We start from the raw sequence: 72,089 nt of genomic DNA on the forward strand, positions 1-72,089 counted from the left end.
AGAGAAGGGAAGTACGTTTTGTATTATCGCGAAATATGTGAGGGAGTGTCACAGAAATGATACAGTATTTCGGCTGGACATCATTAAAAGAAAGGCGTTTTTCGTTACGACGAAATCTTCTCACGAAATTCCAATCACCAAATTGCTTCTCAGAATGCGAAAATATTTTGTTGACACGGACCTACATAGGGATAAACGATGACTACAATAAAATAAGGGAAATCAGAGCTCGTACGTAAAGATATAGGTGTTCGTTCTTTCCGCGCGCTATACGAGATTGGAATAATAGAGAATTGTGAAGGTGGTTCTATGAACCCCCTGCCAGGCACTTAAATGTGATTTGCAGAGTATCCATGTAGGTGCAGATGTAGATGAACAGCACGAAACGCTCACACTTCGTGAAGCAGAGATGCCTATGGGTGCGAAGGGTAGAAAACACCTTTACAATTCAGGTACCTCAACCTGGCCTTTGTGGTCTCCACGTGATTCAAGCCACAAGTCTTGGCTTTACTTCACCTGTGGCTTGCATCTTCACGGTCGCAGTATTTCTGTCTTACAGTTACCTTGATGAACACTGAATGGAAGCAAAGACGTAGGCTTGACGTTTGTAGGGACGTGGGAGCGGCAGTTTCAAACGTGGCGCCAGCCGCCCGCGCCACGTGACGTGACTCGGTCTCACGGGGGGGACGCAGCTGCTAGGTGCTGCCCAACCTGCCTTCCGCGCATGCGCCGCTCCAGCTCTCACTGGAAGGTTCCAGACGCTGCCATTACATCTGTATAAGCAGAACACGATGCCAGGCCTGACACTCAGTGATTATAGCTCCGGATGACAATGGTGCAGACACCTATCGAAAGCTCGAGTGCTTTATTCGAAATGGCGCGGCTTGTTAACCGAGAAGATTTTATTGATGCTGGTTGCTAATATTGCAACACAATGAGGCTCAATGCAATGAATGTCCAACTGGCATTAAGCGTTCTACAAGCATTGATAGACAAATGCTTAACATTCCAGTGCTCTTACAAAAAATTGGTGAGAGTAACGCCGCCTATGTTCTGTAAGTAAGGGAAGTTTATGCAGCAGATTGATAATTGAAATCGCATGTCAGTTATGTCTCTCTGCATAACCGTACCAACAAACTGTCAGATCCCTGATACGTAGGATCAGTCATGTATTTCGTTCCAAAGACGGACAAAGAAGCTATTAAGCAGGTGGTCATTATGTTTTGAGTCATGAGTGCATACCTGAGCTGCCTGCGTATAGTGTTATCCACGTGAAAGTGAGCGATAATCGTTAACCAGGTAATGCCCTTATTTGCAGCAAGACAATTTTCCACACTAACAGTGGACCACCAAGAACTGTCACCACTACGATCATTGTTGTAATTTCCCTACACGCGCCAGCAGAGAGAGGGGCGACAACAATGGCACGCCCAACGACTACACTGGACATATGAGTGGCTCCACGCCGTTTTGGACGAGTTCTGCGTGCGGCATCGCGACTGACGTGTGTTGTTTCTATGAGGAGAGCAAACGTTCCAGGCTGCATTCGTCAGCAGCATATGGTTCCAGCATCTGTTATGATGGTAAGGGGTGCCCTTGGGTACAAAAAGCATCACCTTTGCTCCGAATCGCCAGTAATTTTGACGACGGCCAGCCGTTACATTTCTGATGCTTTAAGGTCGATAGCTGTGTCCTGTTTTCGAAGTGTCTCTGACACTATCTTTCAACAAGGTAACACCCTGTCCTCCCCGGGATGTCCTCACCTACATCGATATACCGTAGGTTATGTTTGACTGTTGACCTCGTCAGCACATTCTCCAGACCTTTCACCCACTGTAAACATCTGGCCATGGAGCTGAATTCCATTAGGAATGATTGTGGTCACCGACTATGAAATGATTATAGTCAGAGATAAACACAGTGGCGTATCGCGTATCAATCTATATTTTGTTGCAGACCTAGCTAGATTTCAGTCACGGTACACACTTTCACCAATGCGTTTAGTAGCGAGTCATATAGACCTAGAAAGCTGGTATATGCACATGTCGTTTTTGTAAGACGTGTATGTGCAAGCTTTTTGGGTCTATGTTTCTCGCTACTAAAAGCACTGATGATGGCTATACTGTAGCTGAACTCTTAACAGATCTGCAATACAGTACAGGTTTGCTGTGTTCATCCCTGATTATGAACTGGCCACGGTTTTCGGAGAGATTGGCGTGCGACCACTCACCAGCTGATACGACTGGCGAATTTTGGATTAGTGTTGAAGCAGCGTGGAGTGACATACTCAGATCAGTCATCCAAGTCCAGGTCAACTCGTAGTCCAGCTACATTAGAGCCTTTGTTGCTGCCAGAGCTGGCAGCTATATGTACTAAATTTCACAATCTGTTCTCCCCAAATCATTTACAAATTTTGACATGTGTTCTTGCTACCACACTGCACACAAGAAACAAAATTTCGTTATTTGGTAGCATTCCTGGTTTTGCAATTTTAGTGGCCAGCAGTTATTACCAGCCACCAAACGTGAGACCTTCCACATTTGAAACAGGTTAACCACTTTGGCATATCGATACATGGGATGCTTATTAAAAATCTTTTCTTCTCCCATTCAGCGGGCGTCAGTTGCGGTATTGGCGTGCAAATTCAAGACTTCATCGTCGAAGAACAACAGGCAGCGTGGGTGCATGAACAAGGCACCTCTTGTGGAGGCCCACACTCAGCAACATTCGCTGATCGGTGGTTGAGGAGACACTGTTGGTAGCCCCTTGGTTCATCTGTGCCATCAGTTGCACGTCTGTTCGCCCGTACACATCTCTACAGCCGTCGTCCAGCCCTGTCATCTACGGTACGTGACGCACCACAGTTGCCTGAGTGCCAGTTTTGGACAGCGCCATTTTGCCGTGCACGGTATACTTTCACCACGTCGGCAAGCGAACAGTATACAAACATATTCGTTTCGGAAATGCTTCCACCCGTGGCCCAAATGCCAATGATCATGACGTTTTGCTCGTCAGATAAATCGCTCTTTTTCTGCATTACAATGAATGCACTATTTTAGGCGGTTTTCCTTTTGCACCGGTGAATGCAGGCTGGTTCCCCTTATTCCGCCTCAGCTACACAATGTCGGCGATTGCTGCACAAACAAGTTCTCCACGTACGCGTACACCACCATTATTCTACCACGCAAACATAGCGGTTACATTCGTCTGGTGTGAGACGTTCCCTGGGGAGGTCCACCGGGGGCCGAACAGCACAATAACCCTGGGTTCGGTGTGGAGCGGTGGAGGGGTGAAGTGGACTGCGGTAGTCGTCGTGGGGTTGTGAAGCACTGTGGCTGCGGCGGGGACAGGGCCTCTCCGTCGTTTCTAGACTCCCGGTTAACATACAATACAATACAATTGTAGACAAGCGAGGGAAAAACAGTACTTAGTTTGTTTGTCTACTAACATTCGAATTAAGCACTCAGGCACTCAAAGTGTCAAGCTAGAGATATGACACTTTGTTGCATCAGGTTTTGACATGTCGGAGTTAGTTTCGAAGAGATACCTGGTATGTCCGCAGCTCGTGGTCGTGCGGTAGCGTTCTCGCTTCCCGCGCCCTGGTTCCCGGGTTCGATTCCCGGCGGGGTCAGGGATTTTCTCTGCCTCGTGATGACTGGGTGTTGGGTGATGTCCTTAGGTTAGTTAGGTTTAAGTAGTTCTAAGTTCTAGGGGACTGATGACCATCGATGTTAAGTCCCATAGTGCTCAGAGCCATTTGAACCATTTTTTGATACCTGGTATGATTGTAGTTTTCGCGCTGATGTATATGGATCGTTGTTAATTGCCGTACTTACAACTTAAGGAATTAAACGAAGAAACTGAGTGGTAATTATATATGCCAAGTGATTTTGCTTGTCGTCTAGGTTATTTTTTCAGAAACTGATGAATTAGTGCTGGATGGCTGGGTGTCATAAAATCCATTCGCACTCCTCTTTGACTCGCCGACAAGATTTAAACATGCAGTCCCGTCTGGGTATTTAGCTGCCAGAGGAATAGTCTAAGAAGTCTTTTTGTCCAGAAGGAGGACTCTAATTTTATATTTTTTCAATGAATTATTACGTAGAAATGACGGGAATTGCTTAAATAAAAAAGATCATCGTAGAATGCTCGTAAACTTTTTCTGTTTTTTTTTCAATATATTTATTTTCCGTTTAGACCCAATTTTTCATTCCTTTATGACCGGTTTTGGTTATGAACAACTACCTTGAGACTCAGATTACATTTGTTATATGTTTAACTCATCAGTTTAGACATTATCCTTAGTTAAACAGCCAAAACTGATCACGAAAAAATGTTAAACTCCAAACTGTATTACATACAGTAAAAGTGTTGTATGTGGTCCTCATAGAGTCCAACAGACGTTTCAACGATTGTGACTTTTTGTGGTATAAAAGAAACTACCCCTTTCTGGGATTTGTAATAATATAATTTTCCTTTCTAGGTCTGATCAGCGAATTGGCGACCAATCTTTCTTCGGTTTGGAGCCTCCTTTTGAAGACTAAGTCCTCAAAGCTACGAAGCCTGGCTACGAGCTATCCGCAGGAGCACAAAAATATAGCAACAGCGTATTCCACAGTAGCTGTTGAGCTTCCGGGGTTTATTACAGCAGGGCGAGTTCAGAAGAAGTGGCAGAAGCCGTAAGGAAAATCTAGTTAGACAGACGTTTAGCTGTCTACTGGTGCAATGACTGGGCGTACGGATTTCACGAAGGGAAGGAGGTGTAGGTTGTTGTATTGTTTCCACTATACAGAAATGATCCAAGTGATTAACTCATGTAAGTCCTTCAGTGATGGCAAAAATACTTCTATTTATTGTGTAGTCTAGTGATGTATTTTGTTCAATAAAAGTAAGAACACTTTTTTGTTCACATCTTCTTCTTTTACTTGGTCCTTAATGATCTACGAAGACCAGCATTTGGCCACAGAAAAAACAATATTGCTGAAATTGTATTTATTTCCAATGGACAGAGAGTTTCCATGTTTCCTTCACTGACGAAAAGTCAAAATATATTTAGACCTCGCCAGCATATAGAACCGAATACAGGCAAATCTGAAGACGAGGCTAGAAGTCCCGAAAATCTGTCATGTTAAAATAAAAGTGAATACCATTTAATTGCACCCTAAATTCATTCTTGCTCTTAATTTATCACACAACTGCACTCCCACAGTCCCTTCGATATTGGAAAGTTTAAACACTCCCCGTGATATTCTGGGCAATTGTTATTGCGAAATGTGAGTTCCGGTAATCGTATGTTACTACAACCAAGATGCCATATCAAGAAAGTATCGACAGTGATATATGTCGTGACACGCTCTCAGCAACACGTTTGGTAAGATGGTCAGTATTCTAAGCAATATACCGACCAGCTGCGCCGGCAGTATTAAGGAATTAAATACAAGTCTTACATAATCTTACTTTTGAGAACTAATTCATATCAATATCTTTAGACCATGAAACGAAAACTACTCAAAAACGCTCCATGCACCTCAATATATGTTTACAAAGACAATCTACTTCCTCAGGGGCAACCTACAAATGGAGAAGAAAGGAAATCGCAAGAGCGATAATGCGTTGTAGCATCTCCTATGCCCTTGCTGTACTACGCCTGACAGTCAAACTACACGACGTCTTTAGAGTAGCTACGCTGCAGGATCACTACCACAAACTATCAAGATTTTTTACGTAGCAGCTTGAATATACGCACGTCTCTTGAGTGACGTTAGCCATTACGGAATAAAATTTGATCGAGGCCTACTCATACGGCACAGTCCCCTAATTAGAGACAATGAACCCATTACTATTTCAATGATATTAGAGCGAGACCACAAAACATGACTTATTTAAAACCAATTGTTACAACGCAGGATCTTCGCAGATTCTTATATCACAGATATCAGAGAGATTATTTGGATTAACTGCAGCGATATTTTTGAAGAAGAGTATTAGCGTGCAGTGCCAACTACAGTACGTAGCCGCGGCTGAAGCACCTAATTTTCCCTAAATACCAGCGAGATCAGCAGTTCCAGCGTATTAGGGAGTGATGTGGAAGGAAATCGACCGTGCCCTCTCTGATGGACCATCCCGGCATTCGCCCGAAGCAGTTTAGGAAAATCACGGAAAACCTAAATCAGTATGGCCATACGCGGGTTTGAACCGTCTTCTTACCGAATGCGTGTCCAGTGTGTTAACCACTGCGCCAATTCACTCGCTTGTTGCGCTTGATAATGAAAGCAACATTTCAAAAAAATCAACACTTATTCATAAGTTCATAGGAACTGTCGACATAGAAAAGTGTTCCACAATTTAAAATGGCGTAACATGTTCGAAATTCTGAGAAAAATGAAAGTAAGATGTAGGAAAAGAGGGGTAATATATAATATGTAAAAGAACCAAGAGGGAACATTACCTACCAACGGGAGACCAAGAACGAAACGCTCGGATGAAAAGAGATATAAGTCGGCGGTGCAGTCTTTCGCCCCTGCTGTTCAATCTGCTCATCGATGAAGCCATGATGGAATAAAAGAAAGGTTTAAAAATATGTTTAAAACTTAGAGTGGAAAAATAGCAGTATTAAGATTCGGAGATGACATTGCTATTCTCAGTAGAAGTGGAGAAGAATTGCAGGACCTACTGAATGGAATGAACAACCTGTATAATGAGAACAGAATACGGATTGAGAACGAAAGTAACCAGGAGTAGCAGAAATGACAGTAACAATAAACTTGTAAAAGCTGATGATCACTGAGCAGACCAAGAATTCTGTTTCCTTGAAAGCAAAAAACCTATGACGGACCTAACAAGAAGGACATGAAAAGTAGACTAGCACAGGCGTAGAGGGCATTCTTGCATAGTGAAAGTCTACTAGTATCAAATATAGGCCTTAATTTGAGGGAGAAATTTCTGAAAATGTACATTTTGAACACAGCATTGTAAGGACGTGAATCATGGGCTGTAGATAAACCGAAAAAGAAGAGAAACGAAGGGCATGAAAAGTGATGTTACACAAGGATGTTGCAAATTAGGTGAACTTATAAGGAATGATGAGGTTTTCCGAAGAAGCGGTGAGGAGAGGTACTTGTAGAAAACATTGACAAGAAGAAGGGACAGGGTGATAGGGCATCTCTTAAGACATCGGGGTATAACTTCCATAATACTAGAGGAAGTTGTCCAGGTAAAAAATGCAGGGGAAGACAGAGATTGGAACAAATCTAGCAAATAAGTGAGGAAGTAGGACGCAAATGCTACTCTGAGATGAAGAGGTTGGCACAAGACAGAAGTCCGTGGCGGGCCGCACCAAACTAGCCAGAGGACTGAGCAAAAACAAAGACATTATTTGGAAATTAAAGATAAAAGGTACTTTTTTAAGATTATACATAAAAGAAGGTTTAGAAATAATATCAGATGAAAAGTCAGTTATCGTTGTGTACAACCGCCTCTCACAGCACAAAACTACCCCTTTAACTAATTTGTACTCTTTGCAGTATGACTGGGTGTTGTGTGATGTCCTTAGGTTAGTTAGGTTTAAGTAGTTCTAAGTTCTAGGGGACTGATGACCATAGATGTTAAGTCCCATAGTGCTCAGAGCCATTTGAACCATTTGAACCATCTTTGCAGTATGATAGTCGCATGTTTAATAAATTTTTGAGATAAAAGAATTTGAAATAAACATTAGTTTGTTGATAATTCTTCTTTAGATTATGTACAGTTTTCGACATCATTCATCGTTTATATTAGTGACACCAATGGATTATCTGTTAGAATTCCAGATATACGGGGAAAGTTTAGAGGAGAACGGAAGTTTGTCGGATTAATTAAATAATAAATTCATACTCTGCGTCGTGAGATACCAAAATTAACGCCTGAGAGTATGTGTGTATTGCAACTTAGTGATCATTCGATACAGATATTGGATAATCAACTTCTAAGTAGAGAAAGAGCAGTTGATAATCTTTAGACATATTTAAACAAATATATGTGCGTAATTTTGCTTCCATAACGAACTTTGAGAGTTTGAATGGCGACACTAATGTCAAAATAAGAGCAACAAACATAAAACTCTATGCTAGACAAATAATAATAAGATCATCGAAAATAATCAATTTCCGTAAAGAACAAAATAAAAAAGTGTCAACTCCTAATTTTATACCAATCATATTCAAAAGAAATGCAAGCAAACATCTCGTCACCGTTCCTGAGAGCTGGAAGATGTTGGCTTCCCTTCAAGTCAAAACAGCTCAGAACACTTACGCAGAAGCAATCAAAATCATACAAAATTTAAAAGAACATAAAACCCTCAAGATTGGAGATGTTTTACAGAAAATCGAAATGTAGAGCAAACTTCAATGCAAGATGCTTTTAATACTTTCCACAACGAAACTCTGTCTCAAAATCCGTCAATCCAAAGAGATTCTGGTCGTATGTAAAGTACACCAGCGTAAATCAAATGGTTCAAATGGCTCCAAGCACTATGGGACTTAACATCTGAGGTCATCAGTCCCTTAGACTTAGAAATAGTTAAACCTAACTAACCTAAAGACATCACACACATCCATGCACGAGGCAGGTTTCGAACCTGCGACCGTAGCAGCAGCGCCGTTCCGGACTGAACGGCCTAGAACCGCTCGTCCACAACGGCCGGCTAACCCTACTTCCCCAGCACAGTGACCTCTCTTAGCTGTGTTTACACATCTACAGCTACAAGTTTCTGGGTACTGGTTTATGGCATTATGGACAGCATTATGATTAGTACCCTTCTGGCAGCTTCCATTTTAATTGTCTACTGCACACATATTAATCACTTGGCACCATAAGTATAAATACTGGTTGTCACCACAAATCCACCAGCATCCACATATACTGTGCATCTGACAATCGGTATCTGTACTCTTAGTTATTATTGTTATCGTAGGCATCAGCTCTAACGATAAAAAATACATATATGCAATTACTTAAGTTACATAAATATTCAACAGTCCAGAGTATACACGAATGTTGGAAGACTCAGACTAGCGGAGCGCCTCGTTGGACGCTTCATGTAGACCGTTGGTCCACCAGAGAAACGTCTGTCGGAGTACTCATTTACAGTGCGACTCATTGTATGAATATCACTACAGTCAATGCAAAAGCCCCCTTGTGCATACTGTATTTGCACATACCTTCCACAGCCCGGAAACTGCCGAGCTGAACCCAAACCTCCCTAGGCTAATGAAAGTCTATATCTTTAACATTTGTGTTGTCAATAAGTTCGTGGTCCTGGGTTTTCATAGCTTGCCACTCACGTTTCCAGTTTGCATCCCGGTTGAACGCTGTGAAAAGCATTGGGGCTCCTTCTTCATGAGCTGGTCTTCTGGATCTCAGGCGTGTCCTAGAAAGTGAAAGTAAATTCTTCGTGAAAACAGATTCGTTTTTAGAAATTTGATGAAAAAGGTTGTAGACAGCCGTCTTTCGACGAAGGTGAGCTGGACAGATGTTCAACACGAGAGGCACTCAATAAGTAATGCAACACTTTTTTTCTGAAACGAGTTTGGTTTTAGTCAGGATTCCAATACGCCATATTATTTCTCACTCTTTTTGGTAAAAAAAACTCGTTTTTCAGCATAATCTCCGTTCACTGCGACGGCCTTACGCCATCTTACTGGGAGGGACTGTATGCTCGCATGGTACCACTCTACTTGTCGATGTCGGAGCCAACGTCTTTCTGCATCAGTAACCTTCTCATCATCCATATTCTTCCTCTCTCGAAGTACGTCCTTCATGTCTACGTAACATGTAGCCGAAACTTCTGTAACAAACAACTTCCGTCACACAACACTCTAAATTGCAGAATATGGTGCCACACAACGTGGCACTACACAAAACTGGCGCTAATAGCATAGGTACATAAGGAACACATACGACACAGGTCTGTAAGTCCACGGTATTGGAGAGAAGCTGAGAAAACCGTTCCGAAACATATGTGCTACAAAACGCCACTGTTTCCTGTGCGTGTACCCAGAAATCAATATGGGATATCACCATCAGGCACACGTACACAAATCGCACAACGATTTGGTATACTCTGGATCAGGTGATCGAGCCGCTGCTGGGGTATAGCCTTCCATTCTTGCACCAGTGCCTGTCGGAGCTCATGAAGTGTCCTAGGGGTTTGAAGATGTGCAGTGATACGTCGACTGAGAGCATCCAGACGTGCTGGGTGTGGTTTAGGCCTGGAGAACAGGCCGGCCACTCCATTCGCCTGATATCTTCTGTTTCAAGGTACTCCTCCACGGTGGCAGCTCGGTGGAGCCGTGCGTTATCAGGAGGAAGGTGGGACCCACTGCACCCCTGAAAAGGCGGACTTACAGGTGCACAATGACGTCCCGATAAACCTGACCTGTTACAGTTCCTCTGTCAAAGACATGCAGGGGTGTACGTGCAGCAATCATAATCCCACCTCCCACCATCAAACTACGACCTCTATACAGGTCCCTTTAAAGGACATTAAGGGGCTGCTATATGGTTCTTGGTTCACGCCAGATGAAAACCCGGCGAGAATCACTGTTCAGAGTATGCCTGGGTTCGTCCGTGAACATAACCTGGGGTCACTATTCCAATGACCATGTACTACACTCCTGGAAATTGAAATAAGAACACCGTGAATTGATTGTCCCAGGAAGGGGAAACTTTATTGACACATTCCTGGGGGCAGATACATCACATAATCACACTGACAGAACTACAGGCACATAGACACAGGCAACAGAGCATGCACAATGTCGGCACTAGTACAGCGTATATCCACCTTTCGCAGCAATGCAGGCTGCTATTCTCCCATGGAGACGATCGTAGAGATGCTGGATGTAGTCCTGTGGAACGGCTTGCCATGCCATTTCCACCTGGCGCCACAGTTGGACCAGCGTTTGTGCTGGACGTGCAGACCGCGTGAGACGACGCTTCATCCAGTCCCAAACATGCTCAATGGGGGACAGATCCGGAGATCTTGCTGGCCAGGGTAGTTGACTTACACCTTCTAGAGCACGTTGGGTGGTACGGGATACATGCGGACGTGCATTGTCCTGTTGGAACAGCAAGTTCCCTTGCCTGTCTAGGAATGGTAGAACGATGGGTTCCATGACGGTTTGGATGTACCGTGCACTATTCAGTGTCCCCTCGACGATCACCAGAGGTGTGCGGCAAGTGTAGGAGATCGCTCCCCACACCATGATGCCGGGTGTTGGCCCTGTGTGCCTCGGTCGTATGCAGTCTTGATTGTGGCGCTCACCTGCACGGCGCCAAACACGCATACGACCATCATTGGCACCAAGGCAGAAGCGACTCTCATCGCTGAAGACGACACATCTCCATTCGTCCCTCCATTCACGCCTGTCGCGACACCACTGGAGCGGGCTGCACGATGTTGGGGCGTGAGCGGAAGACGGCGTAACGGTGTGCGGGACCGTAGCCCAGCTTCATGGAGACGGTTGCGAATGGTCCTCGCCGATACTCCAGGAGCAACAGTGTCCCTAATTTGCTGGGAAGTGGCGGTGCGGTCCCCTACGGCACTGCGTAGGATCCTACGGTCTTGGCGTGCATCCGTGCGTCGCTGCGGTCCGGCCCCAGGTCGACGGGCACGTGCACCTTCGGCCGACCACTGGCGACAACATCGATGTACTGTGGAGACGTCACGCCCCACGTGTTGAGCAATTCGGCGGTACGTCCACCCGGCCTCCCGCATGCCCACTATACGCCCTCGCTCAAAGTCCGTCAACTGCACATACGGTTCACGTCCACGCTGTCGCGGCATGCTACCAGTGTTAAAGACTGCGATGGAGCTCCGTATGCCACGGCAAACTGGCTGACACTGACGGCGGCGGTGCACGAATGCTGCGCAGCTAGCGCCATTCGACGGCCTACACCGCGGTTCCTGGTATGTCCGCTGTGCCGTGCGTGTGATCATTGCTTGTACAGCCCTCTCGCAGTGTCCGGAGCAAGTATGGTGGGTCTGACACACCGGTGTCAATGTGTTCTTTTTTCCATTTCCAGGAGTGTATGTTCTTGACACCAGGGTTTACGGGCTCTTCTGTGACGAGGGGTTAGTGGAATGCACCTTGCAGGTCTCTGGGCGAATAAAACATGTCTGTTCAGTCGTCTGTAGACTGTGTATATGGAGACAGCTGTTCCAGTGGCTGCGGTAAGGTCCCGAGCAAGGCTACCTGCAGTACTCCGTGGCCGTCTGCGGCCGCTGATGGTGAGATATCGGTCTTCTTGTGGTGTTGTACATTGTAGCGCCTGGACACGTTTCCTGTCTGCTGGAATCGTTGGCAGAATCTTTGTGGCACACGGAGGGACCGTGCTACGACCTGCTGTGTTTGACCAGCCTCCAGTCGCTCTAGTATTCTACCCATCATAACGTCATCAATATGTGTTCTTTGAGCCATTTTCAACACACAGTGACCATTAGCACGTCTGAAAACGTCTGCATACTTACTCACTGCACCGTACTCTGACATGCACCAACACACCTCTGCGTATGAGGACTACTGCCAACGCCAGCGTGCGACTACCACAGGTCAAATCCACCACATGGTCATACCCCGAGATGATTTAAACCCGCAAACCGCCCACTAGAGCGTTGTTTCACCATGTATCAGCATTATCCTTAATTTATGAGCAAGAGTGTACTTTTGTTGCTTCACTGTTCAATATGTCTAACCGTCACTGTATCGATCTTTAGACAGTTGCTCTAAATGTGCACCAGTATAATCGCATTATAAATTAAAACGATGTTCTTACATACTTGGACAGTATCATAGAGGTTCGAGGGTTGCTACAGCCATAGTACAGTCAATAGTGTAAAGAGTAGATGATAAATATTACTGTACAATAATACTGTGCATCATTACTGAAAGTCTTTCTCGATTGGCAAAATAACACAGTGCAATAATACAGTGCAGTATTTAGTTCAAGACACTGCTGCGATGATAAGTGCTCTATTTTGCTGCAATCATAAAAAAAAAGAAGAAGGAAGAAAAAATGGTATGTATGGCGCTAAAAATTACACGAAAGGAGAGAAAGCAGTTCAACGAGATAAATGATTATCAGAAACTTGTGTGCGTTGATGGTCCAACATGTTATTCATTAATGGAAACGTTTGCCTCTTACATAAAGAAAGACCTTCCCTGCAGGCTGTAGGATACCGCTCTCCATATTTGGTGAGAAACAAGTCAAAAGAAACGTTCTTGATTTTCTAGTTTTTCTGTTCATCTGCTCTAACATCGCACGGAGCCGGCAACGATTTATACATTTCGAAACACTCTAATACGAGTGACGTTTCTTCTTACTTTGAACCCATTTTAGTACATATGGACAACAGTGAACAGTGACAACAAAGAACCCCAGTGGCTGTTCTTCAACTAACCTAAGTACGAAAGAGACTGATAAGAATATTGTGAATACTGCCCAGGTACGAAACAATATTTCAGGGGTCGTGCAGTACATCTTAAATGTTTTTGATCTGCTCAGTATTATTGCACAGCCTCTCAAGCTATCGCACAAACCCTGAATATTACTGCACAATCAGAAACACTGAGCAATAGTAGTCACTGTTAAAGTATTTGTCAAGTTCACGCACAGGATATTGCATGTGATTCAGTTGCAAGGTCTGTATTTATTATAATAACCAAGAGGGAATAATTTTGATATTATTTTCACGATCGAGGAACTCAGTTCTAATTTTCAAGAGCGAGAAAAAAAATTATAATTTCAAAGCATATAATTTTCATTTCAATTTTTTTGTATTTATTAATGGCTGCCGTCCATTATGCGTACAGATAGCCTCGAAAATATTTTTAACTTTTAAGAGTGTAACAGGCTGATACAGTTGAAAGGAAACATATGAGACAGGTGCCAAGTTTTAGGTCTTCTGTTACTAAAAGAGTTTAAATGTTCGTTGGTTGTATTTAAGTTTGAAGAGAGTTAAGTTCCCCGATGAAGACAAAATTGTCGTGTGGAAGATTAGGCTACAGCAGCAGAAGAGAAACAAAGAAGTCGGCTAAATGCTAAATCACAAGTCCAAAGGTCAAGGCTTCGATCTCCAGCCGGAACTAGAATTTGTTCCGTCATTTATGCCTGTCTTCCACTTGTGGTAAAGATTCATTAATGTGAAAAAAGCCACGTTGTACCGCGGTTCATAGTCTACGCTAAACTGTAGGTCCCCTGTAATTGGCATCAAAGGCCGTAAGGGGCAAGGGCATAGGATCATCCTTATAGAGCACTCTGACGTTTGAACCAACCTTCGCATTAGGTACAACTATACTTTTCACTTTCCACACAATATTTGTTGATGGAAGGACACCGCTACCCCCTGAATGTCAGCAATCGTTGGCCAGTTGTCTGTCCACGAATGACCTTCCGGTTCGAAGCAGTCTTCAAGATACATCCTGAGTACAATGCTTTCTTCTATACACTAATGTAAATAATCTGGTATGACAACATTTTACTGCCCCTTCGGTTAGCAAATAAGTGCAGTTATCGTCCCTTTATGCGGACTCTACATGCCATATCACAGTAACCTACCTATAGTAACCTACCTATACACAGACGAGATGATACGACGCAGCACCAGAGATTATAATGAAACAAAATTCTTGTACAGCAGACCGTATGTGACAACTATTGACAAGTTACATTCACAACGCATCATTCAGCGACACCTGGGATCCGTGAAGATGACCAATACTGATCACAATCTGGAATAATAGTAGAAAACTGCGATCTTTTTTCATCAATACTGTAATACCGAAGCAACACTATAGGCACGTCTTCATTTCTGTTTTATTTCAAGCCTGTTGCATTTCAAGAACGTCAGTTTAATTCGAAGTCGTTGTGTTTCTAGGCCCTTGCTTCGCGTCAAGGTCTTCCGTGAGGAAAAACAAATGGATACTAATAGCCAGCGTCGATATCTCTAAACTCCCGAAGCAACAAAAACGCTAGGCATCGGAAATTTTAAGCATGTAACAACGTTCGAATCGGATTGATCAAATGCTTTAACTATTTTAACTTATCCTTCTAATGCGAGTTTTTGGCATTAGTTTTCTCATTTTTTCTTCATGGTGCTGCAATATAATTCCGTCCAACGGAGTAGTTGTGCTTCCCTTCTTTCAAATACGTCGACAAATAGAAGAAGTTTTTATCAAAACTAACTTTCTTTCATATAAATCCCATTTATCATAAAAACGTACATGCCCCTGCCTTTATTTATTTTTATTTACTAATGCCAGAAGCATTCTGAATACATACAATTAAATATATGTAAGTAAACATAACAATCATAGTTATATGTATACAGATCACAAAAAATGACCTTTTCCTTTTGTGAGCAAGTTTTCTACCAGTTGAGCTGACTGAATACGATTCACGACGTGTCCACAAAGTTTTGCTTCCGCCAGTAAAGTTGTGTAAAGCTCTAGTAAAGCTGTGAGTAAGGTTTGTGAGTCGTGCTCAGGTAGCTCAGCCTGTGAATGGCAGAGGTCCCGAATTTGAGTCCCGGTCTGACACACTGCTTTAATCTACCAGCAAGTTTAACATCAGTCCACACTCCGCGGCAGAGTGAAAATTTCATTTTGCATACAAAAATATAAATTAACAAGACGAAGGAATTGACCGAATCTACATTCAGAAAGCATTTCTCCAAAACTGAGTCACATCTAGGGCATTATCACTGGTAAGCAACAGGTATTGTTCTGAGCACGAAAATGGGCAGAGAGAACATTGGAACATATCTCTGATTGTTGTTCTTGGTCACACTGGCACTTGCTGCATCTAACGCAGTACTGTGGTTCTAAGAATTTTTCTGCCCAGATTTGTATTTCTTAACTTCCTCAGGACGTTACTTGCCGGATAGGCTCTACGCTTGATGTTGGAGCCGTGTGTTCTAAAAGTGAGGGAGCGATGCAGCGTTACCCTTGCGTACTTTGGAGTAAAACAGTGTTCCAAGAGTGTTCCATTCTAGGAGACGTGTAATTTCCTTGGAACTTCTCTATGTACACAGCAGGGATTTTGATGGATTTGGCTTTTTAACACGCGCCCAATTCCTTCAGAGCGCCATCAATGGTGAGTTCTGCATCTTCGAAGGTTGCACCCTGGCAAGCTACTGCAAGGTCTTCAGCATAGATAAAACTTCTTGTATTGTTGGAAAGTGGTTGATCATTACCGTAAATACTGAACAGTAAGGGAGCCAATGTTTACTTTGACTTAAATCTACACTAAATACGAGGTACTGTAGGATTATTTACATCTTTTTGCGGTTTCTTTAGTTTAGGTCAACATCACGGTAAACAGGAAAGCTGTACTGAATTAGAGGCCGCGGAAAATCACAGACGCTATGAGTTCCCGTTTTTGCGGCGTCAATCCGGTTCCTGGGTCGTCTTCGGACGTAGCAGCCTGGAGGAGGGGCCTAGCGTCGTTCTACCGGTCCAGACCGGCTGGCCGGTTTTTCGCCTTCTCCCGGTTGTAAACAGCAGGAAACGGCGACTACCTTTTGCACTTGTTTTACCAGAAGCAGTTCTACGAGCTAATCGTCTAGGTCAGCTGTGGTCAGCCGACATCAGAGTCACACGTAACGCTAGCAAAATAACTTCAGCGTTGAAAACTACAGGGGCATGCCTAAAACTAATGCCTCCGATTTTTTTTAATTTAAAAATTCTTAAAACTATTTAAATACAACAAACTTTATTAACATTCCGACTCTCCATTCTTTATGTCTAGATGTTTACAACCCTCTGACACTAGAGGGCCCCGAATTGCAGTGTGTAACGTGGCGATGTTGAACGTAACTATATCGGTGCTTCAGAAACAGCGTGCTTTAATGGAGTTTCGAATGTCCTTCAGTTTAACAACACCAGATCACACATGAGCGCTGCGACATCTGCAAAAATCCGACGCCTTCGTTTCAGTATCGTCGATCATCCTCCATGCAGTCTCTACCCCATACGATTTTTATTTATTTCCAAAACTTAAACAGCACTTTCAAAGACTTCATTTTGATAGCGATGAAGCGGTGCAGCCACAGTTCAGGTTATGATCAATAAAGTCAAATTTTCTGCAGTGACTGTATCAGCGAACTGGTCTCTCATTGGGAGAAATGTGTTTGTCGACAGGACGTCTGTTCAGAAATAAATATGTGTACATGAGGAATGAAGATGTACAACATTTATAACTTTTTTTATTTAAAAAGCCTTAAGACCTTTTATACAAAAATTCGGAGGCATTACTATTCAGCACGCCGTTCTACTTTTCGTAAAAATATTTTAAATTTCTAGCGAAACTTCTTTAAACACAATGTTATTATTTACTTTCCGTTTTCCTGTCTCATAAAACAAAACAAAAAATAATTTTTGATACCTTTGTTGTACACGAAACGAGGTTCAGATGCGTTTCACACATTAGACTCGGTATAATAGAGCACAGCCATTCACAGCATCCGTGAAGTACAGTCCCCTTATGAGAAACACTGTTGTGAAGATATGCAATGTTGTTCTTACACTTAACACGCCACCCACATAGAAGGTGATTATTTCTCCATCATAATTAACACGTTCCGCAATGATTATGGACAATGAAATATATTTCTTGCTCTCAACACATCAAGTGGTGCACAGAATCTCTTGTTACACTGAGAGAAGATTAACCTTATAACATCGCCCTGGTTAATTGCTGTTTACTGGTAATGTTTCTTAGTTGTCTACATTATGCATACTACACCACCTTAGTCCAGCACGGCGATTAACTGGAGTTAAATGGACGTGAATCGCGGGCTTCGAAGTTGACAACCTTCAAAGAGGACTATAGGCTGCATTTGCCTTTTATTGCTGGGTGACAAAAATTTACTCAAAGCAGTTTAATGAACCTGTACTTTCACGGCCACCAGTCGAAGCATCTCAATTGTGTCTCAGAGAGCGCCGGGTAATTACATCGTCTGAAGTTACTTGTGAATGGCTCCAAAACCTATTTTTGTTATTTGGAGTGTGAGTCGATCTTGTTTGCAAGATGTACATTGTGAACTACTCCATGACGACTTTTTCAGTCGTGAGATAACACTTCTAGAGAGTCTCAACGGATATGACATTTCTACACATGTCGACCAGTACCCACTGCTAATCCACATATCATAATCACTTATATGGAGCAACGTGTTCATCCTCCACCACTGGCAATTACTATCTATGCAGCAGCAGAATAACATAGTTGGTATTTCATCTTTGGCTAATGGTATCTAGAACATGAGTTGCGAAGGAAATTGAAAATTTAAGAGGAGAAGTAACAGCTTATTACCGAATGAAACAGTGACTAGTAACAGTAAACTTATTGTTTTATTCGGTATCAATAAGTCACGACAAGCCTAACCTCACCAATGCCGACGTGTCTTGAACCCAGCAGAGAGCCACCTCCTTCCCCAGTCGTTGTAGTTGGAGGAGGGCATACTGGATGGTCTGTATTTTATCTGATGGATACAAACGTTGCAATGAGTTAGGGGCACGTAGTGAATCGGGACAAGAAATTTAGGACAGGAAGAGCGTCTCATCTACTCCAGTGCCCGCAAGATCGCAGACAGTTCTGCATCAAAGACAATAAACGCTTGAGGCAGTCAGACCTTGAGGACACGATCCAGAAAAACAACAGAGCAACCAACGGAATGCCCCTGTTTCGACCCATCCATGAGAAACAGCTACATAGTTGTGGTGCTCACATAAAATGGCAGAAAATATTACATTAAAAACGAAATCAGGAGTGCAATCTCTCTTGTACCGCACCAAATCTACAATCACTCTGGGCGTCTCCAGTAACTAGAGTGGTAGGTGGTTAAAACCCTGGATTTGGGGCCATACGGGCTCCACACCGAGGGATCCCAAACGGCATCGTGGCTCGGGGACGGTGGAACGGTGCGAAAAAAGACGGTCCAGAGGCGGATGAGCAACAATATGGTGAGTGGGTGAGATTGGAGCTACAATAAACTTACACGCCTGACGCAACAGGAGGAGCTGCTGCCGGAAGGTAAGTGGCTGTTCCCTGGCCACAGCACAGAGGCTGGATATAGGACTGATCCGATAAGCACCTGTAGCCAGTCGAATTCCCGCATGGTGGACAGCGTCAAGGATCTGCAAGTAAGAGGGCCTCGATGACCCACACACCGTGCACCCACACACCGTGAACGCACAAAAGCCTGATAAAACTGGAGGAGAAGCGTCCTGTCCGATCCCCAAGATCTGTGACAGAGGCACTTGAGGATTTTCAGTTCCTTCAGGACTCTGGCTTTCAAGTCTCGCAAGTGTGGCAACCATGACAATCTGGAGTCAAAAATGAGGCCCAGGATGACGAGAGCAATTAAAATGAACATACACACACACTTATCGGCAGAAAACTGAAAACCCGTCTTTGCAGCCGACTCTTCTAACCGCCGCACTGTAAGTTGCATCTGACGGCTCACTGCAACGCTGGAAGAGGAACAGAAAACAGCAAAGTCGTCCACAAATAAGGATCACTGCACTGGCTCCTTACCGTAGATGTTATACTGTTTATGGCTATGGCAAAGAGGGTAACAGTTAAAACACTGTCCTGAGCGGGAGAGGGGGGGGGGGGGGGGGGGGGGACACCACTTGCCTTCTCAAATCGATCGGACAGTGTGTGAGTATCTCGCGTCCGAAAAAAACCGCTGAGACAGGAAAGACCGAATGAAAATGGGGAGGTGGCCACGAAAATCCCGTTGATGCAGTTGTGCAAGAATACAGTGTCTCCAAGTAGTATCGTATGCCTTACTGATATCAAAGAATATGCAGATACAGTTATGCTGACGGACGAAAGCCTGCTGAATAAGCGCTTCTAGGAGGGTGAGGTTGTCGACCGTGGACCGAAATTTTCGGAATCCACACTGAGAGCGGCTTAGGAGTTGCCTGGTCTCTAAACGCCAGACCAGGCGACGGTTAACCATCCGTTCCAGGGTGTTTCCTACACAGCTCGTCAAGGCGATACTCTGGTAACTACTGGGACATGTGTTGTCCTTTCCTGGTTTGAGGAGAAGGATTAGAATTGCCTCCCTCCACAAGTTGGGGAAGATACCAGTATGCCATATTAGATTAAAATACTCGAGGAAGATTTCCTTTGACGCCGCTGGCAGATGTCGAGGCGTGCAGTACTGGATGTGATCGTGACCAGGTTCAGTGACAGAAGTGTCAGTCAGTGCCGATTCGAGCTCACACATGGAGAAAGGGCAGTTGTAGGCCTCAGAACTACTCGACCTAAAGTCCAACTTTTCCCTCTCGACAGTCGCACGGTAGCAACGAAACGCTGGATCCTGGCTTGCATTGGCAGTAGTTTGTGCAAAATGCTCGGCCAACGCCTAAGCAATGTTTCTAGGTGCCGTTTCGAGGCACCCCTGTTACTTGTCTCTCTTTGCCAGGATGACTACGTTGAGAAATAAATATGTAGATATGTAGAATAAAAATGGAGACTGTTAATAATGTTCATTTTACTGAAAAAGTATGTAACTTTTCACATAAAAAATTCGGAGGCCCTACTTTTCAGGACTCCCTCGTTTTAGGGCAGTTTTGTGAACTATTTAAAAAAGGACTAATACACGTACGGAAAAATAGCTACACCAAAAATCAATTAATATAGAGAAATGAAATTTCAGGAGTCTATTTTTCTGGGTATCATATTCAAGTGACTAACACTGCAAGAGTACAGGCTAATGAAGAGACAAGTCATTGCAAATGTGAAACGCTGGTACATTAATAGCGTGCGTAACCACCAGCATGTTGAATGCAAACATGCTTTCGTTGTGTTGTACAGGTGTACACCCCGAAAACATCGCACAAATCTTCTCCGGCGTGACCTACGGCCTTCACACACTGCAGGTCATACGTCTGACTGGGCTATTGTTGCACTTGCCGCCTTGCATCCTCCACAAAGACGAAAACTCGCGATTTGTCAACCACACCTCACGCTTCCAGTCGGAGTGCTGTCTGGCTTACTGAAGACGTCGAGCAGCTTTCAAAATGGTTCAAATGGCTCTGAGCACTATGAGACTTAACATCTGCGGTCATCAGTCCCCTAGAACTCAGAACTACTTAAACCTAACTAACCTAAGGACATCACACACATCCATGCCCGAGGCAGGACTTGAACCTGCGACCGTAGCAGTCGCGCAGTTCCGGACTGAGCGCCTAGAACCGCGAGACCACCGCGGCCGGCTCGTGCAGCCTTAAGATTCGCAGTGAGCAGCAGGCATTCGTGAGGTACGCAGCTCCAGATGTCCACAGTTCTCTTCGCAATGTTCACTTGGACACTGCATGAGAAGTGCAAGAATTTATTGACAGCAGCAATTCTAGGCGGGTATGAACCCGCTTACCATTGACAAGACGTGACTCTTGTTCCAGTCCCTGGCAGTTACAATCTTTTTACAGTCACTGTTCTTATGCCGTGTTATATGGCTGCTACTGGTACACCATTCCTTGCAGACAGGTTGTACCGTGTACGTTGACACAACAACAACAACCACCATCAGGCAACTCCATTCACAATGTAGTCGTATGTATGTCCAAAGACGATGGCACCTTTCTGTCATTCAGTCACGCCTCCAGGTATTATATATACACACACACACACACACACACACACACACACACATACACACGCACGCACGCACGCACATTCACCCTCCCACTCACCCATACACACTCCCACACAAACACACATACACAAACGCACAAACCACTTCACTGCTACGACTTCTGTCAGACGTGGAAGGTCACAATATAGCTTAGTATCATTTCTGTATCATCTGCAACGCTCCAGAAAGCGGCATTGATGGGGGGTCACTCAGAGTGCTGTAGGGAAAGCGCCGAGCGCTGTAGGGGAAGTGTCATTATAAACTAAGCCTACGCTCACAGTTTTTGTAAATATTGAGTGGGGCGCCTCTGCCCACACTTGCATGTTGACTATTCAAAGGGATCTACTGTCACCTCTGCTTTCGTCTGTATCTAAAAAAAAATTCGGCCGAAAATGCAGCGATTTATTTTCGCCTGACTTGCTAACCATTTGTAACTTCCTGAGAAGCGTCGTAAGTGGCGAATTTTGAGTAAAACCTACACATTTCTCTGGAAGCCATGTCAAAATTGGCTTCTTTTCCGAAAGACCGCTGAGTTTACACAGTTCCACCTCACTAACATATTGTGCAGAAACAATTGCGGGAGTATTATGAAATAGTGGTTTATTAAGTTTATTACGTGAGGAAATGAGGAAAAGTAAAGTTAGTATCTCATGAAAAATCACTTTCACGGTACAAAAAAAACGTGTAATGTCTTCATACATGATGTTCCAACCCATAGCATTTCTCGTTTCACCAGATATCGATTGCCCTTAAAAATTACATTCTTTCACTAAGAAAGTCTGTAGTTATTGGAATAACACGATAGATAATGAAGTTTTTACATAATAAAGATATGGTGAAATGCTCTCCTCCGTGAGCTATCATTTGCCAAAATCTCATTTCTATACCTGAAACCGTTTGTGAAGTATGAGGAATGATGTGGATATTTCATTCAATGGCTTTATCGCTGGCCCGTCGATATCGCATATAAATACAGCACATAAATATGCAGAACTCGTAATATTTTTCAAACGCTGGACATAACGCAATCCCATGTCTCACAACAACAAAAATAGAAGAAAATGCCAGAAAATGCTGATGGCGGCTGTTAATGCGCATTCCTTCTTATGAGTGTAAAATCAGGCACTGTATTGAAACAACGACAAGGAAACATGTATTCCTAGGTACACTATCCTCTGGGTGCAACACTCTTCCTAACTACAAAAAAGGTACAACGTTACCTTCATAAACTCTTAATTATTAATAGTAGATGAGCGTTAACTATACATCAGATTACTTACTTACACCTTCATGCATTCGAAGTTGCAGAAAACGTCATTTAGATACCTTGGGCCAATCATGAGTGAAGAATTGGGCGCCTCACAGTACATTCAAAAGTGTCGGTTATAAAATTATCCTTACGATATGCCCGTCGTTGTTCTTTTGGCTTATAAAGGTTTTTCGTGGGTGACTGGGAAGAATTTCCTATCTTAAGAAATCACAAGGAATTAAATGCACGTTTTGTGTTGCAGTTGGGTTTAACATTTTTAATTATTACATAATTTGTAATTCTCGGTATTTGTAAGGCCATTGATAGTCTCTTTAGGAAGCTAAAACTATTGGTTTCAGTGGTACTGTATACATAACTCTTTCACGGTATTTTTCGACGTTGCTAATTTTTCGCTTTTCTCATAAAATAATATTAAGTATAAACATAAAACTACTATGAAAAACAACCTGTACAAGGAAATAAGGGATTTTACATTTTGTTTATCTTTTCTCAAAAAATAGCGCTCAGCACGTATGTAATACTGCTATCAAAAACAATCTCTACAAAGGATTCAGAATTTTAATGGAAATGCGAAAAGAGTCATATTTATTGGGATATATTTGTCTATCAAACTTACAATGTATATTATAGATTTTGTGATTAACATGGTAAAGTTTAACACAGTACTCTCATGCATTTCGGAAAGAACACACTGTTGATTATCCACATCAATACGAAATACTTTCTAAATTTATTCGCTGCCTGACAAATCTTTCACATCAGCTTTATTATCTATAGAGCTACTACCCAAAAGTGACATATGAGAATTTGTGACTGACCAGGACTCGAACCCCATCCTGCACAAATTTTCATACGCCGCTGTTGTATAGTAGAGCTTTAAGAAACACAGCTGACGTCAAGGAATTCACAGACAACGAATAAATTCCGAAAGTTTAAAGATGTACTAAACATCGTTCAGTTGGACAACTCTGTCTACTCCGTAGAATAGTATATCCACGCTAACTATTAAAATTAGTGTATTCGGTCATTATTGTTGTTGTGGTCTTCAGTCCAGAGACTGGTTTGATGCAGCTCTCCGTACTATTCTATCCTGTGCAAGCTTCTTCATCTCCCCGTACCTACTGCAACCTACATCCTTCTAAATCTGTTTAGTGTATTCATCTCTTGGTCTCCCTGTACAATTTTTAGGGCTGTGCTCACGAGCGTGCATGACCTCGTCGTAAACCAGATCCTGCAAACTTTAAGTTGAGTGCATTTGGATTCAAGTAGAGAAACCTCCACCATTGTGAGACCTTGTGATTCTCCAGTGGCTTTGGTTCGTGTTGCTGCTCATAGTGTTGCCGAGGTGAAGAGCAGCGAGTGGAGTGCTTGGGGAAGGCGGATCTGATTAGCTTTCCTGGACTTCTAATTACTATTTATTGCTTTCAGTTTGTTACTATTTCTTAAGTTCAACCAGCGGTATTTTTCCTGCCTTGTGGCGGCTAACACCCCACTTACCTGCCCAGGGGTTAATGTATGTAACGGCAGCGTACGTTCCTTCGCCTTGCCGCTGCTGTCCGGTGAGGCGTGTAGTTTTGAGAGCTTTCTTGATTGTAGGTTGGTTGGCGATTCTTCTATTCTGGTGGTAGTGATTCCTTTCTCGTTCCGGGCGCTCTAAGCGCATTATTCTGCGGACGGAGTCCAGACTGCCATGCCAGTTCCAGCTTTGGCGTATTTTTTACATCCTTGCATTTGGTTTATTGGACGTCAGGTAGCCTCAGCAAGATTATCATTAGTCATTCGTTAGACTGCCACTAGTCTGAGTTACCATCTTGTGAAGTGAATGCAGCTCTTGGCTGCCTATCTCATCGCTCGTGAAAGTGTTTTTTGCCGGTCCTACTCAGATGTCGATTCATGGTGCACCGTCTGTGACTGGCCCTTGTGTTTTATTATTGTATTTGCTGTTTTATTGTATGTTTCTAAAACTTTTTATATAATTGACATTGTTGGCGTTACAGCAGGTTTAAATGATTGTGCTACCAAGTTCACCAGTATTTTGTCTCACCTGTTTGGTGATCAGTAGTTTGTTCTTTTAAATTAACCTTTGCTGTTGTATTTGCTGTTTTACTGTATGTTTTTTAAATTTTTTTGTACAGTTGCCATTCTTGGCTTTACAGCAGGCTTAAATAGTTGTGCTACCAAGTTTACCGTCATTTTGTCTCACCCATTTGGTGATCAGTTGCCTGTCTTTTTAAATTAACCTTTGCTATTGCTTTGCCGTTTTACAGTGTGTTTGTTTGTTAATTTTTGTATAACTGCCGTTCTTGGCGTTAAAGACCTTCCGCCGTGACTGTGGTTACTTGCCTTAAAATTCTAATTGGGATCACATTGGCTTGTTTTCAAAACATTTTTTGCTGTGTCTGTATTTATATTTGGTAAATTATAATGCACTGACAGCACTATTAATTACACTGTTGTTTATTCTTTCATTAATAATGTGTGATATCTTTATTTATTGCTCAGTCTGGAATTACCGTTTTAAAATAAATGTGTGTATTTGCAAAAGGGAAGCAATAGTAACTGATTACAGCCTCGTCCACAATCATAACCGAATCCTGCCTTCCTTAACTACCAGGTTTCACTGTTCTCTTGAAATACAATACTCAGCATCAACAACAGTAGAAGCTCATCTGAAACTCCAACTACTCGTTGGTCCATACGATAATGGTGACTGCTGTCACTGAGGTTTCGAATTGGGGTTAGCTCTTGTATACTCAGCACTATATTGACCTCAGTGTGAGTGCACTGCTATTGTCGAGAGAGAGGCGTGGTCTTCTGGAGAGCCATTCATACGTCGCTGGAGATTGCATCGAGCCCTCTCTAATGTCTGTGGTATAGATTCACTTTGCCGACGTTGATGTGTCACAGAAATCATTGGAAGATACCATACTATAAACAGTTTGCATTTTATCTCGACACCTTTTCGGCCATCACTACTTATTTTTCAGCGCACCTCATCTACTACTTTAATCTTTCCTTTCCTAATATAATTCCATCAGTGTCACCTTATTTTATTTGACTACACACCACTGCCCTTTAGAACTATAATGAAGGTAGTCACTTCAGTCTCTTGCATCGAGGTGGTGAGGTTGCACAACATTTAAGCACTACAGCCGCATTCAGAAGGACGGCAGTTCACGTCCCCATTCGGACCTCCGGTTACAGTTCTCCATGATCTTCCTGAATCACTCTTTGTAAATTCTCGGGTGGTTCTTTTCAAGATGACGTGGTGAAAATCGTGTTCCATTTTTTCGAAATCCACCTTCAATAACCTTGTCATCAAGGAGACAAGCTTCCTTCTCTCTCTCTCTCTCTCTCTCTCTCTCTCTCTCTCTCTCTCTCTCTCTCCCTGCCTCCCCCTATCTATTTACGTCATTAGACCTAGATAAAATGTTCATCGTTGACTTCTTTCCATATGACAGGTATGTAATAAATGATGAAAAGTAATGTCTTAATCTGGTGTCGCATTATTCTTTCGAATAGTTCCCCGTTCGATAGCAATACATTAAGTAGCCTACATTAACTGGCTCATGTAAGGTCTTTACATTGTTTCATCGAGCCCGAGAGATTGTTGAGCCGTCTGATCTGAACGGTTTTCTTCTTGTTGCCCTCATTACTCCTGTGGCAAAGAAGTGTGGGTGTGACAGTTTTATTGTATCTGACTGCGATGTCTGCGTATAGAGTGTTGTGAAACGTTTCTATTGTTGATGAGAAAATGCTTTAAATGGCTCTGAGCATTATGGTACTTAACTTCTGAGGGCATCAGTCCCCTAGAACTTAGAACTACTTAAACCTAACTAACCTAAAGACATCACACACATCCATGCCCAAGGCAGGAGACGAACCTGCGGCCGTAGCGGTCGCGCGGTTCCAGACTGTAGCGCCTAGAACCGCCACACCGGCCGGCTTGATGAGAAAAGAGAGAGGGCAGAACACAGTGTCGGTCCATACCCTATGTCTCTCTCGAACAACAAGAAGAAAAAAGAGCCTGCGAAAAACTTTTGGGAATTGGCCAAGGATAATGTTGCAGCGTCTAGTGATGTGAAAAGATACGAGGGCACCTTTCGTTCCCTCACGCTCAGGTATTGACGACGAAGAATTCTTCCCTTGCCAGGATTCTAATTGGCTGCCATACACATTATATTTCTCAGTTTGGAGCCATAACACGTTGGTGTTGAACTTGTCTCTCATATGTTTGGCTCGTCGAATAATGCAACATGAGAACTGTGTTACACGTAACGTAGAGTTTTTTTTTTTTTTTTGTGGTTAAATAACATGTACGTGTAAGTGTCACCGACTGATGAGACCGATGAGGCCTCGTGAACTTACTGAAAATTGTAATCTGCTGATGGACTGTCTCTGTTACTTCTCCTGTTTCGCAGAGGCTCTTTGGCGACGCTGTGGCACTGACAGCACACGTGAGCGGAGACGAGCTGGTAGCAGTTGAGGGTTTGCGTGCGGCGCGTTCACGTGGCTCCATAATGAGTTTTAGCTTATTATAAATTATGTACTCTGGGAGATAAAGCCACAGGCACGTGGGATGCCACACAGGGAGACAAACCAGTAAGTGAGTGAGTTTTAAATTGTTTTATTAAAAAACAAAAAACGTACGGTTGCAGCCGTAAAGCAGAGCAGGCAGTATAAATATCGGTATAAATAACAATACGGAATGTCCATATGTTTTGCGTTACAAAACAATAAATATATGACAGAAACGTCAGGCTTTGACAGAGCTCATCCTTGAGACGGCAGTTAGCGATGTAGAGTGACAGACGGGACGTCGTGTGGAGTGAAGAGGTCGGCCAGAGGCGTGCTGCGTCCAGCCGCGCCACAGCCGCAGCAGGGTGGCGGCTCCCGCTGCCCGCCACTCCCTGCCTACAGGCGCCGAAGCAGAGGCAGCAGCAGGTGCGACAGGCGCAGCTTACCCCTGAAATACCACAACCGCCACGTGTCATGACAGTCGGCAGGAACGCAAATACCAAACAAAGGTTTTCCTCGGCTTCTATACATGTAACTCTTTATCTATGTACACTACTGGCCATTAAAATTGCTACACCACGAAGATGACGTGCTACAGACGCGAAATTTAACCGACAGGAAGAAGATGCTGTGATATGCAAATGATTACCTTTTCAGAGCATTCGCACAAGGTTGATGAAAGACATCTACAACGTGCTGACACGAGGAAAGTTTCCAACTGATTTCTCATACACCAACAGCAGTTGACAGGCCTTTCCTAGTGAAACGCTGTTGTGATGCCTCGTGGAAGGAGGAGAAATGCCTACCATCACGTTTCCGACTTTGATAAAGGTCGGATTGTAGCCTATCGCGATTCCAGTATACTGTATCACGACATTGTTGATCGCGTTGGTCGAGATCCAATGAATGTTAGCAGATTATGGAATCTGTGGGTTCAGGAGGGTAATACGGAACGCCGTGCTGGATTCCAACGGCCTCGTATCACTAGCAGTCGAGATCACAGGCATCTTATCCGCATGGCTGTAACGGATCGTGCAGCCACATCTCGATCGTCGAGTCAACAGATGGGGACGTTTGCAAGACAACGTTTGCAGCAGCATGGACTGTCACCTCGGAGACCCTGGCTGCGGTTATCCTTGACGCTGCATCACAGACAGGAGCCCCTGCGATGTTGTACTCAACGACGAATGGCAAAACGTCATTTTTTCGGATGAATCCAGGTTCTGTTTACAGCACCAACATGGTCGCATCCGTGTTTGGCGACATGGCGGTGAACGCACATTGGAAGCGTGTATCCGTCATCGCCATACTGGCGTATCACCCGGCATGATGGTATAGGGTGCCATTGGTTACACGTCTCGGTCACCTCTTCTTTGCATTGACGGCACTTTTAACAGTGGACGTTACATTTCAGATGTGTTACTACTAGTGCCTCTACCCTTCATTCCATCCCTTCGAAATCCTACATTTCAGCAGGATAATGCGTGGCCGAGCAACTGGCTCGTCACAATACGCCAGTCACTACTCTTCATGAACTGTGGTATCGTGTTGAAGCTGCATGGGCAGCTGTACCTATACACGGCATCCAAGCTCTGTGTGACTCAAGGCCCAGGCGTATCAAGGCCGTTATTACGGCCAAAGCTGGTTGATCTGGGCACTGACTTCTCAGGATCTATGCATCCAAATTGCGTCAAAATGTAATCACATGTCAGTTCTAGTATAATATATTTGTCCAATGAATACCCGTTTATCATCTGCATTTCTTCTTGGTGTAGCAATTTTAATGGCCAGTAGTGCACACTTTTGATGATCTAGATTTCTCGCCAGGGGAAGTCCGTAGAGGTAAACCCTGAAATGTTCACTAATAGAATAGATGTAGCTACAACTTCGTGTGCATTTTTACGTGTACCAGAAGGGAGTCTAACATAAGTGATTAAGTAAAAAAGAAAAAAAAATACTTGAAACGCCAGTCCTTTCATCCGAGTAAAGTTTCGGAACTATTTTAGGAAGTTTGGAAAGTAGAAGATGAGGTACTGGAGGGTTATGGCGGAAGTAAGAGTGCCGTGATTTGTGCTTAGGTAGCTCAGTCGATAGAGCACTAGTCTGTGCAAGGAGAAGGCTCCTTGTTCGAGTCTCCGTCCGGTATATACTTTGCATCTGCCAAGAAGTTTCATATTTCAAAAATTCACTTTAAAAAAGCTCCTTCTTCTATTTTTAATCCACGGCTTCTTTTGCAATAGCCTTTTTCATATTTTCTCCGTCTGTGACCAATCTCTTCAGATGATAGTAGTTCCTGCATCGTTTAACGTTCATCAGTTTTCAGTGTTTCAATCAAATGAAACCACCTGGTTGCACAGAACTTTCCAAATCTCAAACGTCTACACTATGTGATCAAAAGTACCCGGACACATGGCTGAAAATGACTTACAAGTTCGTGGTGTCCTCCATGGGTAATGCTGGAATTCAATATGATGTTGGTCCACCCTTAGCCTTGATCACAGCTTCCACTCTCGCAGGCATACGTTCAGTCAGCTGTTGGAAGGTTTCTTGGGAAATGGCACCCCATTAATTACGAAGTGCTGCTCTGAGGAGAGGTACCGATGTCGGTTGGTGAGGCCTGGCAGGAAGTCAGCGTTACAGAATATCCCAAAGGTGTTCAGTAGGATTCAAGTGAGGACTCTGTGCAGGCCAGTCCATTACAGTGACGTTATTGTCGTGTAACCGCTCCGCCATAGGCCGTGCCTTATGAACAGGTGTTCGATCGTGTTGAAAGATGCAATCGCCATCCCCGAATCGCTCTTCAACAGTGGGAAGGAAGAAGATGCTTGAAACATCAATACTGCTATGATACTGCCACGCAAAACAATAAGGGGTGCAAGTTCCCTCCATGAAAAACACGATCACACCATAACACCATTGCCTCCGAATTTTACTGTTGGCACTACACACGCTGGTAGATGACGTTCACCCGGCATTCGCCAAATGCACACCCTGTCATCGGCTCGCCACATTGTGTACCGTGATTCGTCACTTCACACAACGTTTGTCCACTGTTCAATCGTCTGACGTTTAAGCTCCTTACACAAAGCGAGCAGTCGTCTGTCATTTACCGGCGTGATGTGTGGCTTATGAGCAGCCGCTCGACTTTGAAATCCAAGTTTTTTCACCTCCCGTCTAACTGTCATAGTACTTGCAGTGGATACTGATGTTGTTTGGAATTTCTGTGTAATGGTATGAATGGCTGTCTGCCTGTTACACATTACGACCGTCGTGTCGGCGGTCTCTGTCAGTCAACAGACTAGGTCAGCCTGTATGCTTTTGTGCTGTACGTGTCCCTTCACGTTTCCACTTCACTGACACTTCGGAAACAGTGGACCTAGGGATGGTTAGGAGTGTGAAAATCTCGCGTAAAGACGTATGACACAAGTGACACTCAATCACTTGACCACGTTCGAAGTCCGTGAGTTCCGCGGAGCTCCGCATTCTGCTCTCTCACGATGTCTAATGACTAATGAGTTCGCTGATATGGAGTACCTGGCAGTATGTGGCAGCAGAATGCACCTAATATGAAAAACGTATGTTTAGTGGGGATGTGCGGATACTTTCGATCACATAGTATATGATGTATATATGTAGTCCGAACAAGGAACGAAAATTTGTACCAAGGCCGGGCTTCGAGCCCGAGTCTCCTACTCAGCAGGCAGATGCGCTACCCGCTATACCACAGTGGCACAGCGGCTTTGCATAACTCCACACACAGCTGTATCACTACGCCCTCCTCAGTCCAAATGTAGTGGGAATTCCAAGCAGGCTGAGGTGCGAATGGGAATTTGGACTGAGGATGGAGGCGTGTTAGGGCAGTCCGTGCAGTTGTGCAAAGCCAGTGTGCCAGGATGGTGTAGTGCTTAGACCATCTCCCTAGTGAGTAGGAGACCCGGGTTCGAATCCCAGCCTCGATACAAATTTTCATCCGTCACTTCACCCTTCATATATACACCAACTTTTCAGTGTAATACATCTCCAACACAACTTGTGTTTTAATTTTATAACTTAGAATATGAGCTATCGCATTTTCTCGCTTCTTTCATATTATGGACTCTCTAGATCTAGTATTATTCCCATCCATCTAAGCTGTTCTTAATTTTATTTGAAACCTTCTTGCCAGTAGATAGGAGGCAAGTTGTTGGACATCAACTCCTCATCACGGAACGTGGAGGTCGGAGGTCTGGCCGCTCTCGAAAACAGGATAGTTAGCAATCAGTGCCAGATCTGACGACATATTAAAATGCTGGTGCAGCATCAAGTGTTCCGGAGCACGCAGTTCATCTCACATTATTGAACGTGGGACTCCGCAAAAAATTACGTCTACATGTTCCCACGATGACCCGATGACATCGTCACTGATGCCTGCAGCGGGCACGTTCTCATCAAGAGAGAACCGTGGAGCAGCTGCTGGTCGAATGAATCACGTTTCGGGTACGAGTACGCCGCCAGCCAGAAGAACGCCTGCTCGAAACGTGCACCGTGCCACGTACTCACACCCAGACTTCCAGATGTCAGATACCTAGATTGTAACCAGATGTTGCATGCCGATTGAGTATCGACCAAAACACCGATTTAGTCCAGTAGAACGAAAGGACGATGGTTCAATCCCGCGCCCGGCCATTCTGATTTAGGTTTTCCGTGATTTCCCTAAATTTCTCCAGGCAAATGCCGGGATGGTTCCTTTGAAAGCACACGGCCGACTTCCTTTCCCATCCTTACCTAATCCTAAGAGAGCGATAACCTCGCTGTTTGGTCTCTTCCCCCAACCAACCAGTAGAACATGCGTCAAAGGTAATTGAAAGTAATACCAGAATTACGGATACAGGAAAAGCTTATCAGTGAGTGATTATCTTGTAGATCTCGTGTGGGTGAGTTGATAGAGCTTGAGGTAGTCGTCCCAACCTCACTGGTGACTTTTATAACTGTTTACACGTGATACTATTATACAGGGGAACATTTCCCTGACATGTGAAAGGGCTTTTCTGAGTTTGTAGCAATGTTGTTTTGGCAACCTGTGGTCGCTTCATTAGGAAAGTAGTAAACATATAGAATATATTTGTGTAGATAGGTGTGGTGTTCTGTCCGACACGGGCGATAGAACAGAGACCACTCTTGATGGAGCAGCTAGTGTATTTGCAGCGTCACACAATAAACGCAAACAATCGCAAGAGTAGAATATACCGAGTGAAATGGCGCAGAGGTTAGCACAGTGGACTCGCATTCGGGAGGACGACGGTTCACTTCCGAGTCTGGCCATCCTGATATTAGATTTTCAGTGATTTTCATAAGTCACTTCAGGCGAATGCCGTGATAGATCCTTCTTAAGGGCACGGCCGACTTTCTTCCCCATCCTCCCCTAACCGGATGGGACCGATGACCTAGCTGTTTGGTCCCCTCCCCCGAATCAACCAAGCAACCAAATAACAAACAGTAGAATAAAGAAACAACTGCATCACACATGAGGAAGTATTAATAGACCCACGTAACAATATCACACACAACACAGTAAAAAAATTGTTTCCACTGGGATTTTAACCCACGACCATTGGTGCGCGTTACAGACTTCCGCTCGGATAGTATACGTAATAGCTCTCACAGTTATGCTTTTCTTGTGCTCCTTAATTCTAGTGTCAATTTTAATTATCGTTTACGCATGTTCTACCGGACGACAGCACATAGTACGGACTAAATCAGAGTTTTGGTTGATATTCTATCGGCATACAACGTTTGGCACCGATCTCAGTGTCTGAGATCTGGAGGTTTGGATGTCAGGCTAGTGAGGGTGGTTCTCCTGGGCTTCCATGGGGCCTGCGCCAGTAATCACGACAGCTGTGGACTACGAGAAAGTTGTTACGTTATTGCAGACCAACTGCATTCTCTCATGCTTGAGGTCTGTCTCGACGCGATAGCTCTTTCCAGCCGGATAATTGCCCGTGTCACAAGGCCAGATTAGTGATACAGTGATCTAGTGTCATGGCAGCAAATTCGTCTCGTCTAAACCCGAGGCAACATACATGGGACGCAATCGGGCACCAGCTCCGCGCCCTTAAACCACTGATGCGTTATTTACGGGAACTGCCTGACCAGTGCCTTCCGGCACGTACCTGTGGAAAATTGTCGAAGACTTGTCGAATACATGCCATGCATAATCGCTGCTGTGTTGCGTTCCAGACGTGGTCCTCCACGATATTAAGTGGGCTGTCGTAATGATTTCCCTCATCGGCATAGACAGGGTATGTAATGAATTAACCTCGGTTCCTTCTTGTATAATTCAAGATACTGGTACAGGTTTTCAGCAAAAGATAGCACATAAAAGAGTAAAACGACGAAGTGCGTTGTCGGCGGTTGTAAGTTTTCTTATCTCTCTTGACAATGAAACATCTTTTCTGACATTCAAGAACACTTGAAATACGGAGTAAGTTAGCATAATGGTTATTAAAGTTTGTTTCTTAAAATTTTAGCAAAAAATGATGAGAAATACGCCAAATACGAACATCAGGACTGCTACCGTAGCCTGCCGCCTCCAAGAGGTCGCAAAAGATATCTTCTGACCAGCCACACAATAGGGAAACTACAATTAACATGGTGCATTCTACGTATCAGTATCACACAAAGCCAAAAGAGAAATTCTTTGAATATAACGCCACGCACTCACAGAGAAACGCAATTTAAGTTCGTCTGTTATAAATTCTGGATTTTTTGTGCAATGAGGCACATAGTAGCAGGCTGGCGAGCCCCTCATCATGCAACACCGCTTGATCGGATCCTATGACGCTACTCAAGTTATTAGAGTTTTCTTCTGTCCTTCATATCATTTTAAAATGTGAAAACCTTTGGACTGAACCTGTATTACAAAGTACAAGTTATCGTAATAGTCTGACGTAATGAAGCATTATGCTTACATAAACATATAGGTTCACTCACTGTTAGATTTCCTCGGTGTACGCTACCCACTAAAGTTTTGGAATCGTCTTCTTAAGACATCTTATCAACCACTGAGTCTGCTGTTTAAACTTTAGTGATGTACGAGGAGTACAACAGCTTCTCAGTTCCACGCGTATCGAAAAATATCCCATGCCGTTGGCAGGTTTTCCAAAGATTACATTTATTTTCCGTTTAATTCTCTGGAAACTTTGATACAAACATTTGACAAGCTTGCTCAATATTTGTTAGCTTGTTCGCTATACAACTACTTAAAGCTGCTGAAGACAGAAGTACATTCTACATAATAGGCGAAGTGAAAATGATCCGTCTTCATGGTCAGTTATTTGCTATTACTTGCGTTTCTAACACGCCGACCAGTTGTTTGAAAGCTTGCCGCTTCCTGAGATAACAGTCTTGTTTAAAGCCGTTCTGATAAAAAGTTAATTTGATTGATGACAGACTCAGAAAGGGAAACAGGCAGTAGTCTTTGAATAGGTTAGGAACTTGTGTGGTGGCTCAGTATGTAACAAAAAGATAAAAAAAGAGAATTAGAATTTAATCTCCAGTCGACGACGAAGTCATTAGAGGTGAAGTAAAAGCTGGGATTGGTCGCGTCCTTTCAAAGGAAAAATCCTGAAATTCACTTCAAGCGATTTAGGGAAATAGCGTGACCCCTAAATTAGGCTGGCTGAATAGTGGTTTGAACTACCATCCTGCATAAGACAAGTCCATCTAGCTGCTGCACCATCGTGCTCGGCTGAACAGGTCTCGTACTATTCGGAGCAACTGCTGCACATTAATATGCGACCTCAACATTTACTGGCAATCCAAGATCGTGTCTGATCAGGAGATGACGCCACTAGTGTCTGACATTTGAATTACACGGGCGCAGCTCAAGGCTTCAGCTCTACTCCTTCTTTCACGGTAAATTCCGCCCGCCTTAAAGCAACGGTTTCCAAGGTGAAGGGCGATCCCCTAGAACTGCGTGCAAAACACAATAAGTATGCAGTTTTCATACAACAGTTTTATTCTGTATTTTATTTGCGTACGTTGTGCAGTGGCTGCGACGCAAATGCTTGACGACGTACAATTTCTCGTTACTTCAGGTGCGTCGTTTTTGATAGAAAGTTCTCCTTCAGTATGATAAACTGCACTGAAAGTGTTGTAAAAAAAATGATAAATGGATCTGAGCACTATGGGACTTAACATAGGAGGTTATCAGTCCCCTAGAACTTAGAACCACTTAAACCTAACTAACCTAAGTACGTCACACACATCCATGCCCGAGGCAGGATTCGAACCTGCGACCGTAGCAGTCGCGCGGTTCCGGACTGAAGCGCCTAGAACCGCTTGGCCCCCGGGGCCGGCAAAAGTGTTGCGACCGCCCGCTTACTGATACGTTTCTGAAACGTAATACAGCAGCGACTCTGCGTGGCATGGTTCAAATGGCTCTAAGCACAAAGGGACTTAACATCTGAGGTTATCAGTCACTTAGACTTAGAACTACTTAAAGCTAACTAATCTAAGGACATCACACACATACATTCCCGAGGCAGGATTCGAATCCCAGCAGCGGAACGTTTCCGGACTGAAGTTCCTAGAACCGCTCGGCCACAGCGGCCGGCCTGCGTGGAAAGGATTCGTCCTTGTTAGGTTTCCTGAGGTATGTGGCAGTAGGTGCCGACCCACAGGGCACACAGTTCCCGTAAATTACGGACCGCTGGTCTGTGGACAGGAATCTAGAATCCAAGATGTTTTCCAGATCTGCTCCATCGAATTCAGATGAGCTGTGCTGTTGGCGACTACATCAACGCGACTTCCCTATCGAGCTGTTCGAATCACGGTAGCACGATTTTGGCTTCGTGATACAGACTGTTATCCTCCTGGAAGATTCCACCCCTTCCAGGGTAGACATCAAGCACGAAGGGAGGCAGTGATCAGCAATAATGTCCAGGAAACCCGTAGCTGTTATGATTCCTAGCAAGCCCAGACGAACATCTCTCTTACCACGCCGATCTGCTTACCTGACGCAGTGAATGTTTCGAGCATCGCTTCACCTGAATGACGGCGTATCCGCATACGGCCGTCGCCTCGGTCTAATAAGATACGTCATTCCTTCGACCAGATTAGTTTTCATTGATCCACGATCTTGTCTTTATGACCCAGTTTGCTCTGGAATCGTAACTGACAGTGTCGTTCTTTCAATATGAGGTGGTACAGTGCTCGTCTTGTACGGAGTCCCTTGTTCAACAACCTGCGTTGAATGGTGTGCTCCTAAACACCTGTGCTTGCACCAACATGGTACTCTGTCTTCATATCTGCCACTGCTCACCGAATATCCTGCTGTAGTAGGCGAAAAAGTTTCCGAAAAATGGTTCAAATGGCTCTGAGCACTATGCGAATTACATCTATAGTCATCAGTCCCCTAGAACTTAGAACTACTTAAACCTAACTAACCTAAGGACATCACACAACACCCAGTCATCACAAGGCAGAGAAAATCCCTGACCCCGCCGGGAATCGAGCCCGGCAACCCGGGCGCGGGAAGCGAGAACGCTACCGCACGACCTCGAACTGTGGACCAAGTTTCCGAGCTCTGTATTCTATGAAGAGGCGCGGATATCGAACATCTCGTCGCCTTGTCGTGGTGTCAACCGACCGGCTACACCGTTTCCGAAATGCTCTTTTCCAGACGCTTAGCCATAAAAAATTTTCATTTATCAAAGTTGCCTACTTCAATAGATTTCCCCATTTGCAGCCCGTATCGTCGAGAGAACGATGCCTATTCGTTTCTACTCCGCTTATACACTCCTGGGAATTGAAATAAGAACACCGTGAATTCATTGTCCCAGGAAGGGGAAACTTTATTGACACATTCCTGGGGTCAGATACATCACATGATCACACTGACAGAACCACAGGCACATAGACACAGGCAACAGAGCATGCACAATGTCGGCACTAGCACAGTGTATATCCACCTTCTCAGCAATGCAGGCTGCTATTCTCCCATGGAGACGATCGTAGAGATGCTGGATGTAGTCCTGTGGAACGGCTTGCCATGCCACTTCCACCTGGCGCCTCAGTTGGACCAGCGTTCGTGCTGGACGTGCAGACCGCGTGTGACGACGCTTCATCCAGTCCCAAACATGCTCAATGAGGGACAGATCGGGAGATCTTGCTGGCCAGGGTACCTAAAGCACGTTGGGTGGCACGGGTTACATGCGGACGTGCATTGTCCTGTTGGAACAGCAAGTTCCCTTGCCGGCCTAGGAATGGTAGAACGATGGGTTCGATGACGGTTTGGATGTACCGTGCACTATTTAGTGTCCCCTCGACGATCACCAGAGGTGTACGGCCAGTGTAGGAGATCGCTCCCCACACCATGATGCCGGGTGTTGGCCCTGTGTGCCTTAGTCGTATGCAGTCCTGATTGTGGCGCTCACCTGAACGGCGCCAAACACGCATACGACCATCATTGGCACCAAGGCAGAAGCGACTCTCATCGCTGAAGACGACACGTCTCCATTCGTCCCTCCATTCACGCCTGTCGCGACACCACTGGAGGCGGGCTGCACGATGTTGGGGCGTGAGCGGAAGACGGCCTAACGGTGTGCGGGACCGTAGCCCAGCTTCATGGAGACGGTTGCGAATGGTCCTCGCCGATACCCCAGGAGCAACAGTGTCCCTAATTTGCTGGGAAGTGGCGGTGCGGTCCCCTACGGCACTGCGTAGGATCCCACGGTCTTGGCGTGCATCCGTGCGTCGCTGCGGTCCGGTCCCAGGTCGACGGGCACGTGCACCTTCCGCCGACCACTGGCGACAACATCGATGTACTGTGGAGACCTCACGCCCCACGTGTTGAGCAATTCGGCGGTACGTCCACCCGGCCTCCCGCATGCCCACTATACGCCCTCGCTCAAAGTCCGTCAACTGCACATACGGTTCACGTCCACGCTGTCGCGGCATGCTACCAGTGTTAAAGACTGCGATGGAGCTCCGTATGCCACGGCAAACTGGCTGACACTGACGGCGGCGGTGCACAAATGCTGCGCAGCTAGCGCCATTCGACGGCCAACACCGCGGTTCCTGGTGTGTCCGCTGTGCCGTGCGTGTGATCATTGCTTGTACAGCTCTCTCGCAGTGTCCGGAGCAAGTATGGTGGGTCTGACACACCGGTGTCAATGTGTTCTTTTTTCCATTTCTAGGAGTGTGTATAGTGGGTCGGTGCAAAAGTTCGAAGCGTTTTTCCAAAGTTTAGTAAACACAATAGATCTGCGTAACACAGACTCGAGTCATCAATCATATACTCTCCTCCAGTGTTTACATCAATCTACCAACGTTCGGGGGTATCTTTCCGATTCCTCGACTGTAGAAATGACGTGCTTTCGAGGCGATGAACTCGTCGAGCCACGTTCAAACCCTTTTTCAACCGGAAAGGAAATTCCTTGAAGGTTGTACGATAGAGAGCGGAAAGGGTGAAAATCTGAGGGTACAAGATCAGGTGAGCAACGTCAGCAACCCATCTCCTATATAGTGACGGTCTAACAGAATGCAAACGGGCGTTATCGTGCAGTAGCGTCACTTCGCGCGGTCTTCCTGCCCGTTGTTCTTGGACTGCATCTGCAAGACGTCTCAGCTGTCGACAACAAATGTCAGCAGTGATGGCTACAGCTCAGGGAAACAATTCATATCGTACCACACCGTCACTGTTCCACCAGATGCATAACATTTTCTTTTGTGGATGCGCGCAGGTCTTTCTACAGGGAGTTCCGCTTTGTTTGGCCTTAACCATTCCTTTCTTTTCCTTATGTTAGTATACGGCCTTCATTTCTCGTGACCAGTAACGATACAGGATAGGAATGTGTCGGCGTTGTTCAAGAGCCAATCGACGACGAGCAAGGAGAGATGCACATATGTCCACCCACTAATTTTTATGCTTTTGGCTTAGTGCAACCGGTACCCATAAACCCGATTTTTGAACCTTCACCATTACACGAAAATGTCGCACAATAGTGGAGTGATCACAGTTCGCATATTTGCCAGCTCTCAAGTACACTGACGTGAATCATTGTGGACTAAAGCGCTTATACGATCTTCATCAAACCCCGAAAGTCTTCCTGAACGTGGAGTGTCACTAATGTCAAAACGATCCTCCTTAAGACAAGAAAAACATTTTCTTACTGTGCTCTCTCCAATGGTATTATCCTATACACGGCGCAAATGTTTCTGGCTGCCTCTACTAAACTCATACAGAAGAATACGTCGGAAACGTTCTGATTTCTTCACTTGGCACTCCATTTTCTAGCGTCCACACATCCATTCGCTATCTCCAAATGACAAAATGACAATATGTAAACTCAGATCGATAAATAAACCCATAACATCCGGAATACCAAAATGCAAAACAAATACACTACGAGCGTATGTACCAAACAATGCTTTCCTTAGGGTGTCACGTGCCCGCATCGCCAGCAGAGGCATGGAATTTCACGGTGGACAATTGTCGTAATGTATCCAACGGAAAGATTTAGGTGTTCCTTTTTCCCACGCGCCATTTGAGAGCGGAATGGTAGGGAAGCAGTATGAAAATGGTTCGATGAACCTCCTGCCAGGCACTTAAGTGTGAATTGCAGAGTAACCATGTAGATGTAGATGTAGAAATAATAAACATTGCAGTTAGTCAATAAGACTCAGTTAAGCGGATCGGGTGATCATGCCATCGAAACTAGAGGCTGAATAAAATAACGTTTTATTGTAGCTTTCTGGTGGCCATATCTCCCTTTCTCATGTAATTTCAAGCTGTTGAGCACCATCCGCTAAAATATACACAAACCATTTCCAGTTTGTAGCAGTCCATCATGCCCTTTCATGACACCATTGCATACAGTAGCGACGGCAGATTGGGGTCACTTGCATGGCAGGACTTTACTAGGGGCGCCTATTCATGGCATGTAGAAGACGCACAACAACATCCGAGAGGGACGAAACATCGATTTAGTCTCGATAAACAATTTGTGAATGACGTACAGAAATTAGCCGCTTTGCATGTCCAACGTGAATGGATCGATCCCCGTTACAAACATGGAAGCAGTTAACTAACTTCACGTCTACCACAATAGACACCAGACCGATATTTCATATGAAATAGAAATGTAGATTCAACAGGCACTCATGTAGGACAAGAGTGACATAAACCTGGAAAACAAGGACCAATCTGAGACATATCTTCTCTTATTTTATTTTATTATGACGATCATTTCTCCCTACGTAGGTGGGTGGCAACAAAATATTTTCGCATTCGGAAGAGAAAGTTGGTGACTGAAATTTCGTAAATAGATCTAGCCGCAAAGAAAACCGCCTTTGTTTCAGTGACTGCCACCCCATCTCGCGTATCATATCAGTGATACTCTCACCCCTACTGCGCGATAACACGGAACGAGCTGCCCTTCTTTGCACTTTTTCGATGTCCGCCGTCAGTCCTACCTGGTAAGGATCCAACACCGCAGCAATATTCCAGCAGAGGACGGACATGTGTAATGTAGGCTGTCTCTTTAGTGGATTTTTCACGTCTTCTAAGTGTTCTGCGAACAAAGCGCAGACTTTGTTTCGCCTTCCGCACAATATTATCTATGTGGTGTTTCCAATTTAACTTCCTCATAATTGTAATTCCTAGGTATTTAGTAGAATTGACAGCCCTTAGATTCGGATTTCTTTTAGTACCCGTGTGGGTGACCTTGCACTTTTCTTTGTTTAGTGCCAATTGCCACTTTTCGCACCATAAAGAAATTTTCTCAGATTATCACCTAGATCATTTATGCAAATCAGGAACAGCAGAGAGCCTATGACACTATCTTGCCGAACGGCAGATATCACTTCTGTTCTACTCGATGATTTACCGTCTGTCACTACGAACTGTGACCTCTCTGAGAGGAAATCACGAATCCAGTCACACAACTGAGACGCCAGTCACACAACTGAGACGATACTCCATATGCATGCAATTGGATTAATAGTCGCTTGTGAGGAACGGTATCAAAAGCCTTCTGGAAATCTAGGAATATGGAATCGGTCTGAGATCCCTTGTCGACAGCACTCATTACTTCATGGGAATAAAGAGCTAGCTGTGTTGCACAAGAACGATATTTTCTGAATCCGTATTGGTTATGTTTCAATAAGTCATTTTCTTCAAGGTGATTCATAATGTCAGAGTACAGTATATGCTCCAAAATCCTACTGCAAAATGAGGTAAGTGATATGGGTCTGTAATTCAGTGAGTTACTCCTATTTCCTTTCTTGAATATTGGCGTGACCTGTACTACTTTACAGTAGTAATGAACAGATCTTTCGTCAAGTAAGCGGTTGTAAATGATTGCTGAGAAAGGGGCTATTGTGTCTGCATACTCTGAAAGGAACCTGATTGGTATACCATCTGAACCGGAAGACTTGCCTTTCTTAAGTGATTTGAGTTGTTTCACAACACCTAAGGTATCTACTTTTATGTAACTCATGCTAACAGCTGTTCTGGTTTCAAATTCTGGAATATTCACTTCGTCTTCTTTCTCGAAGGAATTACGGAACACTGTATTCAGTAACTCCGCTTTAGTGGCACCATCATCGGTAACATTTCCGTCACTATCGCGCAGTGGCGGTATTGACTGTTTTTTTTGTACGTGACGACAATGGCTGGCCACTTTTAGTGACGAATCTAGTCTGTGTCGGCCACCAAACTTCAATTAAGCCAACTTCGTGGCTGACGCTCAGCGAGTGAAGTGGGAGAGGCTAGCCGGTAGCCAGTTGTTGTTCTTTCTCGAGCCCCATGTACCTGTTTTGCATGTACATGTAGAGGCTTGTCAACAACGGCTGCCTGCGCTCCGCTACACTTGTCTTTCCCGCATCACCCCACCGCTGCAGTCGTTCAATAACATATTTAGTTTATTCGAGCTTGGTGACGTCCTTGCATGTGTCTGATGGATCCGTGATGAGCGCCTCACTTCATTTGTACAGAGGCACGACCCAAAATCATCGCTAACGATTTGCCGGTCAGAGCAGCCATATGGTGACCTTCGAAATTTTAACCGCAACTGCAACAGTGCAGAGTTACTTGCAGACACCGTGTGGCTATGCATATTGCCTCCTGTGACTTTGGTTCCACAAGACAATTTTCAACAGGACAATGTACGGCAGTACACTACGAGGGCGTCGTGTGTTGCAGTATTATCGCATTCCCATTGTCCGCTACAACGGTACGTGTGGGATCCCCAAGGACGCCACTTGCAGCTATCTCGTAGATCCACTTGCGTCAAATACTGATGATTATGTCGCACGTTGTCATCGATATCACTATGCCCAGTCTGGTCCTATCTCGCACCCAATATACAGACAATAAAAGAGGTTCTAGTGTCTTACATTGTAAGTAAACATAAAAACTCTTATGAAAAACAGTCCGCTGTAACTAACAAGGGTGATTGAAAAATGGTTCAAATGGCTCTGAGCACTATGGGACTTAACATTTTAGGTCATCAGTCCCCTAGAACTTAGAACTACTTTAACCTAACTAACCTAAGGACATCACACACATCCATGCCCGAGGCAGGATTCGAACCTGCGACCGTAGCAGTCCCGCGGTTCCGGACTGCAGAGCCTAGAACCGCACGACCACCACGGCCGGCGTAACAAGGGTGAGTCAATAAATAAATCGCAAACGCCAGAATGCAGCATATTGCTATAAAGTTCACGCCTATACGTATCTAGATGGTGGCAGTACATATCAAGTGGAATGTAACCGATACACAGTATTCCGCAGCCAGTGGTTAATGATCTAAGGTCAGAACAGTATGGCAGATGTGCTATGAGTGTGTACCCTCCAAGAACAGCGCGATTTGCCTGTAAAATGCAATAATGCTAATACGTGGCGTGGTGTCTCTTCGCCACCTGTGTTCAGATGCAAAAGTACCGTGATGTTTATACGTGAAGGTGTCACCCGCCTGCTTTCCCGTAATTTATTTCAACATTTTGTTTGCCAGGAGAATCTCAGAAACTCAAATTTTACATTGTTTACCTCTGCAGTAAGGAAATGTTGCTTGCGGATGTTCGGCGAATTACGGAATAGCTGAATGAGGTAGTAATGCGGTTCTCGAAGACGTCACCCGGCCCTCATTCCCGTAAGTTACTCGTATTTGAACATTTTATGCACGGAGAGTAACTCAGGTTCCTACTGGACGTAATTACCGTCGCTGTGGGAATAGCGTCGTCTTGCATCTCTTCCATTGCACTGAATGAGGTGCATGTAAGCCAACTCTTCGTCAATAACTACTACATTGAATCGCCATTAATATGTAATTAGCACTGCTGGAAAACAAACGCGAGACAGGATCGAGCAGTACTGAATGCCCGCTTGAGGCCGAAGAGTTATCAGTGGTAAGTACCGTGAGAGAATGGAACAAGTCTGTTTCCAACCAGATCCAGCATATCGTCGACATTTCGACGATGTTTTCGGTGCAGTACAGATACAAAGATAAACGAGGGAAAGAAATCAAACCGAAATGCAATTACATGTAACGAGTCACCGGAGATGACGGTGCGTTACAGCAAAATGTTCCTGAACAGCCTCAGGAATTTTCTCATAAAGATGGATTTCCTCCCGAATACCTATCCTTTGAGCAACGAGCGCATTGTTACCCCTTCAAAGGAACGGAACAGCAAGCCGCACAGCAGTGCGGTACTGCGGTCATATCGCTAAACTGCATTGTAGGCAACTTGAAGCTAGCTTTGAAGCATGCTTCTCCTCTTTTCTTAGCTAACTGCATCTTCTACCCACACGTTTACACATTCCTGCGTATGCTGTAAATGTCTACTGCTAAACGTACTGCTATGTTACCCACACAAATGAAACGTCCGTTCGTTCAAAATCATATATCTCCGAAAGATCTTCACCGATTGCTTTCACACAACGTTGCATTTGATTACGCACGTTTTTTATACTTCTGGTAGAACAACATTATAATAAAAGCAAACTAATGTTTTTTTTATTTATTATTAATAAAAATGCTAATGCTCTTTGATACAAAATCGTAAATTTCGGAAGTTTGAAATTTTGATGCAACGTTGCAATCGAACATACACATGTTTTCATACATCTATTTTAATACAATATGTAAATAAATATGTAACATATAAAGAGGAAACGTTAATACCAAAAATCTCGAAAAGCTTTTGACCAGTTCACTTTGAATTTTAACGAAATGCTCTAATGAACATTCAGGTGTATATATACACTCCGGGAAATTGAAATAAGAACACCGTGAATTCATTGTCCCAGGAAGGGGAAACTTTATTGACACATTCCTGGGGTCAGATACATCACATGATCACACTGACAGAACCACAGGCACATAGACACAGGCAACAGAGCATGCACAATGTCGGCACTAGCACAGTGTATATCCACCTTCTCAGCAATGCAGGCTGCTATTCTCCCATGGAGACGATCGTAGAGATGCTGGATGTAGTCCTGTGGAACGGCTTGCCATGCCACTTCCACCTGGCGCCTCAGTTGGACCAGCGTTCGTGCTGGACGTGCAGACCGCGTGTGACGACGCTTCATCCAGTCCCAAACATGCTCAATGAGGGACAGATCGGGAGATCTTGCTGGCCAGGGTACCTAAAGCACGTTGGGTGGCACGGGTTACATGCGGACGTGCATTGTCCTGTTGGAACAGCAAGTTCCCTTGCCGGTCTAGGAATGGTAGAACGATGGGTTCGATGACGGTTTGGATGTACGGTGCACTATTCAGTGTCCCCTCGACGATCACCAGAGGTGTACGACCAGTGTAGGAGATCGCTCCCCACACCATGATGCCGGGTGTTGGCCCTGTGTGCCTCGGTCGTATGCAGTCCTGATTGTGGCACTCACCTGCACGGCGCCAAACACGCATACGACCATCATTGGCACCAAGGCAGAAGCGACTCTCATCGCTGAAGACGACACGTCTCCATTCGTCCCTCCATTCACGCCTGTCGCGACACCACTGGAGGCGGGCTGCACGATATTGGTGCGTGAGCGGAAGACGGCCTAACGGTGTGCGGGACCGTAGCCCAGCTTCATAGAGACGGTTGCGAATGGTCCTCGCCGATACCCCAGGAGCAACAGTGTTCCTAATTTGCTGGGAAGTGGCGGTGCGGTCCCCTACGGCACTGCGTAGGATCCTACGGTCTTGGCGTGCATCCGTGCGTCGCTGCGGTCCGGTCCCAGGTCGACGGGCACGTGCACATTCCGCCGACCACTGGCGACAACATCGATGTACTGTGGAGACCTCACGCCCCACGTGTTGAGCAATTCGGCGGTACGTCCACCCGGCCTCCCGCATGCCCACTATACGCCCTCGCTCAAAGTCCGTCAACTGCACATACGGTTCACGTCCACACTGTCGCGGCATTCTACCAGTGTTAAAGACTGCGATGGAGCTCCGTATGCCACGGCAAACTGGCTGACACTGACGGCGGCGGTGCACAAATGCTGCGCAGCTAGCGCCATTCGACGGCCAACACCGCGGTTCCTGGTGTGTCCGCTGTGCCGTGCGTGTGATCATTGCTTGTACAGCCCTCTCGCAGTGTCCGGAGCAAGTATGGTGGGTCTGACACACCGGTGTCAATGTGTTCTTTTTTCCATTTCCAGGAGTGTATGAACACAGAAAGGGGGAAGGGAGAGAGAGCGGACAGGAGGAAATGAAGGGAGAGGAGAAACGGGGAGTAGGTGATGGACAGGTTCAAAAATGGCTCTGAGCACTATTGGACTTCTGAGGTCATCAGTCCCCTATAACTTAGAACTACTTAATCCTAACTAACCTAAGAATATCACACACATCCATACCCGAGACAGGATTCGAACCTGCGACCGTAGCGGTCGCACGGTTCCAGACTGTAGCGCCTAGAACCGCAGGGCCACCCCGCCCGGCTGTGGTGGACAGGGGGAGGGGGTAGGAGGAGCAGTTGGACAAACAGGAGGGGAGGAGGAGATGGACAGCGATAGAGAAGAGAAGAAGATACAATTCCCATACACATTCGAAACGTGTGCGTTCTGTCCCATTTAACCACACAGCCGCCGTTTCGGGTCGCCGGGAATATCTAATTAAAAAAAAAAAAAAAAACACCACATTAAACGAGCTAGACTTTTCATTTTCCAGACATACATAGTAAGAATGCCAAAGGCATTGTCGCAGTTGTAACGCCGGTTCTAATCAGATCACCGAAGTTAAGCGCTGTTGGGTTTGGTTGCACTTGAATGGGTGACCCCGAGCTGCCGAGAGCTGCTGGACAGCGGAGTGTACTCAGCCCTTGTGAGACTGACAGAGGATCTTCTTGACAGAGAAGTAGCGGCTCCGGGCACGAAAACTGAGAACAGGAGGATGAGTGGTGTGCTGACCACAGGCCCCTCCTTATCCGCATCCAGCGACGCCTGTCGGCTGAGGACGACACGGCGGTCGGTCAATACCGTTGGGTCTTATAAGGCATATTCGAACGGAGTTTTAGGAGGAGCATAGTAACAACTTGAAAGGGGCTCAGGTTCAAATAATTTCAGGTCCCATTATTTGGGCAGGCGTTATTTTCATTAGCCCGAGTTCAGTCATGTTTGTTCGCGGAGTGCAGTGTTTCGGTTACGTTGCGATGCAATACCGCAAAGAAGTGAGAATAAGATACTCGGCCGCTCGAAGCAGACTGGACAGAGGTCGGAGTTTCAGCAACGTTGAATGGCTCACACGCTTATTAAATACTTTGATGATTTCCGAAATATGTAGAACGGGTAAGCTTACGTGAAATGGCCTCAGTGCTATGATCGGGTCTCTCATGATTTCTCGTAGATGATAAGAGCGAAAAGATCTTCTTCCTAGTAGTAAGAAAATTCGATTGAAGATCTATGGCCTTATCGGTAGCTGTCACAATTCTCATCATTCCACTGTAAAATGAATAACGCTTCAGACTGACTTATCATCGCTCTACCGAATGGACACGATTTAAAAATTATTTTATTTGTAAGCTGGGCGTCGTATGTGAGACGTGCTACGCAGGATGATTGTGGGATGACTCCAGCTACACGCTGCAAAAACGAAACTACAAGTATCTGCCGAAGCACCAGAGAAAATAAGCCTGACATGTCACAGGAGTGACGCCCGGTACGTAGCAGTGCTAATGTCGCCGAGAAACATTTTAAATCTCTGAAACTTAACAAGGCTCCTCGGGCCGACGGAATCCATGTCAGAGTCTATACAGAATCTGCAGCTGAATTGGCTCCTATTTTAACCATAATGTACCGTGGATCCCTTGAACAAAAACTGCAACCGGTGACTGGGAGAAACCATAGGTCACACACATCTACAAGATGGATGATCCACAAAAACTACCGTCCAATGTCATTGACGTACATTTGTCCTAGAATCCTAGAACATATTCTTAATTCAAACGTAATGAGTTTTCAGGAACACAACAACCACCTCCAAACCAAACAGTAAGGTTACTGAAATCATCGATCATGCGAAATAGAGCTTGCGTTTTCTCACATGAAATCGTGAAATTAAGGCATTCAGATGGATGCGGTATTTATCTACTTCCAAAGAGTATTCACCTCTGTACTACACAAACGTTTATTAACAAAAGAATGATTATATGGGCAATCAAACAAAGTTTGTAACTGGACCGAGGATCCTGTAGTAGGGAGGACGCTGGATGTTATCTTGGGTGCAGAGTCGTCAACCGAAATAGGTGTAACTTCAGGAGTGGTCGAGGAAAGTGTGTAGGAACATTGTTGTTCGTCCTCGATATTTGTGACCTGCAGACAATATTAAAGTAACGTCCGACTTTTCGCAGATGATGCAGTTATCTATAATGAATTAGGCCTACTGTCTGAAGAAATTACACAAATATTCAGTCGGATGTTAGTAAGATTTCGAGACCTACGAAGATTATAAATTTGCTTTGAATGTACAAACTGTAAAATTATGCGCTAGACAAAACGAGAAAACATACGAGGGGCGTTCGTCACTTTTTCCATCAGTTTTGGTTGATAAAATTTGGAATTTGTTGTGGGACTTCGTGGAATATACCTGCTTCAGCCCCTGTAGTTTAATGATATTCCGATAGGTAGCGACGCTATACGTATCCTTCAAACTGGTGTCCGTAGAAGTAGAGAGCTGTCATCGATTATCTTTTGGCGGGAAAGCAGAGCATCGCATATATTAATAGGCTCTTCCAGAATGTCTACGGAGACCTGGCAGTGAACAAAAGCGAGTGAGTTGTTGAGCGAGGCATCTGTCATCATTGCAACTGTCCTTCCTCATCAGTCATACAGCCCGGACCTCGCACCTTCCGACTTCTGTCTGTTTGGTCCAATGAAGGATGCATTCCACGGGAAGCAGTACACGGACGATGGCGAGGTTGTTGATGCTACAAAACGTTGGTTCCAACGTCGACACATGCTGGCATACTAGTCCCCCCAGAAAGGCGGCGTAAGATTGTGACACTGAACGAAGATTATGCTGAAAGAGTGGAGAATAATGTGTTGGAAATCTGAATAAAACCAACTTTCTTTCAGAAAAAGAAGTGTTGCATTTGTTACTGAACGCCTCTTGTAGTATCCTTCGACTATATTGGAATCAGTCAAATCATTCAGATACCTGGGTGTCATAATTTGTAGGAATATGAAGTAGATTGATCGCTAGGCTTAGTCGTAGGCTCAGGGGGTAGATCTAGCTCAATGACAGGATACTAGGGAAATATAGTCAATCTACAGATGAGATTGCGTATAAAACACTCGTGTGGCTCATCCTAGGATATTACTAAAATGTATGGGACCTAATCCAAATGGGGCTAACAATGAATATCGAACATCTATAAAGATAGCCGATAGGAACGGTCACAGATTCTACTCACGGGACAGTGTCACATGTTGCAAAGACAGACACCAATCATCCAGCGAAGGCCTACTTAAAAAGTTTGGAGAACCATTATTAAGTGAATAATCTAGAGAAATTCTTCATCCTCCTACGTATCTCTCCTATAGGCACTGTGAGACAAGGTTAGACTAATTATCGCAAGCGCAGAGGTGTTTAAACGGTCATTCTCCCCCGCTCCATCCGTGATAGGACCGAGAAAAACCCCTAATATACGGTACCATTCACTTCAATGTGGTTTGCAGAGTTCATATGAACCTGTAGAAGTAGATTTTTTTTCCTGAACACGTGTTGATTCTCTTACAGCAACTTATTTTAGTTCGGGAATGTCACAGCATCAGAGCTTAAAATATGTTCTATGGGCCTCCGATAGAAGGATGTTGACGTTATAGCTTTTAAATCCTCCGCATTCTTACTTCTTGTATTATTGCAAACAATGTGTCACACTTTTTATAATTAATGGCGATGAAACATTGGTACGCTTGTATTCCAATGCGTGAACACATTTTTAAATGCGGAACTGAGTACTGCGGGTTCTTGTCTGTTGTCTTGAAATTCTACAACAGACTGATAAAAGAGAGATTAGGTATGTGAGTATCAAAGGGGCTGTTCATGACTGTGACTCAGTGATTAAAAAAGAGATCACCAGAAGACCAGACAACGGGACCATGGGAGTACGAAGAAATTTATCGACAGCGAAGGGAGCCAAAGACTTGAAATTGCCACGTTCTTGTAAATGAGTTGGTCAGTTTCGAGACGCGTGGTGGCACAAGAACAAATGTAATGTAATGTTGCAACTGACTAAACTCTGTACACCAGATCCCAGAGGGGGGAGGGAGCGAGCGACCTGTCTAGACCTCATCCCGTTGTGGAAGCATATAACCGCACCGATAGGGAGCCGCAGATTACTTTTGTGGGAAACAAAACCAGGATGAACAGCTCGACGCAACAGGATATGATTCTCGCGGCTGTATCCAGTGGAGCACAGAGAGAAGCGAGCGCCGAGGGTAGGCAGATCCGTGGACTCCAGCCAAGACTCTTGAACGATTTCTTAGCAAATGTGATCTACAGATTTCTGAACAGTTGTGACTGCAGGAGTTCGCGCCGTCTCCCACTGTATCCTACCTGTGAGTTGGATTAAAACGAATCTACTCAGTCAGCAGCGTCCGGCTCTTAAACAGAGGGGTCCAAAAAATGTGTCCACTGTTTAAAAGTCCATAATTGGCAAACTAACTGACGGAGTTGTCTGATCTTTGGTAATGTAACAGTTTGTAGTTCCGCCAATCGGCACACAAGCGTTGTATTGCGTTGTTTTGTTCTGTGAGATGACAGTCTGACAGTCGCCAGATAGCAAGTGTTTTGTTCGTAGTTGCACCTAGTTACTCGAGTAAACATGGCTGGCGCAAGGCTTACATTCGATGAAAGGAAGTCAGTTTTGAAGTGGTATTTTAAGTACGAAAACATTAATGAGGTTCAACGGCAATGGCGAAATGAGTATCAAACAGAGCCGCCGACACGTTTAAGGATTCGTTGAATTCGAGACAAATTTGAAGCCGAAGGCTGCGTTAAAGATGTACACAAACAACGACCTGGACGACCTATAATAGTAACAAGTCCAACTAACTCCGGTCGTGTGTTACAACAATTCACTCGCTCACCACAGATGTCTGTTAGTCAGTGTGCCCGTGAAACTGGAGTGACTCGCTCAAGTGTTCGGCAAATTTTGAAGACAGCAAAGCGGAAGTGCTACATTCCACGATTGCTACACGCAATGAATGAGGACGACACAGATCGTAGAATGGAGTACTGGGAGTGGTTTACTAACATGGTGCGCAACCGCAACATGGTGGTTTGCAGAGATGATTGTGTGGTCTGATGAAGCACAGTTCAAACTCAATGGTACGGTAAATCGCCACAAGTGCATCTACTGGGCCGCCGAAAATCCGAACGTCCATGTAGACAAAGCCGTGAATTTGCCAGGAGTAAATGTGTGGTGTAGGTTGTCTTACCAGGGCTTGATTGGGCCATTCTTCTTTGACTGCACAGGTACGAGTGAGGTGTACCTTCAGAAACTTCAGACATCCATTGTACCTACCATCCGAGACTTGTATGGAGATGGAAGAGTTTAATTTCAACAAGATGGTGCCTCAGCTCACTACCAAAATCGCATTAGGGCGTATCTCGACGAAAAATCTACCAGGTAGATGGATAGACCATAGAGGTGCTGTGGAGTATCCGCCACGTTCCCCAGACCTAACTCCTCTGGACTTTTACCTGTGGGGAACACTAAAGGACGTCCTTTTTCGCCAAAAGCCACGCACATTGGATGAAATTCGAGACTCCAACGTACATTCATGTGCAAATATCCAACTGAACACGTTGCAGTCAGTAGTTTGTGATGCGGTTCGGCGGCATCGTTTGTGTGTGGATGTTAAAGTGCGCGTCATTTATGACGGCGGCCGAGTTTAGGTTCATTCTGCGCATCTGACGTCACAAAACACAGTCAGCCAATGAACAGAGAGCGACGTTACCAGAGCTCGACTGCAGTGCAGAGCACGGACGAGTGTCTTCAGTTTTAGAAACGTTCAGTCATAAATAAAGTAATTGAACAAAAGCAATGTCTTGATAGCAGACTTTCTTTTACAGAAAGTTTGGAAAAAGCATTCTTTATACCAATTGCTTCATATTCTATTAATTATTTAAAACAAACAAGCAGTAGGCGTCCTAATTCAGGCGATAGCAAGGAAAGGTGTTTGTATCATTCATACTAACCGCTTTTTCGGAATAAAGAACAGCGGTAATTGTTTATTTACTATTGTACTTCGACGAAACGCGAGTAATTGATAATCATACCAACAGTGTTTGTCGGTATTTTGCGTGATATTTTAAAGTTCTCTGGGAAATTTATTGAATGACGAGCTGCGTTAGTATAATGGTTAAAGTGTATGGGTGCTAAGCGAAAAATTCTGAGTTCAAACCTTGATCGCCGGCACAGTAGCACAGCGTGTTCGGTCAGAGGGTTAGCTGCCCTCTGTAATAAAAAAAAAATCGAGTTAATCGATCAACAAGGAACTTAAACGGGTGTCTTAGGACGTCCGCCCCGAGCAGATGCAACGACGAATGCAAACAAAACAAGATTTAGAAAAAAAATCGGTGCTTAATATTTTCTTTATTTAAAAACAATATCGAAGTGTCTTACTTCATGAATTTTATTCGTTTGAATGTAATTTTTTAAAATTTCTAGGGGCAACTAAAATCGACCATACGGAAAGTATACGCTATGGACTTTTACGTTGGCAAACTCTTCAAAATTTCGTGCAATGGTTTACTACATGTAATGCAAAATTAAGTCATTTATGGGGGAAAGGTATCAGTCAAGAAGATGTGTAAAAATCACATTTTTGGGCCAAATAGTTTTTGTGAAATCGAATGATAAAGTGTGTCAAAGCAGTCGAAACAACATGTGTCTGCACAGGCGAGCAGTGCATGATGACAAAATAGCGCACATCGCGGAATGCGGGGAGCGCGTCTCTGTAGCAGCGAAAGAGTTAATGCGGCCGTGGTGGCTTTACTTCATAAACTGAGCGCTTTCCTCTAAACCTAAGTTTGCGAACTATACTATGGCGCTGCTGCTCTTAGCGCGTACAACTGGCAACGCAGCAATCTCCCGCGTCTGGGCGGGCATGCGCGAACCGCCAAGATAAAAGAATTGAACTATAATGGTGACCATTTCGAACACCTACAGTGATATCTTTAAGTTGGACTAAACGGCTCTCAGCACTATGGGACTCAACTTCTGAGGTCATTAGTCCCCTTGAACTTAGAATTACTTAAACCTAACTAACCCTAAGGATATCACACACATCCATCCGTAGTGGTCGCGCGGTTCCAGACTGTAGTGCCTAGAACCGCTCGGCCACTTAAGTGGGACTTTAAGCTACGCTTTCGCCAAAAATGAGACAACTCCGTCAATTAGTTTGCAAGTTATGGACTTTTAAACATTGGATACATTTTTTTGGACGCCTCTGTATGCCGGATGCTTCCTCCCCTACAGCTCATGTAAGCATTAAAGGCTAAGCAGTATGTCTAACGTGAAACGGCCCTGTCCTCGTGCGGTGTACTTACTTATTGGGCTTCTCGCCTCCCTGAGGCAGCTTGCTGTCCTCAGAGGTGGTGGACTGAGGTGTGGGTGGAGGAGGCGTCGGCTTGGCGGGCGGCTTGGAGTGCCCGCCCTCTGGAGGCGGCGGCGGCTTGCCGGAGCCTGAGCCCGAGCTCCCAGTCCCGGCTCCGGCGCTGGCGAGCAGCTCCTCCAGCTGGTGCTCGAGGTCGCCGCTGGAGGAGGCGCCCACGACGAGCGGCGCCAGCACCTCGGCCGGCACCACGGCCACCACCACGCCGTCCACGTGCACGCGGTAGTTCTCCGAGCCGTTCTGGCGCTGGTCGTACACCGTCTCCTCCTGCCGACAGCCGCGCCACCGTGCACGCCACACAATACACCACCCTCTGTCTGCTCCACCATCTGCTCCATTTCACCACTCCTATGTACACTCCCAAATGGTTCAAATGGCTCTGAGCATTGTGGGACTCAACATCTCAGGTCATAAGTCCCCTAGAACTTAGAACTACTTAAACCTAACTAACCTAAGGACAGCACACATACCCGTGCCCGAGGCAGGATTCGAACCTGCGACCGTAGCAGTCCCGCGGTTCGGACTGCAGCGCCAGAACCGCGCGGCCACTGCGGCCGGCTGTACACTACCACCTTTATGCAATGCGAAATTGGTTATTATACTACTGGCCATTAAAATTGCTACACCACGAAGGAATTTAACCGACAGGAAGAAGACGCTGTGATATGCAAATGATTAGATTTTCAGAGCTTTCACAAAAGGTTGGCGCCGGTGGCGATACCTACAACGTGCTGACATGAGGAAACTTTCCAGCCCATTTCTCATACACAAACAGCAGTTGCCCGGCGTTTCCTGCTGAAACGTTGTTGTGATGCCTCGTGTAAGGAGGAGAAACGCGACTTTGATAAAAATCGGATTGTAGCCTATAGCGACTGCGGTTTATCGTATCGGGACATTGCTGCTCGCGTTGGTCGAATCCAATGACTGTTAGCAGAATATGGAATCGGTGGGTTCAGGAGGGTAACACGGAACGCCGTGCGGCATCACAACGGCCTCGTATCACTAGCAGTCGAGATGACAGGCATCTTATCCGCATGGCTGTAACGGATCGTGCAGCCACGTCTTGATCCCTGAGTCAACAGATGGGGACGTTTGCAACACAACAACCATCTGCACGAACAGTTCGACGACGTTTGCAGCAGCATGGACTATAAGCTCGGAGACCACGGCTGCGGTTAACCTCGCGCTGCATCACAGACAGGAGCGCCTGCGATAGTGTACTCGACGACGAACCTGGGTGCACGAATGGCAAAACGTCACTTTTTCGGATGAATCCAGGTTTTGTTTACAGCTTCATATAGTAGCATCCGTGTTTGGCGACATCGCTGTGAACGCACATTGGAAGCGTGTACTCGTCATCGCCGACTCCCTTGATGGTATGGCGTGCCATTGATTACACGTCTCGGTCACCTCTTGTTCCAATTGACGGCACTTTGAACAGTGGACGTTACACTTCAGATGTGCTACAACCCGTCGCTCTGCCCTTCATTCGATCCCTGCGAAACCCTAAGTTTCAACAGGTTAATGCACGACCGCATGTTTCAGGTCCTGTATGGGCCATTCTGGATACAGAAAATGTTCGACTGCTGCCCTGGCAAGCACATTCTGCAGATCTATGACCAACTGAAAACGTCTGGTCAATGGTGGGCGAGCAACTGTCTCGTGACAATACGCCAGTCACTACTCTTGATGAACTGTGGTATCGTGTTGAAGCTGCATGGGAAGCTGTACCTGTACACGCCATCCAAGCTCTGTTTGACTCAATGTCCAGGAGCATCAAGGCCGTTCTGGGTACTGATTTCTCAGGATCTATGCATCCAAATTGCGTGAAAATGTAATCACATGTCAGTTCTAGTATAATATATTTGTCCAATGAATACCCGTTTGTCATATGCATTTTCTCTTGGTGTAGCAATTTTGATGGCCAGTAGTGTAGGTGTGCAGATACTTCTGATCAGATACTGTTGTTGTCTAACAGTTTACTCCTTACTTCGCACATCAGTCAATTCAGAAATATCTTTGCTATACTTCTCAGGAGCTCATTTCTCTCTACTCTCACTTCCCTTTGTCCTTCCCCTACTTATCCATAAGACCATCTTGTGAATGAGTTGCTCTTCTCCTTTTTAACAATTACTGTCACTGACATTCCAATCCTTTCGTAAGTCATGATTCCTCATCTTTAACTTATACTCACACAGCTTCAAAAGTACTGAAATTATCAATTTTATTTTTAGTCTAAATGTCTGCTACGACTAATTCTACCATTATTGTTATTATTATTATTGCTATCACCATTAGTAGCCCCGTTGTTAACTATAGCTACTACCACCATTAGGAATTGCTACCAGGATTCATCATCATTTTTATGCAACAAACGAAGATTAAAGTGTCTCGTCCCTTCATTGCCAAGCTCATTAGGCACGCAACGATAGGTCACCTTAACAAGGATGGAAAATAAAGTGATTCCGTTGTTGCAGAAACCATCCTACCACCCTCCTCGTCTGATTTAGAGAATCTGCAAATAACTTAACCTAGTGTAACAGAAATGTTAACGAAACCCGTTTTTCGAAACTCGACTGTTGTTTTAATCACTGCACCTTCTTGTATTTTCCTTCTTTTAATACGAACGTGTGGTCCATGATTTGACAGGGCGTAGTCAACACCTAAACTCTTGGTAGTTAAGCACAAGGGGGCTAATCGTGTTCACTAGGCGATCAAACGCTGTTCAAAGAAAATATCTCCAGAATGGAATTTTCACTCTTCAACGGAGTGTGCGCTGTTATGAAACATTCCTGGCAGATTAAAACTGTGTGCTGGACCGAGACTCGAACCTTTGCCTTTCGCAGCCAAGTGCTCTACCAACTGAGCTACCCAAGCACGACTCACCCCCTGTCCTCGCAGCTTTACTTCCTCCAGTACCTCGTCACCTACTTTCCAAACTTCACAGAAACTCTTCTGCGAACCTTGCAGGTACTGGTGTAAGTAAAGCTGTGAGGACGGGGCATGAGTCGTGCTTGGACAGCTCAGTTGGTAGAGCACTTGACCGCAAAAGGAAAAGGTCCCGAGTTCGAGTCTCGGCCCGGCACACAGTTTTAATCTGCCAGGAAAGTTTCAAGAAAATATCTGACAGTGGCGTGAAGGCTCAGTAACTTGCAGCGAGCTTGACCCTCAGGTTGGCCGCTCTGTCGCCAGATGTCTGAAATGTGTGTCTGTAGAGCATTGGTTCAAAAATGGTTCAAATGGCTCTGAGCACTATGGGACTTAACTTCTGAGGTCATCAGTCCCCTAGAACTTAGAACTACTTAAACTGACCTAAGGACATCACACACATCCATGCCCGAGGCAGGATTCGAACCTGCGATCGTAGCGGTCTCGCGGTTCCAGACTGAAGCGCGTAGAACCGCTCGGCCACTCCGGCCGGCTGTAGAGCATTGGTCAGAGAAATAAGTGCCCGTGTTGTGTAATGGTTAAATCCGTAATGATAGTAGTGGAAATGGCAGGGGGAAAGTTTGAAATCGAGTCTACTCATCCCGAATAAATACATTAAATGGGTTGACCGATCATAGAGTTGTCATTCGATGAACTATCACCGAGAGCTGATTACGGATCATCTCTGTAGGATACGTAGGAGAGATTTTGAAATTAGTCCATGGTATTCACATACAATTGACTGAGCAGTGTTACGTCTTCTTCTGCTGGCCACTTTGTAGCGATCCTAATTTTTTTGCATGATCGGTATTTCCAAGCTGATGCACAGACGACTTGGATATGAAAGTACAGAAATGTACACAAAAAAAGATTCCAATTGGTACACTGAACTGAATAGAACTTATTTGCGCTACAAATAAATTCCAGTCGGTATACTGAACTGAATGGAATTTGTTCGTGCTGCAAATAAAAAACTATGTTGCTTTATGAGTAGAAGGACATCAGCCTACAAATCCACCAGTCCAAGATTCAATGCTAAATTCTTGAAATGTTTCAATTCCTTCACATCATTTTCACTCAGGACAGTACTTTGTGTACTTGAAAAAGTGAGGTGGCACCGAGAATCTTATTCCACGCTAAATCAGAGTCATGTGAGCATTCGGACCAAGAAACGGCGTCTGAACATTGAAGAATATGTTATGAAATTCATGCTCTATGAACATGAACGATCTCTTCCTCTCCAATGATACTGGGTTAAATATAGTGAAATGATGTTAACGCTGCTCCGAACACTGTATAAGATGCTTACTATGAATTTCTACGAGAGACTGGAAAACAAATAAATAGGTCAGAGAGCAGAGGCGTAAGTATGACTCTGACCAAGATGAAATGCTGTTGAGCAAGACATGTAAGCAGGCCAATGTGCGTGTAGCAGCTTGGAATAATTCCGGAGATAGAAGTCTGAAACCAGCGTGGGAAGCCCGGGCAGCCACAGCACAAACACCGATTTTGAACGGCTGCCGGGCGGTCGGCCTCCTCGCGACAATGCAAATTCTGCAGCCTGTGATCTTCCGTGTGCCCTGTTGTCCTTTAAATGCCGCCAACGCGCATTCTAAAGACAGTTCACTGAGAGGCATCTAAGTAGGTGACCGCGCTAATTGGCCTCAAGTAATTTGGTATGTATTTGGCGATATCACGTTATTACCAATGCTTGACTCAAGTGTTTCCCTCGTGATTCTCGTACTGATGCTGGACGTACGTGACTTACCATATCCTGCATAATGAGTTCTGTTAGCGATCATGGTGAGGCACTCTGGATTCACAGTCGGGAGAACGGTCGTTGAAACTCCCTAAGTCGCTTTAGCCAAACGTCGGGCTGGTTTGTTGAAAATAACGCGGCCAAATTCTTTCGCCATCGTTCCTCCATCCGAGGTTGTCTTTAATAACCTCGTCATCAATCAAGTCTGCTGCTCTGATGCTTCAGAGCCCCACAGATTGTCCACGATGGCATACACAGGGATTGTGCTCCTGCGTTTGAGGATTCTAGTAGAAACAACAGGTGCCAGTTTAAGCTCTGCAAGGACGACATCAAGTGATAGGCAGACCAAGAAAGCTCATTGCTGGACTTCTGTGGATAAGAAAAGACGAAGATGACACTCTTATGGAAGGTGGGTAGATGCCGCTAGAAAACACATTGGTAGATTCCGATGGATAAGAAAAACACGAAGATGACACTCTGATGAAAGGGCAGTTGATGGCATTGGATTCCAGTGGATAACAAAAGACGATGATGACACTCTGGTGGCAGGTGGATAGGTAGTGTTCGAAAATACTCCGCTGGACTCTAACTGATAAGAAAAGAGAAAGATGGCACTCCAATGGATGGCATTATAAAATACTTTGCTTGATTCGAGTGGATAAGAAACGAGGAAGATTACACTCTAATGGAAGGGGGGAAACTGACATTAGAAAATATCCAAGAGCAATATAGGTGTCTATATGCAGACTATTCAATCTGTATATTGAACAAGCAGTAAAGGAAACAAAAGAAAAGTTCGGAGTATGTATTAGAATCCATGGAGAAGAAATAAAAATTTTGAGGTTCGCCGATGAAATAGTAATTCTGTCAGAGACAGTAAACGACTTGGAAGACCACTTACACGGAATGGACAGTGTCTTGAAAGGAGGGTATAAGATGAACATCAACAAAAGAAAAACGAGGATAATGGAATGTAGTCGAATTAAGTAAGGTGATGTTGAGGGAATTAGATTAGGAAATGAGACGCTTAAAGTAGTAAATGAGTTTTGCTATTTGGGGAACAAAATAACTGATGATGGTCACGGTAGAGAGGATATAAAATGTAGACTGACAATGGCAAAGAAAGCGTTTCTGAAGAAGAGAAATTTGTTAAAATCGAGTATAGATTTAAGTGTCATGAAGTCGTTTCTGAAAGTATTTGTATGGAGTGTAGCCATGTATGGAAGTGAAACATGGACGATAAATAGTTTGGACAAGAAGAGAATCTGAGCTTTCGAAATGTGGTGCTACAGAAGAATGCTGAAGATTAGTTCGGTAGATCACTTAACTAACGAGGAGGTATTGAATAGAACTGGGAAGAAGAGGAGTTTGTGGCGCAACTTGACTAGAAGAAGGGATCGGTTGGTAGGACATGTTCCGAGGCATCAAGGGATCATCAATTTAGTATTGAAGGGCAGCATGGAGGGTAAAAATCGTAGAGGGAGGCCTAGAGATGAATACGCTAAGCAGATTCAGAACGCTGTAGGTTGCAGTAGGTACTGGGATATGAAGAAGCTTGCACAGGATAGAGTAGCATGGAGAGCTGCTTCAAACCAGTCTTAGGGCTGAAGACCACAACAACAACAATAGCAGTTGTAATGTTTCTGGCAGACGATATTATAATGGGCTAGTTAGTAAGTAAATAAAGTTGTAGCTACAAGTGGATTGTTGTTAAATCGATGATAAAGATGTGCTGAGTATGTAGGAACAGAGCCGCCTGGAGTGAGTGAGCCACTGAGAGTGGCTGCCTTTACCTTGTTGCAGTCTTCAGCGGCCGCGGCGTTGCTGGGGGCGTCCAGTAGGGAGGATGGGGCGGCGAGGGCGGCGGCGGCGAGCAGGGCGGCGGCCAGAGCCGGCAGGAGGCGGGCAGCGTGCGCCATGGCTGCGGTCGGACTGAGCGCCGTGCAGAAGCAGCAGGAGCAGAAGGGGCCGCCGCAGCACCGCTGCTACAGGACAGGGGTCGACGGCCGCTGCGGCCAGCGCCGGTCACTCGGCGGTTTCCTGGAGCGCCGGGCGCTGGGCCGGCGAGGACCGCTGCCTCCAGCTAGGAGGGCTCCCTGTCGAGCAGCGTACGGCCACACACCTCACAAGGGAACCTTCCCATATCACCCCCGTCAGATTTAGTTATAAGTTGGCACAGTGGATAGGCCTTGAAAACCTGAACACAGATCAATCGAGAAAACAGGAAGAAGTTGCGTGGAACTATTAAAGAAAATAAGCAAAATATACTATCTGAGTAGTCCATGCGCAAGATAGGCAACATCAAGGACAGTGTGAGCTCAGGAGCGCCGTAGTCCCGTGGTTAGCGTGAGCAGCTGCGGAACGAGAGGCCCTAGCCGTCACCGTAGCTCAGCGTGTTCGGTCAGAGGGATAGTTGCCCTCTGTAATAAAAAAACTGAGTTAATGGATCAACAACGTACTGAGACGGGTGTCTTTCGACGTCCGCCCAGAGCGGATACAACGTACAAAAACGAACAAAATGAGATTCATGTCGGTACGGTAGCTCAGCGTGTTCGATCAGAGGGTTAGCACCCCTCTGCAATAAAAAAACTGAGCTAATCCATCAACAACGAACTTAAAGGGATGGATTACGACGTCTGCCCCGAGCAGAAGCATCGAACAAAAGCGAAAAAAACGAGATTTATATATATATATATTTTTTCAGACGATTATTATCTGCCCGTCCGTCCGTCCGATGCGAGGTAATTACGCCGTAGTATGGAGACGATACACCTAAACAAACATCGAAACACAATAAAGCGTACGGAAGAAAGAGTATTCCTGCTAACGAGGCTCCCTGGCTGGCCGTTTACTGTTCGCTACTTTGGACGAGAGTGCATTAAATCCGTGGGCAATATGAATCCAGCAAATGTAGCTCGCGACTTCAATAACAGGGTCAATGAATATTTTCCGAACTGTAAGGAATCGGAAAGTTCCTTAAGGGATCGAACGATTGTCGAACATTTGTACGATTATTTGTTACATTTGTTGATAAACAGTACGTGTGGTGTAGACGATACCTTGCTGATTGCTGCGGGGCTGTAAGTTCCAGATGATGAGATTGTTGACGATCCGTACGAAGAACACGAATAGGAAATACTGCGACTTCAATCTGATGGTATTTCTTTGGGTTTCATGAAGGAAATGCTCCAATACAGGTTACTGTTCAAACCAATTAAAAGACGCAAATATAGATTATGGAGCGAAGTAACAAATAAATTTAAGAAATTTAAAAGGATGGAGGAAAAAAGCACAATTAAATATTGCAAAGAAGTCGTGGAACGAGGTGGAACCCGAAGACAGAAGTTCAGTGAACTAGAAAACCATATATACCGACAACTTATTAAAACCAGGAAAGAATTAAGTGCAGTGCATGATACAGACCTACGGATTTGGGGATTGCATTAAGCTAAACAAATCGGCCTGGACTTCAAATAAAATACTTTGTGAAAAGATTCTATGATTTTGCGAAGCTCCACAGGTACACAGAGCAGTATTGTTTACGTGATAAAAAAAAATGGCTCTGAGCACTATGGGACTTAACATCTTAGGTCATCAGTCCCCTAGAACTTGGAACTACTTAGACCTAACTAACCTAAGGACATCACACACATTCATGCCCGATGCAGGATTCGAACCTGCGACCGTAGCAGTCCCTCGGTTCCGGACTGCAGTGCCTAAAACCGCCCCACCGGGGCTGGCTTTACGTGATTGTGTGTCAATTATCAAAGTTCAGGCAATCACACATAATCAACTTCGCTCTCCAAAATTCCAGGACACGTTCAGATCTGCTTGGACATAAGCAATTTTGACGTTCTACACATGAAAAAATTTGAAAACGTTAAAAACATATATTCTGACAGAGCACAGGGAAAACTGTGCGACTGTGAAACTGTTACATTCATTTGTTGCAGTTTATGTGACATACTCTTATGGTTTCGTCACTTTTTTGGGAGTGATTATCACATCCACAAGAAAACCTAAATTGGGCAATGTAGAAGAATCTTTTTACCCATTCGCCAAGTGTACAAGTTAGGTGGGTCGACAACATATGCCTGTCATGTGACGCACATGCCGTCACCAGTGTCGTGTAGAATATACCAGACGTCTTTTCCTGTGGAGGAATCGGTTGACCTACGACCTTGCGATCAAATGTTTTCGGTTCCAATCGGAGAGGCACGTTCTTTCGTCTATTAATCGCGCGGATATGCAGTGCGGTCGCAAAACACAGACACTAAACTTATTACAGTGAACAGAGACATCAATGAACGAACGGACAGATCATAACTTTGCGAAAATGTAGAAAGTAAACTTTTGACTCGAGGGAAGACTTAAACCAAGGACCTCTCGTTCCGCAGCTGCTCGCGCTAACCATGGGACCACGGCGCTCCTGAGCTCACACTCTCCTTGATGTTGCCTATCTTCCGCATGGACTACTCAGTTTGTATATTTTGCTTATTTTTTTCATAGTTCCACACAACTTCTTCCTGTTTTCTCGATTGATCTGTGTTCAGTTTTTCAAGGCCTATCCACTGTGCCAACTTATAACTAAATCTGAGGGGGGGGGGGGGGGGGGGTACGATGGGGAGGTTCCCTTGTCAGAGTACAGGGGATTGACAGTAGCATGGAAACACCAAAAACACGTCACCATTCCTGTTGCGGTGTAGGAAAACAGTTTGCATCAAAGCAGTTTCCAATCGTCTCGGAATCGATAAATACGGGTCCTGCATGGTTTTAAATGAAATATTTTACCTACATCGATACACCTGACGGTGCGTGTCGGAGCGTACCTTGAGTACCTCTATCGGGTCTCCCTTCTGTTCCAGTCTCGTATTGTTAGTGGAAAGAAAGATTGTCGGCATGTCTCTGTGTGGGCTCTAATCTCTCTGATTTTATCCTCATGGTCTCTTCGCGAGATATACATAGGAGAAAGCAATATACTGCTTGACTCCTCGGTGGAGGTATGTTCTCGAAACTTTAACAAAAGCCCGTACCGAGCCACTGAGCATCTCTCTTTCAAAGTCTTCCACTGGAGTTTATCTATCATCTCCGTAAAGCTTTCGCGATTACTAAATGATCCCGTAACGAAGCGCGCTGCTCTCCGTTGGATCTTCTCTATCTCTTCTATCAACCCTATCTGGTAAAACTGAAGTGATATCAGGTGTTCCCCAGGGAAGCGTCCTGGGACCTCTACTGTTCCTGATCTATATAAATGACCTGGGTGACAATCTGAGCAGTTCTCTTAGACTGTTCGCAGATGATGCTGTAATTTACCGTCTAGTAAGGTCATCCGAAGACCAGTATCAGTTGCAAAGCTATTTAGAAAAGATTGCTGTATGGTGTGTCAGGTGGCAGTTGACGCTAAATAACGAAAAGTGTGAGATGATCCACATGAGTTCCAAAAGAAATCCGTAGGAATTCGATTACTCGATAAATAGTACAATTCTCAAAGCTGTCAATTCAATTAAGTACCTGGGTGTTAAAATTACGAACAACTTCAGTTGAAAGGACCACATAGATAATATTGTCGGGAAGGCGAGCCAAAGGTTGCGTTTCATTGGCAGGACACTTAGAAGACGCAACAAGTCCACTAAAGAGACAGCTTACACTACACTCGTTCGTCCTCTGTTAGAATATTGCTGCGCGGTGTGGGATCCTTACCAGGTGGGATTGACGGAGGACATCGAAAGGGTGCAAAAAAGGACAGCTCGTTTTGTATTATCACGTCATAGGGGAGAGAGTGTGGCAGATATGATACACGAGTTGGGATGGAAGTCATTACAGCATAGACGTTTTTCGTCGCGGCGAGACCTTTTTAAGGAATTTCAGTCACCAACTTTCTCTTCCGAATGCGAAAATATTTTGTTGAGCCCAACCTACATAGGTAGGAATGATCATCAAAATAAAATAAGAGAAATCAGAGCTCGAACGGAAAGGTTTAGGTGTTCGTTTTTCCCGCTCGCTGTTCGGGAGTGGAATAGTAGAGAGATAGTATGATTGTGGTTCGACGAACCCTCTGCTAAGCACTTAAATGTGAATTGCAGAGTAGTCATGTAGATGTAGATGGTACGGATCTCACACCGGTAAGCAGTATTCAAGCAGTGGGCGAACAAATGGACTGTAACCTTCAACTTTCGTAGTCCTGTCTTCCTCAAAAAAATGGTTCAAATGGCTCTGAGCACTATGGGACTCTTACCGGCCGGAGTGGCCGTACGGTTCTAGGCGCTACAGTCTGGAACCGCGTAACCGCTATGGTCGCAGGTTCGAATCCTGCCTCGGGCATGGATGTATATGATGTCCTTAGGTTAGTTTGGTTTAAGTAGTTCTAAGTTATAGGGGACTGATGACCACAGCAGTTAAGTCCCATAGTGCTCAGAGCCATTTGAACCAACTATGGGACAACATCTGAGGTCATCAGTCCCCTAGAACTTCGAACTACGTAAACCTAACTAACCTAAGGTCATCACACACATCCATGCCCGAGGCAGGATTTGAACCTGCGACCGTAGCACTCACTTGGTTCCGGACTGAAGTGCCAAGAACCGCACGGGCACCGCGGCCGGCCCTGTCCTCCTCAGTTGCATGTAATATTACGGTATATTGATAATTTTTACTTATGGACCGTCCTGCAAACATGGAACAAGAAATGAAAATAATGAGAATGACCAACCATGACAAACATTTTATACAAACGCAAGAAAACTTCCACATCCAGGAAGCCATAGCAGAAAACAAACATGTGATAAATGAACAAACACCCATCAGCACAGGCTCCCTACTACACTTAATAAAGGAAATGATAAGACAAAACAAAAAAACTCTTTCCCCTTCACATTCTGGACACACACTCACAAACACACACACACACACACACAGCCCTGGAAAGAAATTGTATCACACCAAAATACACACACAATTATATCACACCAAAACACACACGCACACACACATAAATGCGTACACGAACAGATCATAGACTGAAATGGCATCCGTCCATACTTGAGGGATGATGGTGTAGCATGCTGTGTTCAGAGTCTGCAGCGTCTGCTGTGGCTAAAACGTCCCACTCGAGAGTGGCAGTCCCTACCGCAGTTTGGACATGTGAAGTTTGAGGGACTTCGAACAGAAGCCGCTCTGTCTCTTCGCTTTGTCCTCTTCCTGATTTGTTCCTGTGTGCGTTCGTCCTCTGAGAGCTTGACGCCGTTGCGCACAGTTACTCGCCACTTGACACGGTCATCTGCAATGCTTTCCCAGCGACTTGGATTGATCCTGGTCTTGGTCAGGTCTCTCTTGCAGACATCCTTGAAACGAAGTTGCGGTCGTCCCACTGGCCTCACACCTTCCCGATAAACGCCGTACAGCAGCTGTTTCGGTATCCGTTCAGGATCCATGCGCCTGACATGTCCCAACCATCTTAGACGTCGATGACTCAGGAGTGCAAAGATGCTGGTTGTGCTTGCACGATGAAAGACTTCGGTGTTGGGTACTCTATCTCTCCAAGAGATCTGAAGGATCTTCCGGAGACAGCGGAGATGGAAGCCGTTGAGTCGAGATTCATGCCTAGAAAGAGTTGTCCATGTCTCACAGGGTGCATATAACACAAGCGTTGTAGACTTTTAATTTAGTTTTTGTGGTAAGCAGTCCGTTGTCCCATACTCTGTTTTTCAATCTAGCCATGACAGATGATGCCTTTGCGATTCTGTTAGTAAGTTCAGTGTCCATGGACAAGGTGCTACATATTGCGGATCCCAAGCAGGTAAAGTCATCAACTATCTGGAGAGGATTGCCATCAATGCTAATGGATGGAAGGTTGGTAGTGCTCTGCGCCATGATCTTAGTCTTTTGAAGGCTGATGAGTAGACCAAACTTTTCACAGGCATTTGATAATTTGTTGATTATATACTGCAGCTCATCTTCTGTGTTCACTACTAGAGCTGCATCGTCCACATATAACAATTCACGGATAACAACTGTATTTACTTTGGTCTTGGCCTTGAGACGAGCAATGTTGAAAAGATTTCCATCAGATCTCGTAAGTAGATACACTCCCTCCTCACAGTCTTCAAAGGCAAATATGAGCAGAAGGGAAAAGAAAATCCCAAATAATGTAGGAGTTAACACACACCCCTGTTTCACACCGATATTAACAGGGAATGCTTCTGATGTTTTACCGTTGAAGCAAATTGTTGCTTGTGTTTTCTCATGGAAAGAGACAATCATCTGCAGTAGTTTAGGTGGGCATCCAATCTTCTGCAACAGTTTGAAAAGCCCATTTCTGCTCACTAAATCGAACGCTTTAAAAAGGTCAATGAAAGCAATATAAACTGGCCTCTGCTCCTCACGACATTTCTCTTGTAGCTGTCTTAAGGAGAAGATCATATCTACTGTTGATCGGCCGGGCCTGAAGACACACTGAGATTCTGGGTAGATTCTGGAAGCTAAGATCTGTAATCGCATTAGGACGACTCTTGCATAAGCTTTGCCGGCTTCACTTAGTAATGAAATGCCTCGGTAATTGTTACAGTCACTTCTGTTCCATTTCTGTTTATATAGAGTAACTATCCTCGAATTCCGCATACTCATCGGGATATAACCGTCTTCCCAGCTGGTTGTGATAAGTGAATATAAATGTTTGAGAAGAACAGACTTGTTATACTTAATAACCTCTGCAGGGATCCCATCTTCACCTGGGGCCTTTCCGTTAGCAAGAGAATCTATTTCTCTACTAAGTTCTTCCATAGTAGGCATTGCATCTAGTTCTTCCATAACTGGCATTTAGTTGATGGCGTCACATGCATCCTTGCTAACTTCATTCTCGGCTGCATACAACTCGAGGTAGTGTTCAACCCAGCGTTCCATTTGTTTGCCTTCATCAGTAATGACTTCACCCGTCTTGGACTTCAGAGGAGCTGTTTTTCTGACAGTTGGTCCAACTGCTTTCTTAATACCATCGTACATTGCCTTAACATTCCCAGAGTCGGCCGCTTTCTGTATACCTGCACATAAATTCAGCCAGTAGTTATTTGCGCATCTCCTGGATGTTTGCTGTGCCCGGTTCTTTGCTTTTCGTAGGTCATCTCGAGTTCTTTCATTTGGGTTTCTTTTGTAAGCAAGCAAGGCTTTCCGTTTAGCCTCAGTGACTGGTTCCATTTCCTCCAAATTTTGCTCTTACCAGTCCTTATTTCTTTTTCCTTTTATTCCATAGGCCAATACTGCTGAGCTGTAGATTGCGCCAGAGAGTTTTGCCCATTTCTTATCAACATTTCTTTTTGCTTGCATGTTTCCTGGGGAAGCACTTTCAAAATTACTGGCAAAATCCTGCTTTCTTTGTGTGTCATCAACATGATCTGTGTTGATATGGGGATGACCTCTCGGTTTAGCGTGGTGACATTTCTTAGGAGTGAGCCTCAATGTGCACGCCACTAGGGCGTGGCCTGTGATGCAATCAGCACTATGGTAACTTCGTGTCAGTAGCACATTTTTAAGACCAGTACGCCTAGCTATGACTAAGTCAAGTTGATGCCAGTGATGAGAGCGCGGGTGTCTCCAAGACACCTTGTCCTGATCCTTAAGCTGGAGATATGTGTTTGTGATACAGAGTCCATAAAAGTAGCAAACTTCAAGCAGTCTCTGGCCATTTTCATTCATTTTTCCCACCCCATGATGTCCCAGGCAATTCGGCCATATGTCGTTATCTGATTCAAATCTAGCATTAAAGTCCCCTAGAATATACAGTGTCTCGGTGCTAGGTACCTTGGCTATTCTGTCACTGAGTAAGTCATAAAACAGATCCTTCTCTTCCATGCTGGATGATAAGGTAGGAGCGTACACATTTAGGATGTTGACAGTGCCACTTGAGGAGCATATTTTCAAATCAATAATTCGCTCTGTTCCACCGCATGGTGGCACAGTACAGTCCAGGAGGGCGTTTTTAACAGCTAATCCTACGCCATGAAGTCTTGGCTCGTCTTGAGACTTCCCCTGCCAGAAGAATGTGTAATTATCCTCCCTGACAGAGCCCGCGTCTGGAAGCCGCGTCTCCTGCAGTCCCGCGATGTCTCCATTCAAACGATGGACCTCTCTGTCAATTACTGCAGTCTTACGGATGAAATCAACCTCTTGGGCATCGTCAATGTACCTTGGACACATGGTCCTAACATTCCAGGTGGCAATACGAAATAGTGTTTTCTTTATTATTTCATTTTTGTTGTTGGTAGGTGTACTATATCAACCGGCTTGTCGAAGATTACTTCTAAGCTCCACACACCCCGTGAAGTAGGCGGATAGTGGCGGGACAGCATCTTATTGGCTGGGGGCTGCCCAGCTTGAGGCGGGCGGGAGCTGTCCGATAAGATGCAGTGATCTCTCCCACCGTCGGAAGTGGCCCCTGGCACTCGACTCTTACGCCAATCAGACAGAACTTATAACCGGTAACTGCCTCTTCCCGCGTTGTGCCGAAGTCCTTGGACGTCGCTGAAGTGTCCTCTCCAGGATGCTACAAGCCTGAGCGATAAATATGAAGACACGTGAGTTGCCCAATCATCACGGTCTCCCTCTCGACCTAAATGATAATATCCAGAGGAAAGGCAAGCCAATACGTCTGATATCACTTCGGTTGCAGGAGCTGCCGAAAGGGGACGTAGTACGCCTTCCAACCGCCTTTGGGGCCCCACTCCAGATTTCCTTTCAGGGTTTTCTCCCTTAACCTTCATCCCTCCCGAGACCAACCACAAGGCAGTGGTTGTTAAGGTAATTAGAGAAAGAAAAGGAATGGTAACTGAGGAGAGGGTAGGGAATAGGATATATAAGATATAGGATATAAGACGGGTCGTTGTGAGGCACGCTTTGTCTGGCTCCTCTGCTGAGACCTGCCCTGCTAGGTTGGACCTGCCAGTAGCTACGCTACCGCCGATATAGCTCTCAGCTTCCTTGGAGCACACAAACTCTCCCGCCCACACGGGCAGTGCTACGATAAGGCGGTGCCTCATTAGAGAGATACTTCACTAATTACACTCGAAGGTTTGGCAGTAACAGTCGATCTTTGGCAAAAAATTTGACAGTCGGTAACAGAAAGCAAAACATTGCATTGAAACAAGCTTTCCGTTCATAGTGCTGTGGAATGTGAAAAAAACCGCAAATTAGCATTCATAAGAAGAACAACAACACCAAAAATGCAACTGGAGCGTATGTAAGAAATTGTCCACGCAACCTGTAAGTACAGATCAAAACATTACTTCTTAATAGGAAATACCAACCACCAGAACTGTTTATAGGTACAGTGACAAAAATGTAAATTAAATAGCAAACATATTACATATTCCAGGCCACTGATGATGCCTTGCAGAAAATAAAGGCGAAACGCGTATGGCACTAAAATTGTGTTTTATTCAGTTGCTGTCAGATGGTCCATAAGTAAAAATTATCAATATACCGTACTGTAACCTACTTCCTTTGTTTTCGGACTGCATTTCCTTACGATTATTCCAATGAATCTCAGTCTGGCATCTGCTTTAGCGACGATTAATTTTATATGGTCTTCTTGCAAAATTGTGTAAAGTTAAGATAACTAGCCGGCCGCGGTGGTCTCGCGGTTCTAGGCGCGCAGTCCGGAACCGTGGGACTGCTACGGTCGCAGGTTCGAATCCTGCCTCGGGCATGGATGTGTGTGATGTCATTAGGTTAGTTAGGTTTAAGTAGTTCTAAGTTCTAGGGGACTAATGACCACAGCAGTTGAGTCCCATAGTGCTCAGAGCCATTTGAACCATTTTTTAAGATAACTACGAGGGAGGTGGATAGCGATAAAGCAATCAAAAAGGAGCTGTACTATTGAGATATGATGTCCGTGCTGGCCAAGGGAGATATAACAATTGATCCTCGTGCTCACAAAACCAGACCTGGACGATGTGAGCTGTGTCAACAGGAACCAAACCGTCTTCGAACACAGCATCACCATTGGGGAACAAGAATTGTATCACGGAATGGGCCTGATTATCGAAAATGGTTACATAAAATTTAGCACTAATGCGAACTTGCAGAGTACCTTTAAGGCTCATAGAATACCGCGATATGTCTGACCAAATCGTCACGAAAATCCCGCCATGTTTCACGTAAACTCCGCCAGAAACTGGAAACAGTGTGAAACAAGACTCGCTCGACCAAATGACTTTCTGCCATTGCTCCACAGTCCTGGGTCTTTGGCTTCAGCACCACGTTCTCCTGTTACAGACATTTGCATCATTGAGGAGTGATTTTGGAATTCCAGCTCCTCGCCCTGAAATTCCAAGCTAGTGCCGCTCCAATGTCGTTTTCGTGCTGACACGGTTCGGAAGAACGACATTCAGTATGAATTTAGCATGACGGCTGCACGCTCTTAATTTTCGTTAGAATCCTCTTCAATGACAGTCCGTCATGATCGCTCAACAGACACTTTTGTCCGTGTTGTCTCTTAGCGGGAGATTTTTTCCGCTTTTCCTCTCATCGGCGTAATTTTTGGATACGTTGCCTGTTGAAATACGTAACACTTCCACTACCTTGTCTATGGAAGTAACCACCATGCGACCAACAATTTATCCACGTTCGACTTCATATAACTTCGACATAATCCTCTCACATCGACACAGAACTCTGTTCTGACCGCGATTGGCACTTGAAACGTATTGGGAACATTACACAGGCGCCGTTCTTGGTCAAATGCAACGGCGCAACCTGCAACTTGGCCCAGTATTAGCATTTAACTTCAGCGTGAATTTTTCGCGATGTTCCCATACTTTTATCCAGCCTCTGTACATGAACCAAATATCGCCTTGTAACCATTCTGGCATAGAGACAGAAGATGGTGGAGAGAAAGCCGAATATTGACATCGGTCTTCGGAAATTGTTTCACCGCAAAATATTGTAATAAGGTTCGTCCTTTTAAACGTCGTACTGTCAAAATGGCAGATATTGACATTAATGAGAGTGGAATACAAAATCAGTTAAAACTGTTCATCAGTGAAAGACAGCTAGACCTGAGTTTCTACAGAGATTGTCCGAAAAACTTATTGCCTTCTGTAACCGATTGTTATCTTTTCCTCTTTTCTCTAACTTGTCCGTAGCAAGTTTCTGCGTCTCGTTCCGTTTATTCGATCTCTGAATGTGTCTTACCGGGGCACTAAGTTTCGTAACTACGCTTATTCTCGACGACAACTCGCGACATAGCAAATACAGGTTTCTTTGGATTTCGTATTTATGTACCAGTTATACATAACAAATATCGTTTGGGTGAGAAAATATTTTAACAAATACATATTTTTACATAGTACACTGAGAAGGTCGTTCCACACGACCGCTTCCCACGCAATTCCACACATAACTGGCCGCAAAAACATGCATGCACAAGCGATATACATTCTACTGCCGACTTAACATCCTTAGTGTAGCACCACCATAGATATCGCTGATAGTCGAACACACTTCTAAATACACATGTTCAAAAACTGGAAACCATTCAGCTACAGAAATTATACTATTAACTATCAAGAACCATTGACAGTGGTCGTTACAGCTTATAGCAGCAGCCTACCGTACGTCACTAGAGCAAGGAAGGGTACCTAGTAGTTCGAAAGAAATCCACGACTTTCCCGTTTTCAAGAAATATCGCGGACGACACGCATAATTATAGGCATAGATCGCTTACGTGAATCTGTTGCACATTATGGAACTTGTCTTATGTTCACGGATTATGGTTTCCTTGGAGAACGAAAATATTTGTAAAAATCAACATGGATTCCACAAATAGAGAACTTGC

At 44.8% G+C, this 72,089-nt stretch overlaps 3 protein-coding genes across 3 annotated transcripts in view; 1 reads left to right on the plus strand and 2 right to left on the minus strand.

Moving 5' to 3' along the window:
- The window catches only part of LOC126345116 (uncharacterized), an 18,986-nt gene extending 14,077 nt beyond the window's left edge, over nucleotides 1-4,909 (plus strand). The window contains exon 3 of the mRNA XM_050002076.1: nucleotides 4,484-4,909. Within this exon, the coding sequence (XP_049858033.1) occupies nucleotides 4,484-4,544 (61 nt within the window). The 3' untranslated portion in view covers nucleotides 4,545-4,909. The remainder of the gene's footprint in view (nucleotides 1-4,483) is intronic.
- Nucleotides 4,910-27,566: 22,657 nt separating this feature from the next.
- LOC126345132 (uncharacterized) lies at nucleotides 27,567-60,215 on the minus strand. The gene is made up of 3 exons (XM_050002077.1): nucleotides 60,058-60,215; nucleotides 53,513-53,844; nucleotides 27,567-27,921 (listed from the first exon to the last, which is right to left on the minus strand). Exons 1-3 carry the CDS (start codon nucleotides 60,181-60,183, stop codon nucleotides 27,870-27,872), a joined length of 510 nt encoding a protein of 169 aa, XP_049858034.1. The 5' UTR covers nucleotides 60,184-60,215; the 3' UTR covers nucleotides 27,567-27,869.
- Nucleotides 60,216-67,078: 6,863 nt separating this feature from the next.
- Nucleotides 67,079-68,452, minus strand: LOC126346932 (craniofacial development protein 2-like). Its single transcript, XM_050002232.1, has 2 exons — nucleotides 67,612-68,452; nucleotides 67,079-67,299 (listed from the first exon to the last, which is right to left on the minus strand). The coding sequence occupies exons 1-2, from the start codon at nucleotides 68,450-68,452 to the stop codon at nucleotides 67,079-67,081; spliced, it is 1,062 nt and encodes a 353-aa protein (XP_049858189.1).
- Nucleotides 68,453-72,089: the final 3,637 nt, after the last annotated feature.

The sequence above is a fragment of the Schistocerca gregaria genome, chromosome 1, assembly GCF_023897955.1.
Source record: "Schistocerca gregaria isolate iqSchGreg1 chromosome 1, iqSchGreg1.2, whole genome shotgun sequence".
NCBI classification, from domain to species: domain Eukaryota; kingdom Metazoa; phylum Arthropoda; class Insecta; order Orthoptera; family Acrididae; genus Schistocerca; species Schistocerca gregaria.

What these genes read in the sequence shown, in the direction of transcription:
- LOC126345132 (XM_050002077.1), bottom strand. Translation starts at nt 60,183, where the DNA reads ATGGCGCACGCTGCCCGCCTCCTGCCGGCTCTGGCCGCCGCCCTGCTC. An exon ending in CCGCTGAAGACTGCAACAAG is followed by an intron (nt 53,845 to 60,057) that starts GTAAAGGCAGCC and finishes GGCTGTCGGCAG; the next exon opens with GAGGAGACGGTGTACGACCA. An exon ending in GGAGGCGAGAAGCCCAATAA is followed by an intron (nt 27,922 to 53,512) that starts GTAAGTACACCG and finishes GTGGTATTTCAG; the next exon opens with GGGTAAGCTGCGCCTGTCGC.
- LOC126346932 (XM_050002232.1), bottom strand. Translation starts at nt 68,452, where the DNA reads ATGTGTCCAAGGTACATTGACGATGCCCAAGAGGTTGATTTCATCCGT. An exon ending in AAGAAAGCAGGATTTTGCCA is followed by an intron (nt 67,300 to 67,611) that starts GTAATTTTGAAA and finishes ATTTATGTGCAG; the next exon opens with GTATACAGAAAGCGGCCGAC.